Here is a 66,946-nt window from a genome sequence, read left to right on the forward strand (position 1 = left end):
GACAGGAAGAGGAATGGATTAGCCGTGTTTGGGTCCAGGATGAGAGGAGAGTAGGACACCATGTCCTTCATCTTGTTCCAGATGTTGAAGCTGAGGTTGCCCAGGTGTTTGGCCTGGTCTATCAGAGCTCCTGAGGGCAGCTGTGGATCCTCCAGCAGGGGCGCTGCAGCCTCTCCACTGCAGCCTTGTAGTTGTGCAGGAAGGAGACGTCTTCAGCTCTCAGCTCCTCCTCTGTGGCTCTGACTGTGAGTGAAAGAGCTGCTATCTCTCTGCTCAGAGCCTCCATCTTCTCCTCCATCATCTTCCTCTTCTGCTCCTCTTCCTCCCTCAGTGCAGCCATCCTGGCCTCCTCTTCCTCTTCTAGGAACTGGTGAAGCTTCTTAAACTGCTGCTTAATCTGCGTCTCTGTGTGTTGAGCCTGGACCTTCATGTGTCCTGCTGTTTGATCAAACTCCACTTTAACTTCTTCAAAGATCTCCAGTATCTCCTGAAAGCGCTGCAGAGACTTCTGGAGCTCCTCTCTGAGATCCTGAGCAGCTTCATCGATGGGTCTGATTCTGTGGTTGGTGTGTGCTTTTGAATCTCTGCAGACGAGACACACTGGCTGCTGATGGTCCAGACAGAAGAGTCTGAGTTTCAAAGAGTGCAGACTGCAGAGAGCCTCTGGAGGTCTCTGACCTCTCTCCAATAAGAAGGTCTCACACAGGTTCTTTAAAGCCAGGTTACAGGGAGGTTCTCCTCTTGAAGATTTTCTCTTACAAACTGGACACTCCTTTACTTCTTTACCATCCCACCAGTTCTGTAGACAGGCTTTACAGAAGCTGTGGCTACAGGACAGAAGAACAGGATCTCTGAAGACTTCTTGACAGACCGGACAGCAGAGATCTTCCTCTAACCTGGAAGCCATGTTGTCTCTGAGTGAAGCTGAAACACAGCAGACAGGAATTAGTCAGTCATGGCTCCGTCCAAAAGGCTGATTCATTGCAGGTATAAAGGTTGTAGTGGAGGGGTTAAAAGTATGTGGCACATGTGTTTCAAAATGTGAAGCCATTTAACTCTAGGAAACTGTCCTCAATGAATGAATGACTTAATATTTCAGGCATTTATCAAACCATGACGTTATGAAACATTAACTCTTTTAAAGAAATGTGTTCAGTGCAATAAAATACAACACACCTTTAAGATTAAGATTTAGATCACTTTTAGATTCAGTTCTTCACTCTGGTGTTATTAACAATTATAGAAAGACACGCACATACAAACAGGACCTATGGAGAGGTGTCAAAGCAAGCAGTTTTTGGTTTGGTGCCTTGCTCAAAGTCAAACTAGCTCCTCTCCAGCTATTTTACATTACATTTTCATTTGCTGATCCTTTTATCCAAAGTGATTTACAATTAGTGCAAAACCATAGAGAATCAAGCTCTGAATAACAAGGAAAGTGCAGATATATTCACTTCAAGCAAGTCATACCATTGTAAGTGCTGAATGTGTTACAAGGCCTAAGCCAGGGTGTCAAAGGTAGGCTACTAGCTAATGGCTAAGTTAGCTCAAGGTTTAGCTAAGGCAATTTATCATGGGCATACAGGCTAATGTACTATACTTAAGGGGAGACACTTAAAGTGAATACAGTAATATGTGTATCTAATAACGTCATCACAATCGCCACATTGATATGCAAATTAGGCGTTAACTAGGCCTATTAAAATGGGCTAATTTGCATGCAGTTACCAAGGCAGTGCAGGTGAAAATGATGAAAAAAATATATATAAATATATCGTATCACAACTTCCCCAGATAGTTACTTACGTCAAGTCAGTATTTTCCCCCGAAATGTTATGTTTAAATGCAGATTAGCTTTAAATCTAGATGAATTCAGACATGGTAGTAAAACGAACACCATTTATATGTGTTTTTTGGAAGTTTTATTTCCGTTAGAGTGAAAGAAAACATGGGAGCAAAATAGACCAAAATAACAAGAACATGAAAAAACGATCTTTTTGCCTGTAATGTCCTTAAACAGTAACTTCATAATTTTGATTGTTGGCTGCTCATTTAATAACTATTCATTTGACTAGTTTGTTGTCTGCTCTTGTGCGTAGTGAATACTAAAGAAGACCATTGTCTCTGTGTTAGCTGATTATTTTGTAGAATTTTGCTGAGTATTAAACAATTGCGTGAGTTTGAGGGTATTAAAATAAATTGGTCAGTAAGTCAGAGATGTGCAACTATATTTAACTTTTTGTTTTAAAACATTTTTTTATAAATGATTATGGGAGGTGCCCTTTTTCTCACTTGAGCTCCCGCCCCCCAAAATGTCTGTGCACGTCCCTGTTCAAATCAATAGGCACGCAATGACTCTAAATAATAATGATCACGCACCAAACACACGATTAAAACTAAAGTAACCCTGGTTTGAAAATGTAAGAAGTAGAAAGTTCAGGTATTTGTGTTCAAAATGTAAGAAGTGAAAGTAAAAAGTCGTCAGAAAAATAAGTAGTGGAGTAAGTACCGAATCTGTAACAGTAACAAAAGTATTTGTAGGCTACTCCACTACTTCCCAACCTCTGCTCGGAGCAAAGTCTGCTTCAGAAACCGAGACAAGCAGCTCCAGTCCCGGAACCAACAGAATGACCCGCTCTTTAAGAACCAGTCGGTGTCGCTGCGGCTCAGACACATGGATTTATTAAGTTTGGAAAAACTTGCGTTGCGGTTATTTTTGCGGTTTATGGTCGATTAAAATACACGAGGTCTTTGCTTGCAGATGCAGAGTATGGACGTCTTTGTGCTATATACATAGCCTACTTGTAAATACTGTCGTAGCTTCCTCCTGTTTTTCTTTTAAGCCACTTAAATGCCTTAAACAGACATTTTTAACTCGTTTTCTTTCCTTTATATTACTTACAGTTGAAGATTTGCTTGGCCTCCGATGGTTTTAGATCAGGGGTACTCAAATACAAATCTTAAAGGTCCAAAATAAATGTTTCAATAAGACAAAGGTCCGTTTATTACGGTCATTCAAACTTTATTAAACAATTGCAACAAGATTCTAACACGAGGTTGCAAAAAACAAAAATAATCTGTATGCAGCCGTTTTCATGTTATTGTGTCTGTGCTTGACCCCTCAGAGTCGCAGTGTAAGAGCTGCCACAGTTATGAATAAAGGCAGCTGCACCCTCTTTCATTCAGCATTCCCATTATTGCTTTATAAATGTCTTGCCCCCTTGTGCGTCCACTGAGGTTCGTCAGGCCCAACCACATCTTCAACAAACTCCCCCTTTGCCTCATCATAACAACTCACAAAACACCAGCAACTGAGGCATTGTCAGTGGTGTCAGTGGCCTCACCCACAGCTAAGGAAATGCACTGTGCATTTTTTATTCCATCACAAAGCTGATGAATCAAATCACCAGCCAGTATTTATGTTCTTCTGGTTGCTGTGGAATCTGAGAGGGGGATTTGCTTGATTTGACCTGTTATTTCCTCTTTTTGTTTGCCTTCAACATGGTGTCCATCACTTCAGTCATGCATTCTTTTATACTGCAGTTATTATCCAGTGGAGAGTCCTTACCTACTGGCCTAGTCAATCAAAGTGGTTACTTTTTTTTTGGCTGGGCAGTGTAGTTTTACACAACGTTCTGATTGACTTCTCAGGACTTAAAAACAGTTTTTTTTTTGGGGCAGACCCCCACAAAGAAAAAAATTATATTTACACACGTAAGGTCATCCATCTTAATAGTTGTGTATGCTCATCCGTGAGCAGAGCATCAAGTTTGGCATGTCTATTACAGCTGAATGCGGCGAGTTACCATCTTGGTCAGCAAAACGCCTCACAAACGTATTAAGATGCTACAGCTTTAGTGCGTTTGATTCAATGCTGAGTACAGCCAAACTAACAGTCTCTTCTCTGTCAGTGTAGACCGCAAAATACCTCATTCCTTTCAGTGCTTGGGTCCGAATGCTTCTCGTTTTGCGCCGTCCAGTTAAAAATGAAATCGCCGCAAATCGTATGTCCACGCTCGCGCCAGGACCGGGGAGGGGTTACATGAGTGCATCTTGTGCTGCATTCACTTGCACTCGGACATTAGAGACTTTCTCTCATAAAGTCGATGAGCCACCAACTTTTCTTCAAAACAAAGCTGCCAACTGGGGTGGTCAGCTGGGGTGGCAAGGCCTATTTTTTAGGGCTGTTCAGTTGCCACCCCGGTAGGTGAAACTAGCTACTAGCTACAGTACAGATGCGAACTAGATGAGCTGTTAACTCTCGCTCTGAATTTTTTTTTTTTTAATTCTCGCTCTGACTTAGACAGGTTGATGGAAAGAGACACACACATTTTTCCCACCCGCAGTCCGCGAAGACCCGCCCTACTGTGCCTCTGATTCGCAGATGTTTGGGTGGAAAAAACGCTGACTGGATGCTGAATGTGATTGGACCAAGCGTTGACACCACACAGGTGGAACAACAGTTGGAACAGTCAGACATGCAGAGCGCTGTTTGCAGTGGACCATAGCGGAGAATTTTGACTCGTTGCGAATGCGTTGTGGCGATGGATGTCCTCACATATAATACGAGAGATAATACATATGAAAAGTATAATTTGCTCAGAGTCCGGAGACAGTGTGTGGTTCGGTCCGGATCCGGACCGGAGTCCGTAGTTTGTGAGGATGCCTGGTTTTAGATGATGATTTATGCGGAAGTGTTCGCTAAAAATAAATAACACACTTTACACACGCACAAAGAAAAGCATGGGAGCCTGCCTGCAGAAGCCAGTCTCAAGACACCTCACTTTCCAAACAGGAAATGCACGCAAATACAAAATAAAATCGTACTGACACGTATTATGTATACATACATATATATATATATATATATATATATATATATATATATATATATATATATATATATATATATTAGCTGTACAACTTTACGAATATAATAGTTTTTTATGGACAAAACTTTACCATTCATCTCGTCCAACTGATCTTGCAGCTGTCACTCCTCGGCTCTTGGTAGTTCAGCATTTATCAAACCTGGCAACTCTGGGCTTCCTTGCAGCTGTCAATCAAAGTCCAGTGGCTCCGCCCCCAAAGTGCCAGAAACTTTTCACGCGCGCATAGACAGACTCCGCGAGGCTGACACTCCCGCGAGCGAGCGAGCAAGAGGGCTGTCTCTCTCGCGAGCGGAGCGCAGAGCCGCTCGCGGGCACAGAGCCGCTCGCGGGGGGTTTAATCTGCGCGCGAGGGTCATTTTATGCGCGTGTAATAAAGCACATTTTCCGCTCGTGAGTAGCTTGTTTTTACGCGCTAGAATATTGACCCAAATCTGACTCCATACATACCCCCCCAAATGCAGACACTTATACGTGCACGGTTGTGGCATGACCACCAAAACAGAAAGATATTGACACAAGATGTGTGCAAAACGTATTTGGTTTCTTATCCATGTGAACATGATTTAAGTGGACCTAACATCCTCTCCGGGAAGATTTTTTTAAGCATCAATCTGGTGCACTTTGAGAGCAACATGGAGAGATCTGGATACATCTCTCAACACCCATATGAAACAGAACTGTAAGCAGATTTTATTTTTATTTATGGATATTTTAAAGCCTTGGGATCCCCCAGTCAGAGCTGGTTGATGTCGCCAGGGAAAAGAAAGTTTGGGGTTCTCTGCTGGAACTGCTACCCCCGCGACCCGACCACGGATAAGCGGGAGAAGATGGATGGATGAATGGATATTTTACAAATCACACCCCTTTTAAATTGTATTCTTGTTTATTAATTTAAAAAATGGTTTACTGTCATATCGTACTTTATACCTGTTTTTCATCTATTCTCTTATTTTTTTACAAACTACAATGATCATATAATAAAGGTGTGCCTTTACCTCCACTGAGCTGAGGTTATCAGAGCCGCACAGTCTTTCAGGAGAGAGCTCTCTAAAGCTCTCCCCCTGCGACACAGTACATTCCAATGTTAACAAAAGCACACAGAAGCTGTGTACGTTTTTTAGGGAGTTTGATTTATTTAAATTAACACAAATACAAATTAAAACCTATAATGCACACTAAAACCATTATTTCAAAAAAAGAACAATTTCACATAAACCTCTGGTTTGACTGGGACTGGGGGCAGTTCAACTGATTTTTTGGTGGGGGGTGCGCCATAGTTTATGGGCGCTATACGCAATATAGGCGTAGTTCTGTTAGTATAAGATAATACGATGTACTTTGTTGATCCAAAATTGGGAAATTGTGTTCTTATGAAATTCGCCTAAGGCTAAGCTAACGTTGTATATGCTCTGACCGTCCACACTCACAACAACGGCCTACAGACATAAATAAAGCAGCGACTGTATTCTCCATGACATAGACTGTCTGTGTTTGTACTTGTTTAACTTTTGTTCTAGTTTCTGAACAGATATGAGGAGCTGTGAGCTTGAGTGCTAACAGCTAACGGCTGATGTTGGTTTTCTGTGGTTCGCATTGAAGATGACGTCACGGCTCCGCCAACACTGCGTTACTTATAGTTACTGCCCCAGCTACTAAACTGTAATGGAAACGCAGCATAAAGTGAGCCTGGCCTAAACAAGGTCCTAACTATACCGTACTAAGCCGAGCGAAGGGCCCTGCAATGGAAAGGCGCCATAAGTGCTGGGAACTAAGTACGGCAAGTACTTGGCGTGAAAACAGGTCTATTTGATCCTATGCTTCTTATAAAGGAGGGTGAACTCGGTGTTGAATAAAGACAAGAAAAAGGCAGTTAGTTCGATGGCACCTTTATTAAACTGTCACACTCACTTCAAGTCGCGCTGGATGACCACGGGTAAAAAACAATGCAAAGAGTCCGCCTGCAGGGAAACATGAACGCCTGCCGTCAGTTAAAGCTCTCATAACGTCCCAGTGGTCTTTAAACTTCTGTTTCTGCGTCGCACCCGACAAGAAACATCTTCCTGAGGAGATTCGTCTGGTGTCAGAATCCGCTGGTTTACTGAAACAACCCCGAACTCGTCAGCTCCACAAGTCAGAGCCGAGAAAGGGTCGGGCTAGAATAACTATCTAGAAGCTTTAGAACATGAGAGATTCTGGAACACTGGATACACAAAAACAAGCAAATATTTCATTACAATGTTATTCTAGACAAAAATTAACTTCAGGAACACTTTAATTAAATAATATACACCAACCCAACAACTGAGCTGACAACTTCATTTGCAAAATTAAGACACAAGATTTTAGAAAAGGCAAGTAAGTGGGTCTATTTAAGTTACTATCTAATTGTCAAAAAGTTGAATAAGAACTCTTATTAACAATAATTATAAATCAACACATTGAACATATGAAGGCACAACTTGGACACAATAATTTGGAGGCAGGTTAAAAAGGCAGAAAGTAAATAAGTGCCCGATGAGGTGAATACAGTGATCACATTAAATGATCTAACTCTAGCATTTGTGTTATACTGTGTTCCAGATTTAAGAATTCTCTCAAGTGTTTCTAGAATGTTCAGGACAGAGTTCTAGAACCCTAGTCTCAGGCGTTCCTCAGGGTTTCTCTCTAGTCTAGAACATGGTGGACTTGATGTCCTGCGTGAAGAGGGTTCCAAAGTTCAGGTCTCTGGTCATCAGCTCGTCCTCCACGTTCTCCAGCGCCCACTTGTGTTCCACGATCTCCAGCGCCTCCCACTCACTCTGAGAGAACAAACAGATAAACAATACAGGTCTGTTTTACTCTGAGGAAATGTCCACTTTAAAAAAAACTCCTATTATGCTATTTTTATATCAAAATATATAAAAAACATGTCTATGATGTGTTTTTTGCTCAAAATACCAAACAGATCATGCATTTTAGACATCCCTCATATCGCTCTGTTTCAGCCCTGTTAGAGAAACGCTGATCTGGGTCCTTTGCTTGAAAGAAAAAATAGGAGATGGAGCTAATGCCTGCTCAGAATTCTAAGAGATACTCAGCTAAATGTGATTAAACGCCATATCATGTTCCAAACCACATCAAGGATTATTTCTGAAACAGTATGGAGCTCAAATGCTTTTTCTCTCTCAGGTTTACCACAAGGTGAGTTCCTTTTTTTATTTCCTGCATTTTTACACATACTCTCTCCAGTACAGGTTAGCTCTGAGTGTTAGCGATGCTTGCTAATGTAAACACAGACCATATCATGTCCAAAACACGTCACGCATTGTTTCTGATAGCAACTTTCTGCAGTGGGTCCACATTTCCGATATTACGTCATATCGGACGCAAATCTGGATCAGCTCCGTTGTTCCCCCGTTTTTAGAGATTTGGGTACGGAGGAAAAGAGAGAGGGTTTTATTTTCTGACGCTGCGTGAGTTCCCTGACACACGGGGACACATGGTGATGTATAAAAGACATCAAAAAGTGCATTTTGTATAATAGGTGACCTTTAATAATAATAATACTACATGTTACTTATATAGCACTTTTCCTGGTGCTTTAAGCGCTTTACAAGCAAGTAAAGAAATAACAACAAAAGTAAAAAAGTGCTAAGCTAGGTGGAATAGGGGTGAGTGGATTAGGAGTTGAAGGCAAGAGTGAAAAGGTGAGTTTTGAGGGCTTTTTTAAATTTGAGATTTAATCTGAATGTTTGGCTGATCTACATTTATAAATTGACCAGGATCTGACACATCAAAAGTTATTTAATAATATACCAACAAATATCAAAAGGGATTTCCCGGATACTTTCATTTTCAAGGTTAACTTCTATTAGATAATGTGCATAAAGCTGTTGTGGACCATCACACAAAAAATCACTCAAATGATTCCTTGGATAATAATACTACTCAAACTAATAAACGTATACATTTAAATAGCACCTCTCTTAAAAACAAAGCTACAAATGGATTTACAAGAATGAAAAGTCTCTACATTTCAACTGGATGAAGCGACAAGGCTCCTGAGCTGTAGAGAAAAAGACTGGACCAAGCTAATGGCGTTAATAGTTTTTTATTTATTAAGAAATCTCACCTTAAAAGCCTTGTTGGGGTCAGGAGGCATCGCCATGGCAGCACCTGTCATCTGGTCCTGCATGATCCGCGACTGGTCAGCAGCTGAAGAGTTAACATCATATTCAATCAATGGAATCAAGCGGACAAACTCTCATCTCTGAACTGTGTTACTCTGACATTATGGCAGCTTTGAACACCAGCTGTGATCCACTGGACTTCAACTGTAACACTTTTTAAAATCAAGACAACCTTCACATTCTATAATGACCGATAAAATATGTCTCCAAGTGTAGGACTCTTTTCATACAGATGTGAAACTCCACAGTCGTGGCGCCAGAGAGGGATCAGACCAAGCCCCCAGGAAGCGCCGAACAGTCGTTGTGTCCGAACGGCGGTACTGCAACTTCCGTATCAGTCCGTGACGTCACCCGGCCCAGAAAGACTTTTCCCCATTGACTAACATGGGGAAAGAGGCGTCTGTAAATCGGTGGATAATTTTTTTTTAACTAAATAAACGACCCGGTATGAACTATTTTATAGCCCTTATTAAAATCATTCGGTCCTTAAAGTTGTAAAAATGCACTAAAAGCCGAATCTAGATTTATTTTTTCTCCATTCCTTCTAGTGAGCGAGAGTGGGAGCTCGGGGGGCGGGGCTTAAGGGGCGCATGCTCTGTGAGCGCACATACGGGTTCTTCTGCTCTGGCAGCCAGGCATGATGGGTAATCTGTGACGTTTCACTCTCTTAAAAGTTGGGCCATTTCGCCTTCCTGCGCCAATGAGCAGCTCTCATAGGAAAGAACGAGACCCCGCCTCCCACGCTGTATCCAGTTCTTATTATACATCCATGGGTGAGACTCACCGTTGTCTTGTCCCAGGATGAGGCTGTACATGCTCCTCAGGCCAAACACATTCAGGAAGTACCAGGACGCTGAGCTCACCCTGCAGATTCATATTAAAAAACAGCACATTTTAAAACAAATACAGGCAAAATACTTAAGCCTTGAAATATGGACACACAGGCAATTGTTATGAAAATGTCTGTTTATTGTTGGCCATTTTAATTGAACTTATAGTTATTGAACTTCATTTAATTTGAGATTTCCCCCCCAAAGGTTAAAAGTCATAGTGACACTTTATGACGGAGGCAGTTTTGTGACTAGCTGTCCACTCACTCAAATATAATATATAAAATGATACCTGTCTATGTTTATGGGTCGCCATTAAAAAAAACTAGATTTCAATAAAACTGTCACTCCTGTTTTCTTTTTGATGTAAGAGAAATAGCTCCTAATATAAATACATCACTGTAGAAGCTCTGTTTTATATTAATCATATACATGTATTTTATTATCCTGAGGACAGTGTATTTAAGAATAAAAGGTTAAAATAATGCTAAAAAAAACCACAAAAATATTAAATAAATATGTATAAATGAATATATTTCAATGAATACAGTGGTGTATAAGTATTAACAAAGATATTAATGGTAGAAAACGGATTATTTTGAGTAAGTTTACTGTTTGTCTGAACTGTCAGGATTGTAAGATATTGTTGGTGAATGTCTGAGATGTGTTCATGGTCTGCTGAGGAGCGTCGGTGTGTTTTTACCAGGAGGCGTCCAGGGACAGCAGGTCGATTCCTCTCTGTAACATCGGCTTGAACCTCAGAGTCAGAGGGAACGGCACCTTGGCTGCAAGACAACAACAACAACAATCACAAACAAACAGGAATAGGGTTGGGGTTATTTAATTTGACTTTAAGTCCCAAAGAAGAATAAGTTAGAGCGACTTTAGCTTCTGTGCTGTGATCGGCCCCAAAATTGGCGATCGGAACATCCCTAGTGTTTTCTTAAAAACTCAAAATATTTTAAACAGTCTGACTTTTTCTTTTTAAATAAGCTTTGAACATGTGAATCAAAAAAGTTGTATCTTTAATAAAAAAAGGGTTAAAAAGCTAACCAGTGTTAATGGTGTTATAGCAGGGGTGGGGAACCTCCGGCCCCCGGGCCGTATACGGCCCGCGAGACCATTTGGTACGGCCCTCGAGGTAATTTATAAACACACGCAAAAAGAAAAAAATGTAAGAAATCTAGACCGCAAAATAATTAAACAAGCGAGTGCCTTTTTTTCCTGGCCAAGGTCAGGGTCCTTGAACACAACACGAGCCTAACGTGTCATCATGTGGTATATGTCTCGTCTGACAGAGGTGTAGTTCTGACGGAGAGCACCAGAACGCGACTCCGGCACTTCAGAAATGTCAGTGCCCATAAGGAGCCGTACACATGCCACAGTTTTTGCGTGGCTGTGTCTTTAGTTGTAAGCCCAGTGGCGATCTGTTCATCTGTCATACTGATCATACAGTCAATAACTTTGTTGTTATTAGCATCTGGTTAGCTAGCTATGCTAACGAATATAAGAAGCTTTTTCTCCAACCAGTGAGGTAGGCACATCTTTATATGATCATTATAGTTATCAAAAAACAAGAGAATAAAGTAAACAGGTATAAAATACTATATTACAGTAAAAAAAAAGTTGTTATTAATAAACAAGAATACAGTTTGAAAGGAGAGTGATTTGTAAAATATCCATAAAGAAAAAGTTAATCTGCTTACAGTTCTGTTTCATCTGGGTGTTGAGAGATGTTTCCATAGATCTCTTAATGTTGCTCTCAAAGTGCACCAGATTGATGCTTTCAACTTCAACATTTTAAAATCTTCCTGGGGGAACATGCCTGGATGCATAACCCCCCTAGAGGAGGTTAGGCCCCCCCGAATCTAAATACATTTGCACACATCTTGTGTCCATATCTTTCTGTTTTGGCGGTCATGCCACATCGTGCTCGTGAATGCATGCGCGAGTCATGGTGAGATATCTGGATTCAGAGGTTGCTCTTTCTTTGCACAGCATGAAAGAAAGGCCAAATTAATGGGCTGTGATTTTGGTGTGTTTAAGCAGAGGTCAATCATTTGTACGGCCCCCTGAGGATGTTGGAAAAATTGAGAGGAAAAAGGTTCCAACCCCTGTGTTAAAGGGTTAATGACTAACAGCTGGAGAACTCACTTATGACGAACCCAGAGAAGGCCCCAGTTGATCCAGCCGCCGATCACAATCATGGGCAGCACGTTGGTCAGGTTCCCCTTCATCATGTCCGTCAGCATGGCTGGTGTCTAAAAACCAAATACACACACATTTATAATAGACATAAACTACATTTAGATAATGGCTGAAGTGCTCATGTCAATTAATACAAAAAATGAAAATGAAATACAAACAAAGAAACTGCCTTAGCGAAAGGATCAAATCCAAAACAGTTTCCTTTTTTTAAGTTCGGGAAAACAGAAATGAAAAGTATATATTAACACACGGAAAATAAATTGAAATTAAAACTTATTATACTTCCTGCCTCGGGCAAAAATTAAGTGTGTGACACCTTAAGGCAAGATCAAATCTGTAAATCGTAGGACAAACACACACACCACACACACACACACAACACACACACACACACACACACACACACACACACACACACACACACACACACACAACACACACACACCACACACACACACACACACACACACACACACACACACACACACACACACACACACACACACACACACACACACACACACACACACACACACACACACACACACACACACACACACACACAACACACACACACACACACACACACACACACACCTGTCATGGGGTTCTTGGGGACAACCTTCCTCTTGACCTTCTTGAAGAAGCCGGTCTCTGCGTCGTTGAAGTAATGTTTCCTCATGGCGAAAGACTGCAGCAGAGAAACATGTTTACACACAACAGATCAGAGCCTTTCGATGTATTCACTCACAGTAAGTCCTTTAGGATCTCATTTAAATGTTTATTATGGTACATTTAGCAAATACCAACCTATATAACTTTAAAGAGAATTTTAACATTCTTTAACCTGCCAGTGATTATATGTGTTACTGGGTTTTAATTTGAAAAGACAAAACATGAGTACAAACCTCAAAAATATGGAAAGTAGTTAATGTAACTAATAAAAGAAAAACTATTATAATACATCAAGTTTAACGTCTATCATACAGCTCAAAATGACGCTGTCGTTTTTGGGTCTATATTTTTTTTTATAGAGAAATTGTAGAGTTTCTAATTGGCGTTTTAACTTTTGAAAGAAATATTACTATACGATTACAAGTAGTAAAGACAGCATTAGCACTAAATGTATATGATTTTAAATTCCTGATTCCTAGAGATTGTGTGCTTACCTGTTTGGGAATATACTTTCCATTTTCTCTGAGGACGCGGCTGCGCAGGAGCACCTGGCTGAACACAAACACAAACAAAAATACACATTAGTCCACGAGCAAATTCTCAAGCATCAATCCAAACATTCGAAAAATGAAGTTTATTATAACTTCAAAGTCACTGACTTGTTGCTGCCAAACGAACTATACTTCTGTATGACTGCTATAACACTTTTGAATTGACTCACCACCCTTTTTGTTGTTGTTACGAAACTTTCGGATTATTCTTATTATTCTCATATAGACATATAGGGAACATACACACCTTACTTAAGCAAACACATAGTAATTGATGGCAATATCGTTTTTTGTATGATCATGTATGACAACTTGACTTTCTGTTAAACACTTTGTCTGTTTACTCTTGGTAAACAGACAAAGAATAAACAAATTGTTTTAATTAAAATGATCCCTCACCTGTCAGACACCTGCTCCAGGTCGATCTTCTTGTCGCTGTGCAGCAGCTGCGTGACGTAGTGACGGATGATCCCCACGAAGAAGGTGATGAAGACGATGGGCAGGACGACCCACATCCGAATGCTGGAGTCCAGCAGGAGCTCTGGACCGGCCATCGCTCTCTGTTCAACCAGCCGACCGTAGAAAGACAGGGAGACGCTCTGAAAGAGAGAACACCCCATCAAATATACATTACAACAGACTTAATGTCACAATGTTTTATATTTCATATATCCATTACATTACATGCTTTATCCAAAGTGACTTACATACATTCGGTACTGTGGGCAATCCCCAAAGGAGCAATTTGGGGTGAAGTGTCTTGCCCAGGGACACAACGACATGCTGACTGCAGTTAAGATCAGCGCACTAACCCACTGAGCCACAACCTTCCATAATGATAATGTCAGGAGCAGTGCAGGACCAGAGCACTCTGAAGTGGCCCAGTGTTCTCCACTCTCCTGTTGATCTGTGGTGTGGTATAAACCAGAGTCTATGGTCTTAGACACTCTGGCTCTGATCACACCAGTGCAGTTTATACAGAGATATAGTACAGTTTATACAGAGGTATCAGCAGGGGCTTGAACCTGTGACCTTCTGATCACAGACACAGTGGATTAGTGAAGTGAGCTATAGCCTAGGTTACAGCTAACACATGTACTGTGTCTTCTGCTGCTGCAACAAGAATGACTTAATATGGTATCATTTAGGTAGGCTACATCTAACTTACTATAACTACACAACGTCGAACATTGGATTCAGTGACACAAGTGCTGCCAGAACAATATAGAAATCATATAAACTGACCATATCAATACATATTGATATTATAACAAGATGTATATCATTCTGAAATGAGCCTGCATTATGTGTACTCTTACTTTTCATACCTGTAGTGTATTCGGATGCCTATATTTCTGTTTTTAAACGTAAGGTAGCTTAAGGTTTTGAATGAACGACTTTCAGTTGTATCAGTGAAAGATCTTTTGACACATTAACCGACCTGTTACAGGCAGCAGAGGACATGACGAGCAGCTAACGGCTAACCAAAACAAAACACCAGGACACCATTTAAGCTCCTGTCGTAGCTTTTAACACAATGAAAATAATCTCGTCTAACATCCTACTGACACATGCCCCAACTTCATTAAACAACAACCAGCTGATGTTAGAATTAGCGGCTGTGTCACCGAATATATAGTTAGCTAAAGACGGCTAACTATGCTAAAGCTAACCTAGTTCCTCTTTGAATGAGTGTTTCTACAAATCGTTTGTTTCCATGACAGCACGGTTTATGTTGCAGACGTTGGGGGACAGATATTTGCTGTTGATATTTGAAAAGAGGTGTTCATAATTAACGTAAACTTACCACATTTATGAACTTTGTGAAAGAGCAACGCGACACACGTTCGACAGTTTTAAAACACGACGAAGGACTTCCGGTTCGACCGGAAACAGTGGATTCGATGTAGTGGTAAAATCTATGGGTAAAATCAAATGTATGTTTTTTAAGTTTTGTATGCAATCATAAAATAAGAGTAACAAATACGACGTTTAAAATATAGCAAATACATTTTAAAGTGCAAGGAGTGGTTTCAATTAAGGATTAAAACACCTCATCAGTGGCGGAATAGCTAAACTCAGAGCCATATAATATGGCTCTGCTCCGTTCACTCCAATGGACCACTTGACCGAGCGTCAGACATGCCCGCCGGCAAGCTTCAACGCACACTGCGCCGCGTGTAAGCTCCGTTATGCATTGCATTTTCCATCAGATGCTAATTATTGTTTTTTAAAAGTTTTTTTCGGCTCAAGAAGCATTTTCTGACAAAGGAACATTTCATCTTGAAATCAACACATACCTGTTTTTTACTGGACAGAAAGAGGATGAAAAGATGAAACAAATGTAATTGAACAGTCACTATAATGTTATATTAAATGATAATACAAGTACCTCAAACTATAACACCATATATTATTTATAATTATAAAACGGATAAGTCAAATCAAGCAATCTGATTGGTTCTTAGCCGTGATATAATGAGCGTATATCACGGGTAGAATTATAGTTACTTTTCACAAGTCAGTATCCCTCCGCGAAAAAGCTACACCCGTTACAACTGTTACATTACGTCCGATACGAAACGGACTAACTAACAAAGCTTAAGATGGAAACATTTAAGGTTAACTTGGACCTCTGGGGGGGCCTTACTATGGAGGAGTGGATTGAGCAGTGCCTATCTCCAGAAAAAAAAAGCACCTAAACGACGACATGCAGAGCTACGTGAAGAGCAGGCCGACCAACTGGAAAAAAACCGAAACGAACAGAACACCGTGAAGCACACAAAATGGGTGGCTAAGTGCTTTGAAGACTGGTGTCAGGATAAAGCTGTGGTCATAGACTTTCAGACGTCGAAAAACAGCAGCTCAATAACATGTTGAGAGATTTCTATGCAACTGTCAAATAATAATAGCCAAATAATCGATCAACGCTGTCTGTCGCCAGCTAGCTGTTACAGTACGTCCACAAGGTTCCGTTGCGTGCTTCAACAGAGACGCTTCCCATTGACTTTGAATGGGGGACGTCAAGCTTTGCCGAACTGCATTGTGGTTCCGTTGCGTCACTTTGCCTCCGTTCCTCGCTTCGAAAGTTGAGAAAAGTTCAATTTTTCAAGCGCAGACGGAAGCGCAAGCCAATCAAATTGCGTGCTTGTGTGTCGGGTCGGGAGATTCATGTGATTGGTTGTTGGTCGCACGCCAGACACGCCCACCGGCAAGCTTCAACGCGACGGAACCGTGTGGACGTACCGTTAGTGTTGTTGCATAGCAACCACCTCGCACTGTTTTGTGTAGAAGGCAACGGAGGGACTATTTTATTTTGAACATCATTATTTACTAATAATATTTAAATTGGAGCGTATTTTTCTTTCATATTGCCATAGTTGGTAACCGTTTTATAACGCTTCGCATCGGGCCGATCAACGGCCCGAACAACAGCCCTTAACTGTGATATAATGACCATATACCACGGCCTGTCGTGAGCTATTGCTTAAATAGTTTTCTGCCTTTCTCGTCACTGCTCGACTCTATTGGCTAGCGCTCCAACACATTGTACGTGATAGGCTAAGGGGCGGGACATCTCTAAGCGGTTGACCAATCACAACAGAGCCAGCTAACCAATCAGAGGAGACTGGGCTCTGGTTTCAGACAGAGGGTGAAAAGAGGTGCTGCAGCACAGGCAGTATGAGAAAAATAAAGAGCTTTTTGAACATTAAAGCATGGAGACATGTCAGAGAGACACTACATACTGATATACACCTGCACATCAGCAGGAGAGGACTCTTTAAAGTAGAGACACTACATACTGATATACACCTGCACATCAGCAGGAGAGGACTCTTTAAAGTAGAGACACTACATACTGATAAACACCTGAAAATGATAGGCCCTCTTTTTAAAAGAAAATAAGAACACACTCTCACCATAAGGTGACAACACAGAGCTGACAATATATAAACAAAATGGAAAATCCTACTGTGTATCAAACGTATGGAAATGTTATGAATGTTTTGTTTCTGGTGTTTCAAGCAGCCAATGAATTTCACAAATGTTTCTATATGAACACTTACTTTAGTAATGTTATCCATCACATTTTCAAAGTACTCCATTGCAAGTTAAAGTCCTTAATATTGTTAATTAAGTAGAGGTATTAGATTCAAAATATACTATATAATATAAATAAAGTAAGTACATAATATGCGGGATGGCCCATTTTGGATAAAATATAAAGATTATAATAATACATGTTACTTTGTTGCAGATGATAAAGGTGGAGCTGATATAGAGAATTATCGTCCAGGAACTTTTACCACAAAATTATATTTTATTTAATGGACTTACTGATAGTTTTTTTAAAGTTAAATATTCCCCTGTTAAGTTTGTGCTTTAGAAAAGTGAGAACATATTTGATTTCAAGGAATTTCAAACATTTTCAGGGAAAGTTACAGAGAAAATATAAAATATTTGAAATAGGTATTTCCTTTGACTTCTTTCTATACTTCACAGCAGTGGTTCTCAACTGGTCAGGCCTCGGGACCCACTTGTCAATAGATCGCGATCCGAACATATAAATTACGCATTCTGGTACACTCTGAGAAGAAAATAAATAAATCTATTACTACCCGACATTTTAATAATATTTTATGTCATTGTTTGTGTTTCACTTTGTTCTGAAGCTGAACTTGCTGCTCCTCACAGAGAGAAGAGCAAAGAGGAGAGAGTCTGTGTGAATTACTTTAAATTGTGGGTAAGGGTAGATAGCCCCCATTGTTCTGTGACCTGTCAATCATCAATCCGGGGGTCATATTTCATGATATGAAATGAATTTTTCTTCACTCAGGTCCCACTCGAAACGGGTCCGCGTCCCACTTTTGGGTCGCGACCCACCAGTTGAGAACCACTGCTTTACAGCAGGCCCAGCTTCATTTTGAACTTCTACTCCACTTTAACACATCTTAGTTCACTTTTCAAGTCTCATACAATACTCACTTTCATATCTCCTGTGTCCGGTGCCTTGCTTAAGGGCACCACGGCCAAGGAGGTGAGACCTCTCCAAATAGCAGTTGGAGAGGTCTCGACTAACTCCCCTTTTGTGTATTTGCAGCTCTCAACATGCCCAGACGTTTAATACTTTTCGCCTCATTCTGAAAGAAAGAGGTGAAATGTGCTAAGGTGACGGCCATCTTGGTGACGTGTGTTGTGTGAGACCAGAGATGTAGTTCATGGAGTGGTTTCACACAAAATAAGTGTTACTTCACAGTTTTACCACAAACCTTTTTTTTTCTTGACTTGCAAAATTATCTTTTAAATTGACAAACATCATATGTGAGTTGAGTCACGAGTCCGAGTTCGAGTCCGCGCCAATCAGTGCGCAAGTCGACTCTCTCTCTCGAGTGCCGATTTTCGGGACTCGAGTACTCCGTCTCTGCTATCAGCTGACGCCAACAGGCAGGAGCAGGGAGACACAACACTGAGAGCAGCCAAAGGTTTCAGGCCTGATCTCAGCGAGGTCAAACTGATAAACTGGGTCAAAGTTATGGGCCGAGGAAAATGTTTCCCCAACACCCCCCACACGAGTGACAATCCAGGGAGCGGACATTGAGATTGTGAAATCCTACAAATACCTGGGTGTTCATCTGAACAATAAACTGGGCTGGACTGATAATTCTGCTGCTCTGTACAAGAAGGGACAGAGCAGACTCTTTCTGCTGAGGAGACTGAGGTCTTTCGGGGTGTAGGGGGCACTCCTTCAGACATTTTATGACTCTGTTGTGGCATCAGCCATCTTCTATGGTGTGGTCTGCTGGGGCTGCAGCATCTCGGCTGCTGACAGGAAGAGACTGAACAGACTGGTAAGGAAGGCCAGCTTTGTGCCCAATGTCTCACTGAGAGATATTCACAGCTCCTTCCTTCCTGCAGCGGTCAGACTGTATAACCCTCATGGTCCCTGGTAGACCCCCACACATATAACAACAAAGACTATGACACCTCTTGTTGTGCAATACCAATTATGTGCAATATATACATATGCCGTAAATAGCTGTTAGAACTGTTACAGGATGTGTATTTTGTAAATTGTGTAATTTTTGTATCTTTAGTATTTTTGTATGCATCCTTCTTGGTCTTTGGCTCTTTTCTTGCTGTAACAAATTCAAATGTCCCCTCTGTGGGACGAACTGTTTCTGATTCTGATACTGATTGTTTGAGATAAGTTGAGTTATTTTTCAATCGCCTCACGCAATGTTTTTTAAATGTCTTATTATTAAACCATTATTCAAGTCCCATTGAGAATGAATCATCCAATGGAGCCCTGGTCAAGACATGGGCAACTGTGTTTCCTAACAAACTAGCCTACATGCAAACATTTGAACATGCAAAACAAACACACTGCTTTTACGATGACACCCACATACACTTTGAAACAAACATGCAGTATCAGCTGTATGCAAAGGACGAAAAGGGGAACAGACCAAAGATGGACTGATGAATTCATTGGAAGAGTCAGCAGGAAGTCAATGAAAGCCACATAACTTTGAATATGTATATGTGATCCTTCCCTTTACCTCCGTTTCCTTCTTTTGCCATTCGTGCTTCAGTGTAATGTGGCTCTTGGATATGTGTTGGGACAATACTGAATGTACTTTTCCAATATCAGAGTAACATGATAACAAAGGCCCAACTGTAGCTGTGTACATAACAGGATGTATGATTACCTAGAAGAGCATCAGGACTGTTTTAGGCATATGAAAGTGATTAACATGATGATTCAGCCTCTATGGAGATAGACATATGACTGTTATGTTTATTGCTTACGTGGGTCTTAGCTAATCTGAACCAAGCATTTGAACCGGTATACATGTATCTTGTGACTGGCCGGGTAACTCCCTCTCTTGTATATCAGCGTGTGAAGGACACTGTTCAGGAACTAGTTGAACTAAATGCTCTGTATGTGATGACTACTTCCATTCTTGAGAGGATAATAAATACATGGATCCTGAGGTTGAAGCTCAAGCCTGGTAACGAGTGATATTTTTCTAACAAGTTGCATTGATGACCTTTTTGACCACACAGGTTGCAAAAATATCCTATCGTCTTTTCCAAACCACTATTCCTTAACTTCTGAGTTAAACATCATTGGGTTAAGAGGAAAATGCAAAGGAGAATACATCAGGACTCAGGAAAAGACAACTGCGGTGCAAAGAGAATCTGACTGCACTTACATTAGGCTGTGAATGATTGGCCAGCGGATGTTATTGATGTGCGTCTGCCATGAGGAAACAGTAGATTACCATAAGCGCATGTAGATACTTTGCTCTTTGTGGTGATGATTTATAAACATGAACAACAGTATTAAAATATATACAACATTTTCTCCTTTCATTTCTAAAAGGGTGGTCGAGTGTATCCTCAACTAAAGGAGATTATAAAGGAAGCACTGAAGCTCTTTTCCTATCATCAGAATCTGATCAGCTCTCTCACGTCTGACACTGAGGAACTTCTGAGTCATTTCACTCCGTTAGGAACCTTCCCAAGACCCCAGGAAGTGCGCCGGCCGCTGAAGGACATTTTCGTGGTGGCTGCATTGACAAACAGTTGTAATTTGGTTTTCCTGCTGTGTATCACCAGACCTACGCCCATATTTCTCTATTTGTCTTTCCTTGTAAATGCATGTAAGTAAATAGGCCTGATATAAAAAAGCTGTCAGTTCCATATCCACTTTGCATTAAGTCGAAAGTGCAGCTAACTAACGCATAATGTTAGTTAATGTTTAACCTAATGTATAATATAAAAAGCTGCACATCTCCAGTCTCTGTCCAAAAGAGAGGAACAGGGAAGAGACAAGGATGGAAAAGGTTCTTCTGATCATCATCGCTCTTTCAGGCAAGAGTTTTATATATTTGATTTAAAATACTGCATGTTGTCCCATTAGCAATTGTTAGTACTTTCTATTTTGGTTTCCGTCTGACAATTACTTAAGTTCTTTAATTTACAGTTTAACTTTAATGTAATTTGGAGAAGTCGGTTCAGTAATTGATATTGAATCTAATCAAAGTGTCTGTGTCTCTGCAGGGCTGAGCGCTGTCTCCTCACATGCTGAACGTCAGTACCATTTTGTTTCTGAAGCAAAGACCATGTCTGAAGCACAGAGATACTGCAGAGAGAAACACACAGACCTGGCCACTGTAGACAGCGAGGAGGTTGTGAAGCTCCTGAACGACAAGTTAGATCCAAACAAACTCAGCGAACACGGAAACATTTATGTGAGTTCACTTTTTGTCTTTTCATTCATCATGCTGGTGACGGGTTTTAGCTTTAAAATCGGACCCTACTTAAAACACTTATAACTTAACTGAAGTGTAAAATGTCCACAGATAGCTGAAGCTTTTGGTGTACTTAAATAAACTTCTGTATGTATTTTTAGGAATTATTACAGTAAAAAACTGTTGAAAAAATGGGAACAAATCTTGTCATTTACATTTATTTTGCAATTTGATGTGAAGGTAAAGAAAAGTAATTGTAAAATCATTAATAAAGTTTAGAAGGATCAGACAGATAGGCAGTATGAAGGATGTAAATGAGAGTTGATGTTGATGTGTGACGCTTTAAAAGCTACACTGAACACAAATATAAACGCAACACTTTTGTTTTTGCTCTCATTTTTCATGAGATGAACTCAAAGATCTAAAACATTTTCTATATACACAAAATAACCATTTCTCTCAAATATTGTTCACAAATCTGAAAAAATCTGTAATAGTGAGCACTTCTCCTTTGCCGAGATAATCCATCCCACCTCACAGGCGTGGCATATCAAGATGTTGATTAGACAGCATGATTATTGCACAGGTGTGCCTTAGGCTGGCCACAATAAAAGGCCACTCTGAAACGTGCAGTTTTGCTTTATTCTGGGGGGGGTCCGAAAACCAGTCAGTATCTGGTGTGACCACCATTTGCCTCACACAGTGCAACACATCTCCTTCGCATAGAGTTGATCAGGTTGTTGATTGTGGCCTGTGGAATGTTGGTCCACTCCTCTTCAATGGCTGTGCGAAGTTGCTGGATATTGGCAGGAACTGGAACACGCTGTCGTATACACCGATCCAGAGCATCCCAAACATGCTCAATGGGTGACATGTCCGGTGAGTATGCTGGCCATGCAAGAACTGGGATGTTTTCAGCCTCCAGGAATTGTGTACAGATCCTTGCAACATGGGGCCGTGCATTATCATGCTGCAACATGAGGTGATGGTCGTGGATGAATGGCACAACAATGGGCCTCAGGATCTCGTCACGGTATCTCTGTGCATTCACAATGCCATCAATAAAATGCACCTGTGTTCGTCGTCCATAACATACGCCTGCCCATACCATAACCCCACCACCACCATGGGCCACTCGATTCACAACATTGACATCAGAAAACCGCTCACCCACACGACGCCACACACGCTGTCTGCCATCTGCCCTGAACAGTGAAAACCGGGATTCATCCGTGAAGAGAACACCTCTCCAACGTGCCAGACGCCATCGAATGTGAGCATTTGCCCACTCAAGTCGGTTACGACGACGAACCGGAGTCAGGTCGAGACCCCGATGAGGACGACGAGCATGCAGATGAGCTTCCCTGAGACGGTTTCTGACAGTTTGTGCAGAAATTCTTTGGTTATGCAAACCGATTGTTGCAGCAGCTGTCCGAGTGGCTGGTCTCAGACGATCTTGGAGGTGAACATGCTGGATGTGGAGGTCCTGGGCTGGTGTGGTTACACGTGGTCTGCGGTTGTGAGGCCGGTTGGATGTACTGCCAAATTCTCTGAAACACCTTTGGAGACGGTTTATGGTTAGAGAAATGAACATTCAATTCACGGGCAACAGCTCTGGTGGACATTCCTGCTGTCAGCATGCCAATTGCACGCTCCCTCAAAACTTGCGACATCTGTGGCATTGCACTGTGGCATTTGTGCTCTGAACATTTCAGAGTGGCCTTTTATTGTGTCCAGCCTAAGGCACACCTGTGCAATAATCATGCTGTCTAATCAGCATCTTGATATGCCACACCTGTGAGGTGGGATGGATTATCTCGGCAAAGGAGAAGTGCTCACTATCACAGATTTTTTCAGATTTGTGAACAATATTTGAGAGAAATGGTTATTTTGTGTATATAGAAAATGTTTTAGATCTTTGAGTTCATCTCATGAAAAATGGGAGCAAAAAAAAGTGTTGCATTTATATTTTCGTTCAGTGTAGTTACGATCATTTTGATAGAAGATAGAGAATGTGATGCTTTTCCTTGTTAAATATGGTTATGAATTTAATATATTTAGGGTTTTTACTATTGAATGTATTTGCTTGGCCAGTGGGAGATAATAATAACATGTTGGCTTTTGCTGACTTTTGATTAAAATTAAATTATCAATAAAAAAATTACCTTTACTGAAATTTCATACAAAAAATGGGTTTCTTTATTTGCATCATAATTATAATACGTTTTTGTCGCATTATATCTTCAAATAAGTTATGTTGAAAATATAAACAGGCCGTGCCTTTCACACCTAGGCCTTCAGTAGTGTCTACCTGAATTAATCCAGGAGTGCCAGAATGGCTTTAGTCTTGGAGCTGTTTAATTGAAAGAAGTTATGCTTCATCCACACCGTTATCTCCTCCAGGCATGTGGTTATTGTGGATGATGGCAGAGTGCGGAGGGGGTTGGGTTTGTTCTGATGTAGAGCTGTGTGTCATCAGCATAGCAATGGAACGATATTCCATGCCGGCTGATGACACGACCAAGGGGGGACATGTATATGGTGAAAAGCGAGGGGCCGAGGACTGATCCTTGAGGGACACCACAGGTCACAGAGTGTGTTTGTGATTTTGCCGCTCCCAAGGTGACGTGCTCAGTCCTCCCGGGGAAATATGAGGAGAACCAGTTTAGGGCAGGCTCGGAGAGTCCAACTGTCGAGTGAAGACGATGGAAGTAGAATGTCATGGTCGACGGTTTTGTCAAATACTGCAGTTAGATCCAGGAGGATGAGGAGAGATGGAGATCCGGTGTCAGCTGTCATCAGCAGGTCGTTGGTCACCCTGACTAAGGCAGTTTCTGTACTGTGGCCCTGGCGGAAACCAGACTGGAATTTTTCAAAGAGGTTATTGAGTTTGAGATGTTCCTGAATCTGAATGGCAATTACTTTCTCCAGCACCTTTGATAGAAATGGCAGGTTGGAGATGGGTCTGTAATTAGCAAGGACTACAGGGTCTAAGGTGGGTTTTTTGAGTGGTTTGATGACAGAGGCTTTTAATGGGGATGGAACGTGAAAAGACTGGATGGAGTGGTTTATCACTGAAGTGATCAGGGGACTTATGGCACCAATGTTGACCAGGGCTGTGGGAAAGGGGTCCAGGGCCCATGTGGAGGGTTTCATCTTTTTGATCATGGCCTTAACTTCATGCTGCGAGATGTCAATGAAGCAGGGGGTTGACGGTCAGGACTGGCAGAGCAGCGGAGTTTGAGAGGAGAGAGCGGATGTGTGGGAAAAAATAACGACTCGTGTTTTCTGCTATATCCTGACATAGATGAGATAAAATATGATTAAAAGAAAATGTAAACTAATATAAGATTTAACTACCAATACAAAATATGACCTTTAAGAGTGCCACTTCAAAAAGTGTCGAGAAGACCCTTTGTAGTAGGATCAAAATATTTTTCCATATACGTTTTGAGAACATTAATTCTATACAATGAAAAAAAACATATAACAGTGAGATTTAGAGGCACCAGTGCTATTTTTTTCCTCACTGCTTCCATCCTTTATGGTTTTGCTAAGCTTAGCCAACCACGTCCTACCTTAAAATGTATATTAATTGTCCGAATCTCACTCTTAAACAAATTGCCCCTAAGTGTAAAAAATGTTCCCTTAACCTTGTGATTGCTGGAAAACAGCTGTGTCTGTGTTTGTGCATACACATAAATCGGGCAAACAAAACAGGACACGTTGTTCCATCAACATGAACAGATTTTTTATATCTTTAGAGCAATAAATATTTCCACTTTTTTCCATATCTCTGCAATTTCAAAAAACAAAGTACAAGTAATATATATTTATATACACAGCTAAAATATTCCATACATAATTTTTAAAATAATGTTGTCCTCTGTTGACACATATTTGACACTGTACTCGTACAATTTTACAAGGACTATTCCAGTCTCTCTTTGCTCTACATTATAAACAAGAAATATTTTTTCTCCACAAAGCAGTCTATTGTGTTGTTTCGTACAACATAGATCCAGGTCCATCGCCCTTGTATAGATACACACAACACAGGCTTTCCTTTACACAAGAACAGAAGAATCAATTTTTTTTTACTTTATTTGAATCGGATCTGATATGCTTTCATTTCTTTCTTTTTTTAAATGTTCCCTGTTTTGCCTGCAGGAGTCAGATCTGTTTCTTTTGGCGTTAAAAGACAGATCTTCCATTCCTGTTGTAAAGCCAGCCCGACACAAACTGCCCTCTGCGGAGCAAAGTGAGTACTCTCATTGTCATTTTTTCATAAAACAATGGTTATGTACATTCATGTTTATAATACAGCTTCATTCAGTGCAGATACTGTAATAAATATCACATGCAAACCGATAGTGGAGAGCAGGCCCGGGCAGAAAAAAACGAATTTAAATGTGGAATTTAAAGTGCCATAGCTGTGCTTTTGTATATCCTTTAAAGTTTAACTTCATATACTGTAAATTACTTGTGCCAACCATGCAATCCATTTAGATTGATTTCCTAATGTCCAGGCAGTTATTAGTTTATTTCAATGAATATCTAATTGCATCGTGCAGCAGAGAGCTAGTCCATTATAGAGAATTTGCCTTTAACCATTACATTTGAGTGTTGATGGTGTTGATTGTATAATGAACTTTCGTGTAAGCAAATAAACCCCAGAATAAAAGAAAAAAACACAAAAATACAGACAAGAATTTTCTGTAAACTGGACCTGCAAGTGGGTATTTGGGGTCCAAGAACACAATCTGGAACAAAGTCGTAAAGACTCACTAGGGGTTTGAGGTCATGGCTAAATGTATGTTTGTTTTGTACTGATTATCTATCTGTATAAACAGAGTGTCTGCAAACTGATTTCCTTAAAAAGAGATTGACACTAAAATCGAAGGTTGTCCGAAAGAAAGAGCTCTTAAAATCAAAGGGATAAGTGGAAAGATGGTTGGCAGTAATGTAAATTGCAGTACTGTAGGCAAAAACACGCAAAAGCAAGGGTAAGGTCGCTTTAAAATATACATTTTAGTGAGGATGTGCTTCAGCTCAGGCACGCAGTGGATCAGGGTGAAATGTTGTGTAATCCTGTGCGAGGTAGGTTTAATCCAGTGCTCCTCGAGAAGTTTGTTTTGTTATTTCAAGTGTGTTCAATTAATTGTATAGCCTTTATTTGACATGGTGTTCATTTGTGTTTCTGTAGGTAATTTTAGATACATGATGGGTAACCAACCATCCACAGTTCCTAGCAGCTCAGCATATATTGTTTTTAAAAGGTTGTTTGGTAGCAGAAGTGTTGCTTGTTTCCATTAAAAGGTTGGTGAGAGGCTTCGCGATGATTCAGAGGTGTTTGTTTGCAGAACCATGCGGGGGTGAGTGAAATAAATAATCACAGTCTGTATTTAAAATATTAGAAAATATTAGTTGTTGGTTAGTAACCGAAAAGGTTTTGTTGTCAACATATTAAGAAAATCAAAAAAAAGTTGTTGTACTTTTATAAGATGCCCCAATCAGAAAAAAATATCTCACACTTGTAAGCACATAACAAAATCAAAAATGCTAAAAATACAAAACAGCCCAAGGAGTACGTTATGTTAGTAGAAGCTTGTTACACAACAATATTGATAATAATATCAGAAGCACACTCTAAAAAGCCAAAGGGGTTCTTCAGATTGAAAACAATAGAGGACCAAAGACGGTACCCTGAGGAACTCCGTCCATTGATAATCCATGACAGTATTTCCACAAACCTCGAAAACAAAAAGCTTCTACAAAAACAGTTAAGGTATTTTCATTGTTTTGTTTTTCAAGTGAAGAACCCTGATGAGCTTTTGGTTTTTAGAGCATACATTTTGTTAATTCAAGCAATTCTGAACTTACAGATCGGTGCAGTTGGCCCCATTGAAATAGAACACACTGTACAGTTATTATCTACAGTTGGCGCATTCACGTAATCACAAGGAAACTAAAAACCATGTTATTGATGATTGCATTCAGAACATCATAGGAATATCTCACCATCCACCAGTTGAACGCTGGTAAATATTTTTAAGAGGCTGGCAAAACCTGCCCTTTTGACAGGAAAGCAACAAGCACTGAGAGGTTTAGTTCTAGTCCAAAAAGTACAAATGGCTGGTAAATAGTTCAAATGGTCGAAGGAACTTTCTATCAGCCATCACGGGCTTCCTGCCCTGACATCCGGTGATCTCGATAAAATGGAGAGAGCGAGGAAATACAAGTTAATACTGGCATGGTAACACAAGGTGCAAAAATAATGTGTAAAAATGAGTTTGTTGAAGAATATTTCACTTAGTGCTGCGTTGGTGAAACATGTTCTGCACTTCAGTCCAGATGTTTGCAAGTCCTTCAAGATCAAATTAGGTCCAGTTTCAGGTTCCTTTATTGGATGATCGTGAGACGATGGCCTCTGTCCTTTAGCCAGATTTTCAAAAATATGCAGTAAATGGCTTGGTATTTGTTTTTTTGAATGGATACAATCAATCACTTTGTATTACTTGTTTAGATTCTGAATTGTCTTTATATTCCAAGGTGGTCTTTCTTTAATTTTTTTCTTATGGTCATGTCCCTCCATCTGAAGGCACCGTATTCTTCTTTTATGCATCACATGTAGTGGAAGTGGTATTCAACTTTGTTCACCCTTAAGGTCACCAGAAATGTTTCACATCATATTTAGAGAAATAAACCAGTTTGGACTGGGTGGGAAAATACATATGTCTGTTTCCAAAAGGTAAGACAACAATTTCTCTTTGTTTCTTGGGGACAACAACTTGTGCTCATATTTAGTTATATAAGCTCGTTTTTCCCGAGTTTTGCTTTCTGCAGATTCTTTTTTTGGTAACCAAAAAGTATGTAGGCCTACCTGTGTTTTTGGGGGACACCTACGGAAGAGGATTAGGGTCAAATACGATTTTTTATTTAAAAAAATAAAAAGTTTAGTTCTGAAAAAGTCAGAATACCGAGAATAAAGTCAATCTCAGAAATATTATTTTTTATGATTTCTTTTCTCAGAATTCTGTCTTTTTTAAATCAAAACTCCCCAAATTTGTATTACTTTTGGTCGAACTTCCAGAAAAATTAATGTGACCCTTGTCCTCTTGTAGACACCGTTGATCAAATCTTTTTCTTTGGGAATTCCTCCTTTCTTGGAGTTCTTGGAGTATCGGATATTCTTTGGGCAATACACAATTTAGATTTTCTCAACTTAATACAATTTTTTGAATGTAATTTCCCACCCAGTTCATTTAACATTTCCACTGATAAATGTCCAGAGGTACGGTAGCTCCCGGGGTTCATCAAATTCAAACAAGCCAGTTTAAACAAAATACTCTGTTTCCCATAATGCACCCTGTTTGGCACCTTTCAGCATAATCTCCTTTGCCAGCAACATATAGGGTCACATAGAATATGAAGCATGAAATACAGTTGACATATATTATAATTCAAGCTTATACGTTCAAATATACTTAGACACTTGCAGGGGATAATTAATTGGTTTTCTAAGAATAATCAAATAAATCAATGGGAAAATTGCAATGTCAAAAGTCAACCATTACCATGCTTAAGTCCAATCCAAAACAACGTTGTAGCACCCCCTGCTGAAACCCTGTTATCCACAAACACTAAAGGCTTTTAGTAATTTTTGCAAAACACAAAGGTAAAAAGACACCTGTAGTTTTTGTTATGATGGCTTATTTAAAGTTATTACAAAAGTTTATTGTAGATAGGAAAGTCTTCAGTAACCTTCACTAATGCACTTTTCCTGGTCAAAGAAATGCTGGATTGGGGCTTCAATTTACAACAAATCCCTCCCCCTGCATATTGATTTTAACCATTGACACACCGACACTCATTAGCTATTGCACAGGTCATGCACGCCTGTCTAAGACACAGAAACTGCAACCATATTAATGCTAACCACTTCCGCCTTTCTGTTACGACTCATGGCTTGTATTATGTCAACAACCCAAACAACGGTGCTTTTTGTGCAAAAACAAAGCGATGCAAGACTAGTGTGATTTTTTGGAATATAGTAAAAAGGACTCGTCGCGTTCTCAGGATTCCTAAAAAACCTGAACTGTCCCATCAAACGGTTCGTAGTGTTAGCATCGAGCGCTAACCCCTTGCGATAAATCCGCAGGCACTGTTCCCTTCACGTCTGGTCCCTGAACCGTTTGTCCACTACAGCACTTCACACATTTTTTACTCACAATATGACACAAACACTTCCTCTGTCAGGGAAGAACAACACACATGTCCTCTTAAATCCACCTCTGAAGGGCACAACGAAGGGAGGATGGAGGTGATTGTCACCAAGACGTCAGGACTTCCATATGTTATTCTTCAGATATGTGATTCACCTTCTTGGTGTTTTTTTCTCCTCGAGGAAAAAAACGTTCTCCAACAAACACCTTCGATACAGGGGGGGAAAGTCTCTCTACCTGCAGGGGAAGTGGATGTGAAAATAACACAGGCTGAGTAACTTCCTCTTCCCCCACTCTAAGTGCTCTCCTACTCATGAGGCGGCCATTTTGAAACGCCTGTACCTGCCCCTCCCCTCCTCTTCCTCTTTCCTCCTCACTACTGTCACTCCCGCGGCGGGGCGTCGAACTACCGTCCTTATCTTCTGCCTCCTCACACAACCGTGCTGATCCGGCTGACCGGTTTGGATTTGGACCCTCCCCCCTGCCCTCCCCCAGCCCCCTGGTGCAGGGAGAGTGGGGGTGTTGGGCGGCGGAGGTAAGGGCGAGTGCGGAGGAAAGGGCGAGTGCGGAGGAGGAGGCGGGATGGACGACAGCTGCTGATATTGGGGTCCATAGGGCTGCGGGGGCGTCTGGCTGACGAGGCGTGCCGAGGGCGTCTGCGGAGGAGGCGTGGAGAAGATGAAATGGGTGGAGGGGGAGGCGGAAGGGGAGGGGCTTAGAGGGGAGTGTGTGAGCACGGCATGGTTGTGAGAGTGTGTGTGCGCGTGGGGGTGAGGCTGCGAGTGGGAGATGGTCAGCGGGAGTTTGCCTCCACCGCCGACCCCCGGCCTCCCCGAGTGGTAGAGTCCGTGCGGGGTAGTAGGGGTTAGGGGGGAGTGAGGGGAGAGTGGCGGGGGGGTGATGAAGCCCAGATTGTAGCGGGGGTGCTGTCCGCCGCCATGCTGCAGCCGCTGGTGCTGCGGGGGGTGAGAAGGGGGGGGGACCCTGCCGCCGGGGCGGGGCGGAGAACCTGTGAGAGAGGGTGAGGTGCGGGGGGGCGCTCTGCATGTGGTACCGGTGGTGGTGGTGGTAGGGAGGGGGCGGAGTCTGCTGTTTGCTGGATCCCACTGACTCCGCCTCCTCCACTGTTGCCGTGGCAATACTGGGCGTGCAGCGCCTGCAGCTTGGACGGCCCGAGGCCTCCAACCCCTCCCAAGTCCGACTGAGCGAGGTTGGGCAATGGGGAGGGGCACGGGGAAGGGGAGGCTGGGTGGGCGATGGGGGGGGCGGGGGCGGGGTAGTGAGGGGGGGAGGAGATCATCAGAGGACTGGGAGGACCCTGAGGAGGAGGCGACGTCATCGTCAAAGGAACGGGAACTTTGCCTCTCCTGCTCCCAAAAAAGTTCCCCAGCAGGCCGCCGCCGCCACTCGGGCCTCCCACCCCCACCATCCCGCCTCCTCCCCCAGCCCCTACCCCGCTCACGAGAGGGGAGGTGCTGATCCCCCCCGGGTTACTTAAGCCTTGAAATATGGACACACAGGCAATTGTTATGAAAATGTCTGTTTATTGTTGGCCATTTTAATTGAACTTATAGTTATTGAACTTCATTTAATTTGAGATTTCCCCCCCAAAGGTTAAAAGTCATAGTGACACTTTATGACGGAGGCAGTTTTGTGACTAGCTGTCCACTCACTCAAATATAATATATAAAATGATACCTGTCTATGTTTATGGGTCGCCATTAAAAAAAACTAGATTTCAATAAAACTGTCACTCCTGTTTTCTTTTTGATGTAAGAGAAATAGCTCCTAATATAAATACATCACTGTAGAAGCTCTGTTTTATATTAATCATATACATGTATTTTATTTATCCTGAGGACAGTGTATTTAAGAATAAAAGGTTAAAATAATGCTAAAAAAAACCACAAAAATATTAAATAAATATGTATAAATGAATATATTTCAATGAATACAGTGGTGTATAAGTATTAACAAAGATATTAATGGTAGAAAACGGATTATTTTGAGTAAGTTTACTGTTTGTCTGAACTGTCAGGATTGTAAGATATTGTTGGTGAATGTCTGAGATGTGTTCATGGTCTGCTGAGGAGCGTCGGTGTGTTTTTACCAGGAGGCGTCCAGGGACAGCAGGTCGATTCCTCTCTGTAACATCGGCTTGAACCTCAGAGTCAGAGGGAACGGCACCTTGGCTGCAAGACAACAACAACAACAATCACAAACAAACAGGAATAGGGTTGGGGTTATTTAATTTGACTTTAAGTCCCAAAGAAGAATAAGTTAGAGCGACTTTAGCTTCTGTGCTGTGATCGGCCCCAAAATTGGCGATCGGAACATCCCTAGTGTTTTCTTAAAAACTCAAAATATTTTAAACAGTCTGACTTTTTCTTTTTAAATAAGCTTTGAACATGTGAATCAAAAAAGTTGTATCTTTAATAAAAAAAGGGTTAAAAAGCTAACCAGTGTTAATGGTGTTATAGCAGGGGTGGGGAACCTCCGGCCCCCGGGCCGTATACGGCCCGCGAGACCATTTGGTACGGCCCTCGAGGTAATTTATAAACACACGCAAAAAAGAAAAAAATGTAAGAAATCTAGACCGCAAAATAATTAAACAAGCGAGTGCCTTTTTTTCCTGGCCAAGGTCAGGGTCCTTGAACACAACACGAGCCTAACGTGTCATCATGTGGTATATGTCTCGTCTGACAGAGGTGTAGTTCTGACGGAGAGCACCAGAACGCGACTCCGGCACTTCAGAAATGTCAGTGCCCATAAGGAGCCGTACACATGCCACAGTTTTTGCGTGGCTGTGTCTTTAGTTGTAAGCCCAGTGGCGATCTGTTCATCTGTCATACTGATCATACAGTCAATAACTTTGTTGTTATTAGCATCTGGTTAGCTAGCTATGCTAACGAATATAAGAAGCTTTTTCTCCAACCAGTGAGGTAGGCACATCTTTATATGATCATTATAGTTATCAAAAAACAAGAGAATAAAGTAAACAGGTATAAAATACTATATTACAGTAAAAAAAAAGTTGTTATTAATAAACAAGAATACAGTTTGAAAGGAGAGTGATTTGTAAAATATCCATAAAGAAAAAGTTAATCTGCTTACAGTTCTGTTTCATCTGGGTGTTGAGAGATGTTTCCATAGATCTCTTAATGTTGCTCTCAAAGTGCACCAGATTGATGCTTTCAACTTCAACATTTAAAATCTTCCTGGGGGAACATGCCTGGATGCATAACCCCCCTAGAGGAGGTTAGGCCCCCCCGAATCTAAATACATTTGCACACATCTTGTGTCCATATCTTTCTGTTTTGGCGGTCATGCCACATCGTGCTCGTGAATGCATGCGCGAGTCATGGTGAGATATCTGGATTCAGAGGTTGCTCTTTCTTTGCACAGCATGAAAGAAAGGCCAAATTAATGGGCTGTGATTTTGGTGTGTTTAAGCAGAGGTCAATCATTTGTACGGCCCCCTGAGGATGTTGGAAAAATTGAGAGGAAAAAGGTTCCAAACCCCTGTGTTAAAGGGTTAATGACTAACAGCTGGAGAACTCACTTATGACGAACCCAGAGAAGGCCCAGTTGATCCAGCCGCCGATCACAATCATGGGCAGCACGTTGGTCAGGTTCCCCTTCATCATGTCCGTCAGCATGCTGGTGTCTAAAAACAAATACACACACATTTATAATAGACATAAACTACATTTAGATAATGGCTGAAGTGCTCATGTCAATTAATACAAAAAATGAAAATGAAATACAAAACAAAGAAACTGCCTTAGCGAAAGGATCAAATCCAAAACAGTTTCCTTTTTTAAGTTCGGGAAAACAGAAATGAAAAGTATATATTAACACACGGAAAATAAATTGAAATTAAAACTTATTATACTTCCTGCCTCGGGCAAAAATTAAGTGTGTGACACCTTAAGGCAAGATCAAATCTGTAAATCGTAGGACACACACACACACACACACACACACACACACACACACACACACACACACACACACACACACACACACACACACACACACACACACACACACACACACACACACACACACACACACACACACACACACACACACACACACACACACACACACACACACACACACACACACACACACACACACACACACACACACACACACACACACACACACACACACACCCACACACACACACACCTGTCATGGGGTTCTTGGGGACAACCTTCCTCTTGACCTTCTTGAAGAAGCCGGTCTCTGCGTCGTTGAAGTAATGTTTCCTCATGGCGAAAGACTGCAGCAGAGAAACATGTTTACACACAACAGATCAGAGCCTTTCGATGTATTCACTCACAGTAAGTCCTTTAGGATCTCATTTAAATGTTTATTATGGTACATTTAGCAAATACCAACCTATATAACTTTAAAGAGAATTTTAACATTCTTTAACCTGCCAGTGATTATATGTGTTACTGGGTTTTAATTTGAAAAGACAAAACATGAGTACAAACCTCAAAAATATGGAAAGTAGTTAATGTAACTAATAAAAGAAAAACTATTATAATACATCAAGTTTAACGTCTATCATACAGCTCAAAATGACGCTGTCGTTTTTGGGTCTATATTTTTTTTTATAGAGAAATTGTAGAGTTTCTAATTGGCGTTTTAACTTTTGAAAGAAATATTACTATACGATTACAAGTAGTAAAGACAGCATTAGCACTAAATGTATATGATTTTAAATTCCTGATTCCTAGAGATTGTGTGCTTACCTGTTTGGGAATATACTTTCCATTTTCTCTGAGGACGCGGCTGCGCAGGAGCACCTGGCTGAACACAAACACAAACAAAAATACACATTAGTCCACGAGCAAATTCTCAAGCATCAATCCAAACATTCGAAAAATGAAGTTTATTATAACTTCAAAGTCACTGACTTGTTGCTGCCAAACGAACTATACTTCTGTATGACTGCTATAACACTTTTGAATTGACTCACCACCCTTTTTGTTGTTGTTACGAAACTTTCGGATTATTCTTATTATTCTCATATAGACATATAGGGAACATACACACCTTACTTAAGCAAACACATAGTAATTGATGGCAATATCGTTTTTTGTATGATCATGTATGACAACTTGACTTTCTGTTAAACACTTTGTCTGTTTACTCTTGGTAAACAGACAAAGAATAAACAAATTGTTTTAATTAAAATGATCCCTCACCTGTCAGACACCTGCTCCAGGTCGATCTTCTTGTCGCTGTGCAGCAGCTGCGTGACGTAGTGACGGATGATCCCCACGAAGAAGGTGATGAAGACGATGGGCAGGACGACCCACATCCGAATGCTGGAGTCCAGCAGGAGCTCTGGACCGGCCATCGCTCTCTGTTCAACCAGCCGACCGTAGAAAGACAGGGAGACGCTCTGAAAGAGAGAACACCCCATCAAATATACATTACAACAGACTTAATGTCACAATGTTTTATATTTCATATATCCATTACATTACATGCTTTATCCAAAGTGACTTACATACATTCGGTACTGTGGGCAATCCCCAAAGGAGCAATTTGGGGTGAAGTGTCTTGCCCAGGGACACAACGACATGCTGACTGCAGTTAAGATCAGCGCACTAACCCACTGAGCCACAACCTTCCATAATGATAATGTCAGGAGCAGTGCAGGACCAGAGCACTCTGAAGTGGCCCAGTGTTCTCCACTCTCCTGTTGATCTGTGGTGTGGTATAAACCAGAGTCTATGGTCTTAGACACTCTGGCTCTGATCACACCAGTGCAGTTTATACAGAGATATAGTACAGTTTATACAGAGGTATCAGCAGGGGCTTGAACCTGTGACCTTCTGATCACAGACACAGTGGATTAGTGAAGTGAGCTATAGCCTAGGTTACAGCTAACACATGTACTGTGTCTTCTGCTGCTGCAACAAGAATGACTTAATATGGTATCATTTAGGTAGGCTACATCTAACTTACTATAACTACACAACGTCGAACATTGGATTCAGTGACACAAGTGCTGCCAGAACAATATAGAAATCATATAAACTGACCATATCAATACATATTGATATTATAACAAGATGTATATCATTCTGAAATGAGCCTGCATTATGTGTACTCTTACTTTCATACCTGTAGTGTATTCGGATGCCTATATTTCTGTTTTTAAAAGTAAGGTAGCTTAAGGTTTTGAATGAACGACTTTCAGTTGTATCAGTGAAAGATCTTTTGACACATTAACCGACCTGTTACAGGCAGCAGAGGACATGACGAGCAGCTAACGGCTAACCAAAACAAAACACCAGGACACCATTTAAGCTCCTGTCGTAGCTTTTAACACAATGAAAATAATCTCGTCTAACATCCTACTGACACATGCCCCAACTTCATTAAACAACAACCAGCTGATGTTAGAATTAGCGGCTGTGTCACCGAATATATAGTTAGCTAAAGACGGCTAACTATGCTAAAGCTAACCTAGTTCCTCTTTGAATGAGTGTTTCTACAAATCGTTTGTTTCCATGACAGCACGGTTTATGTTGCAGACGTTGGGGGACAGATATTTGCTGTTGATATTTGAAAAGAGGTGTTCATAATTAACGTAAACTTACCACATTTATGAACTTTGTGAAAGAGCAACGCGACACACGTTCGACAGTTTTAAAACACGACGAAGGACTTCCGGTTCGACCGGAAACAGTGGATTCGATGTAGTGGTAAAATCTATGGGTAAAATCAAATGTATGTTTTTTAAGTTTTGTATGCAATCATAAAATAAGAGTAACAAATACGACGTTTAAAATATAGCAAATACATTTTAAAGTGCAAGGAGTGGTTCAATTAAGGATTAAAACACCTCATCAGTGGCGGAATAGCTAAACTCAGAGCCATATAATATGGCTCTGCTCCGTTCACTCCAATGGACCACTTGACCGAGCGTCAGACATGCCCGCCGGCAAGCTTCAACGCACACTGCGCCGCGTGTAAGCTCCGTTATGCATTGCATTTTCCATCAGATGCTAATTATTGTTTTTTAAAAGTTTTTTTCGGCTCAAGAAGCATTTTCTGACAAAGGAACATTTCATCTTGAAATCAACACATACCTGTTTTTTACTGGACAGAAAGAGGATGAAAAGATGAAACAAATGTAATTGAACAGTCACTATAATGTTATATTAAATGATAATACAAGTACCTCAAACTATAACACCATATATTATTTATAATTATAAAACGGATAAGTCAAATCAAGCAATCTGATTGGTTCTTAGCCGTGATATAATGAGCGTATATCACGGGTAGAATTATAGTTACTTTTCACAAGTCAGTATCCCTCCGCGAAAAAGCTACACCCGTTACAACTGTTACATTACGTCCGATACGAAACGGACTAACTAACAAAGCTTAAGATGGAAACATTTAAGGTTAACTTGGACCTCTGGGGGGGCCTTACTATGGAGGAGTGGATTGAGCAGTGCCTATCTCCAGAAAAAAAAAGCACCTAAACGACGACATGCAGAGCTACGTGAAGAGCAGGCCGACCAACTGGAAAAAAAACCGAAACGAACAGAACACCGTGAAGCACACAAAATGGGTGGCTAAGTGCTTTGAAGACTGGTGTCAGGATAAAGCTGTGGTCATAGACTTTCAGACGTCGAAAAACAGCAGCTCAATAACATGTTGAGAGATTTCTATGCAACTGTCAAATAATAATAGCCAAATAATCGATCAACGCTGTCTGTCGCCAGCTAGCTGTTACAGTACGTCCACAAGGTTCCGTTGCGTGCTTCAACAGAGACGCTTCCCATTGACTTTGAATGGGGGACGTCAAGCTTTGCCGAACTGCATTGTGGTTCCGTTGCGTCACTTTGCCTCCGTTCCTCGCTTCGAAAGTTGAGAAAAGTTCAATTTTTCAAGCGCAGACGGAAGCGCAAGCCAATCAAATTGCGTGCTTGTGTGTCGGGTCGGGAGATTCATGTGATTGGTTGTTGGTCGCACGCCAGACACGCCCACCGGCAAGCTTCAACGCGACGGAACCGTGTGGACGTACCGTTAGTGTTGTTGCATAGCAACCACCTCGCACTGTTTTGTGTAGAAGGCAACGGAGGGACTATTTTATTTTGAACATCATTATTTACTAATAATATTTAAATTGGAGCGTATTTTTCTTTCATATTGCCATAGTTGGTAACCGTTTTATAACGCTTCGCATCGGGCCGATCAACGGCCCGAACAACAGCCCTTAACTGTGATATAATGACCATATACCACGGCCTGTCGTGAGCTATTGCTTAAATAGTTTTCTGCCTTTCTCGTCACTGCTCGACTCTATTGGCTAGCGCTCCAACACATTGTACGTGATAGGCTAAGGGGCGGGACATCTCTAAGCGGTTGACCAATCACAACAGAGCCAGCTAACCAATCAGAGGAGACTGGGCTCTGGTTTCAGACAGAGGGTGAAAAGAGGTGCTGCAGCACAGGCAGTATGAGAAAAATAAAGAGCTTTTTGAACATTAAAGCATGGAGACATGTCAGAGAGACACTACATACTGATATACACCTGCACATCAGCAGGAGAGGACTCTTTAAAGTAGAGACACTACATACTGATATACACCTGCACATCAGCAGGAGAGGACTCTTTAAAGTAGAGACACTACATACTGATAAACACCTGAAAATGATAGGCCCTCTTTTTAAAAGAAAATAAGAACACACTCTCACCATAAGGTGACAACACAGAGCTGACAATATATAAACAAAATGGAAAATCCTACTGTGTATCAAACGTATGGAAATGTTATGAATGTTTTGTTTCTGGTGTTTCAAGCAGCCAATGAATTTCACAAATGTTTCTATATGAACACTTACTTTAGTAATGTTATCCATCACATTTTCAAAGTACTCCATTGCAAGTTAAAGTCCTTAATATTGTTAATTAAGTAGAGGTATTAGATTCAAAATATACTATATAATATAAATAAAGTAAGTACATAATATGCGGGATGGCCCATTTTGGATAAAATATAAAGATTATAATAATACATGTTACTTTGTTGCAGATGATAAAGGTGGAGCTGATATAGAGAATTATCGTCCAGGAACTTTTACCACAAAATTATATTTTATTTAATGGACTTACTGATAGTTTTTTTTAAAGTTAAATATTCCCCTGTTAAGTTTGTGCTTTAGAAAAGTGAGAACATATTTGATTTCAAGGAATTTCAAACATTTTCAGGGAAAGTTACAGAGAAAATATAAAATATTTGAAATAGGTATTTCCTTTGACTTCTTTCTATACATCACAGCAGTGGTTCTCAACTGGTCAGGCCTCGGGACCCACTTGTCAATAGATCGCGATCCGAACATATAAATTACGCATTCTGGTACACTCTGAGAAGAAAATAAATAAATCTATTACTACCCGACATTTTAATAATATTTTATGTCATTGTTTGTGTTTCACTTTGTTCTGAAGCTGAACTTGCTGCTCCTCACAGAGAGAAGAGCAAAGAGGAGAGAGTCTGTGTGAATTACTTTAAATTGTGGGTAAGGGTAGATAGCCCCCATTGTTCTGTGACCTGTCAATCATCAATCCGGGGGTCATATTTCATGATATGAAATGAATTTTTCTTCACTCAGGGCCCACTCGAAACGGGTCCGCGTCCCACTTTTGGGTCGCGACCCACCAGTTGAGAACCACTGCTTTACAGCAGGCCCAGCTTCATTTTGAACTTCTACTCCACTTTAACACATCTTAGTTCACTTTTCAAGTCTCATACAATACTCACTTTCATATCTCCTGTGTCCGGTGCCTTGCTCAAGGGCACCACGGCCAAGGAGGTGAGACCTCTCCAAATAGCAGTTGGAGAGGTCTCGACTAACTCCCCTTTTGTGTATTTGCCCAGACGTTTAATACTTTTCGCCTCATTCTGAAAGAAAGAGGTGAAATGTGCTAAGGTGACGGCCATCTTGGTGACGTGTGTTGTGTGAGACCAGAGATGTAGTTCATGGAGCGGTTTCACACAAAATAAGTGTTACTTCACAGTTTTACCACAAACCTTTTTTTTTCTTGACTTGCAAAATTATCTTTTAAATTGACAAACATCATATGTGAGTTGAGTCACGAGGCCGAGTTCGAGTCCGCGCCAATCAGTGCGCGAGTCGACTCTCTCTCTCGAGTGCCGATTTTCGGGACTCGAGTACTCCGTCTCTGCTATCAGCTGACGCCAACAGGCAGGAGCAGGGAGACACAACACTGAGAGCAGCCAAAGGTTTCAGGCCTGATCTCAGCGAGATCAAACTGATAAACTGGGTCAAAGTTATGGGCCGAGGAAAATGTTTCCCCAACACCCCCCACACGAGTGACAATCCAGGGAGCGGACATTGAGATTGTGAAATCTTACAAATACCTGGGTGTTCATCTGAACAATAAACTGGGCTGGACTGATAATTCTGCTGCTCTGTACAAGAAGGGACAGAGCAGACTCTTTCTGCTGAGGAGACTGAGGTCTTTCGGGGTGCAGGGGGCACTCCTTCAGACATTTTATGACTCTGTTGTGGCATCAGCCATTTTATATGGTGTGGTCTGCTGGGGCTGCAGCATCTCGGCTGCTGACAGGAAGAGACTGAACAGACTAGTAAGGAAGGCCAGCTTTGTGCCCAATGTCTCACAGAGAGATATTCACAGCTCCTTCCTTCCTGCAGCGGTCATACTGTATAACCCTCATGGTCCCTGGTAGACCCCCACACATATAACAACAAAGACTATGACACCTCTTGTTGTGCAATACCAATTATGTGCAATATATACATATGCCGTAAATAGCTGTTAGAACTGTTACAGGATGTGTATTTTGTAAATTGTGTAATTTTTGTATCTTTAGTATTTTTGTATGCATCCTTCTTGGTCTTTGGCTCTTTTCTTGCTGTAACAAATTCAAATGTCCCCTCTGTGGGACGAACTGTTTCTGATTCTGATACTGATTGTTTGAGATAAGTTGAGTTATTTTTCAATCGCCTCACGCAATGTTTTTTAAATGTCTTATTATTAAACCATTATTCAAGTCCCATTGAGAATGAATCATCCAATGGAGCCCTGGTCAAGACATGGGCAACAGTATTTCCTAACAAACTAGCCTACATGCAAACATTTGAACATGTAAAACAAACACACTACTTTTACGATGACACCCACATGAACTTTGAAACACACATGCAGTATCAGCTGTATGCAAAGGACGAAAAGGGGAACAGACCAAAGATGGACTGATGAATTCATTGGAAGAGTCAGCAGGAAGTCAATGAAAGCCACATAACTTTGAATATGTATATGTGATCCTTCCCTTTACCTCCGTTTCCTTCTTTTGCCATTCGTGCTTCAGTGTAATGTGGCTCTTGGATATGTGTTGGGAAAATACTGAATGTACTTTTCCAATATCAGAGTAACATGATAACAAAGGCCCAACTGTAGCTGTGTACATGACAGGATATATGATTACCTAGAAGAGCATCAGGACTGTTTTAGGCATATGAAAGTGATTAACATGATGATTCAGCCTCTATGGAGATAGACATATGACTGTTATGTTTATTGCTTACGTGGGTCTTAGCTAATCTGAACCAAGCATTTAAACCGGTATACATGTATCTTGTGACTGTGTAACTCCCTCTCTTGTATATCAGCGTGTGAAGGACACTGTTCAGGAACTAGTTGAACTAAATGCTCTGTATGTGATGACTACTTCCATTCTTGAGAGGATAATAAATACATGGATCCTGAGGTTGAAGCTCAAGCCGGTAACGAGTGATATTTTTCTAACAAGTTGCATTGATGACCTTTTTGACCACACAGGTTGCAAAAATATCCTATCGTCTTTTCCAAACCACTATTCCTTAACTTCTGAGTTAAACATCATTGGGTTAAGAGAAAATGCAAAGGAGAATACATCAGGACTCAGGAAAAGACAACTGCGGTGCAAAGAGAATCTGACTGCACTTACATTAGGCTGTGAATGATTGGCCAGCGGATGTTATTGATGTGCGTCTGCCATGAGGAAACAGTAGATTACCATAAGCGCATGTAGATACTTTGCTCTTTGTGGTGATGATTTATAAACATGAACAACAGTATTAAAATATATACAACATTTTCTCCTTTCATTTCTAAAAGGGTGGTCGAGTGTATCCTCAACTAAAGGAGATTATAAAGGAAGCACTGAAGCTCTTTTCCTATCATCAGAATCTGATCAGCTCTCTCACGTCTGACACTGAGGAACTTCTGAGTCATTTCACTCCGTTAGGAACCTTCCCAAGACCCCAGGAAGTGCGCCGGCCGCTGAAGGACATTTTCGTGGTGGCTGCATTGACAAACAGTTGTAATTTGGTTTTCCTGCTGTGTATCACCAGACCTACGCCCATATTTCTCTATTGGTCTTTCCTTGTAAATGCATGTAAGTAAATAGGCCTGATATAAAAAAGCTGTCAGTCCCATATCCACTTTGCATTAAGTCGAAAGTGCAGCTAACTAACGCATAATGTTAGTTAATGTTTAACCTAATGTATAATATAAAAAGCTGCACATCTCCAGTCTCTGTCCAAAAGAGAAGAACAGGGAAGAGACAAGGATGGAAAAGGTTCTTCTGATCATCATCGCCCTTTCAGGCAAGAGTTTTATATATTTTTATTTAAAATACTGCATGTTGTCCCATTAGCAATTGTTAGTACTTTCTATTTTGGTTTCCCTCTGACAATTACTTAAGTTCTTTAATTTACAGTTTAACTTTAATGTAATTTGGAGAAGTCGGTTCAGTAATTGATATTGAATCTAATCAAAGTGTCTGTGTCTCTGCAGGGCTGAGCGCTGTCTCCTCACATGCTGAACGTCAGTACCATTTTGTTTCTGAAGCAAAGACCATGTCTGAAGCACAGAGATACTGCAGAGAGAAACACACAGACCTGGCCACTGTAGACAGCATGGAGGTTGTGAAGCTCCTGAACGACAAGTTAGATCCAAACAAACTCAGCGAACACGGAAACATTTATGTGAGTTCACTTTTTGTCTTTTCATTCATCATGCTGGTGACGGGTTTTAGCTTTAAAATCGGACCCTACTTAAAACACTTATAACTTAACTGAAGTGTAAAATGTCCACAGATAGCTGAAGCTTTTGGTGTACTTAAATAAACTTCTGTATGTATTTTTAGGAATTATTACAGTAAAAAACTGTTGAAAAAATGGGAACAAATCTTGTCATTTACATTTATTTTGCAATTTGATGTGAAGGTAAAGAAAAGTAATTGTAAAATCATTAATAAAGTTTAGAAGGATCAGACAGATAGGCAGTATGAAGGATGTAAATGAGAGTTGATGTTGATGTGTGACGCTTTAAAAGCTACACTGAACAAAAATATAAACGCAACACTTTTGTTTTTTCTCCCATTTTTCATGGGATGAACTCAAAGATCTAAAACATTTTCTATATACACAAAATAACCATTTCTCTCAAATATTGTTCACAAATCTGAAAAAATCTGTAATAGTGAGCACTTCTCCTTTGCCGAGATAATCCATCCCACCTCACAGGCGTGGCATATCAAGATGTTGATTAGACAGCATGATTATTGCACAGGTGTGCCTTAGGCTGGCCACAATAAAAGGCCACTCTGAAACGTGCAGTTTTGCTTTATTCTGGGGGGGTCCGAAAACCAGTCAGTATCTGGTGTGACCACCATTTGCCTCACACAGTGCAACACATCTCCTTCGCATAGAGTTGATCAGGTTGTTGATTGTGGCCTGTGGAATGTTGGTCCACTCCTCTTCAATGGCTGTGCGAAGTTGCTGGATATTGGCAGGAACTGGAACACGCTGTCGTATACACCGATCCAGAGCATCCCAAACATGCTCAATGGGTGACATGTCCGGTGAGTATGCTGGCCATGCAAGAACTGGGATGTTTTCAGCCTCCAGGAATTGTGTACAGATCCTTGCAACATGGGGCCGTGCATTATCATGCTGCAACATGAGGTGATGGTCGTGGATGAATGGCACAACAATGGGCCTCAGGATCTCGTCACGGTATCTCTGTGCATTCACAATGCCATCAATAAAATGCACCTGTGTTCGTCGTCCATAACATACGCCTGCCCATACCATAACCCCACCACCACCATGGGCCACTCGATTCACAACATTGACATCAGAAAACCGCTCACCCACACGACGCCACACACGCTGTCTGCCATCTGCCCTGAACAGTGAAAACCGGGATTCATCCGTGAAGAGAACACCTCTCCAACGTGCCAGACGCCATCGAATGTGAGCATTTGCCCACTCAAGTCGGTTACGACGACGAACCGGAGTCAGGTCGAGACCCCGATGAGGACGACGAGCATGCAGATGAGCTTCCCTGAGACGGTTTCTGACAGTTTGTGCAGAAATTCTTTGGTTATGCAAACCGATTGTTGCAGCAGCTGTCCGAGTGGCTGGTCTCAGACGATCTTGGAGGTGAACATGCTGGATGTGGAGGTCCTGGGCTGGTGTGGTTACACGTGGTCTGCGGTTGTGAGGCCGGTTGGATGTACTGCCAAATTCTCTGAAACACCTTTGGAGACGGTTTATGGTAGAGAAATGAACATTCAATTCACGGGCAACAGCTCTGGTGGACATTCCTGCTGTCAGCATGCCAATTGCACGCTCCCTCAAAACTTGCGACATCTGTGGCATTGCACTGTGGCATTGTGCTCTGAACATTTCAGAGTGGCCTTTTATTGTGTCCAGCCTAAGGCACACCTGTGCAATAATCATGCTGTCTAATCAGCATCTTGATATGCCACACCTGTGAGGTGGGATGGATTATCTCGGCAAAGGAGAAGTGCTCACTATCACAGATTTTTTCAGATTTGTGAACAATATTTGAGAGAAATGGTTATTTTGTGTATATAGAAAATGTTTTAGATCTTTGAGTTCATCTCATGAAAAATGGGAGCAAAAAAAAGTGTTGCATTTATATTTTCGTTCAGTGTAGTTACGATCATTTTGATAGAAGATAGAGAATGTGATGCTTTTCCTTGTTAAATATGGTTATGAATTTAATATATTTAGGGTTTTTTACTATTGAATGTATTTGCTTGGCCAGTGGGAGATAATAATAACATGTTGGCTTTTGCTGACTTTTGATTAAAATTAAATTATCAATAAAAAAAATTACCTTTACTGAAATTTCATACAAAAATGGGTTTCTTTATTTGCATCATAATTATAATACGTTTTTGTCGCATTATATCTTCAAATAAGTTATGTTGAAAATATAAACAGGCCGTGCCTTTCACACCTAGGCCTTCAGTAGTGTCTACCTGAATTAATCCAGGAGTGCCAGAATGGCTTTAGTCTTGGAGCTGTTTAATTGAAAGAAGTTATGCTTCATCCACACCGTTATCTCCTCCAGGCATGTGGTTATTGTGGATGATGGCAGAGTGCGGAGGGGGTTGGGTTTGTTCTGATGTAGAGCTGTGTGTCATCAGCATAGCAATGGAACGATATTCCATGCCGGCTGATGACACGACCAAGGGGGGACATGTATATGGTGAAAAGCGAGGGGCCGAGGACTGATCCTTGAGGGACACCACAGGTCACAGAGTGTGTTTGTGATTTTGCCGCTCCCAAGGTGACGTGCTCAGTCCTCCCGGGGAAATATGAGGAGAACCAGTTTAGGGCAGGCTCGGAGAGTCCAACTGTCGAGTGAAGACGATGGAGTAGAATGTCATGGTCGACGGTGTCAAATACTGCAGTTAGATCCAGGAGGATGAGGAGAGATGGAGATCCGGTGTCAGCTGTCATCAGCAGGTCGTTGGTCACCCTGACTAAGGCAGTTTCTGTACTGTGGCCCTGGCGGAAACCAGACTGGAATTTTTCAAAGAGGTTATTGAGTTTGAGATGTTCCTGAATCTGAATGGCAATTACTTTCTCCAGCACCTTTGATAGAAATGGCAGGTTGGAGATGGGTCTGTAATTAGCAAGGACTACAGGGTCTAAGGTGGGTTTTTTGAGTGGTTTGATGACAGAGGCTTTTAATGGGGATGGAACGTGAAAAGACTGGATGGAGTGGTTTATCACTGAAGTGATCAGGGGACTTATGGCACCAATGTTGACCAGGGCTGTGGGAAAGGGGTCCAGGGCCCATGTGGAGGGTTTCATCTTTTTGATCATGGCCTTAACTTCATGCTGCGAGATGTCAATGAAGCAGGGGGTTGACGGTCAGGACTGGCAGAGCAGCGGAGTTTGAGAGGAGAGAGCGGATGTGTGGGAAAAAATAACGACTCGTGTTTTCTGCTATATCCTGACATAGATGAGATAAAATATGATTAAAAGAAAATGTAAACTAATATAAGATTTAACTACCAATACAAAATATGACCTTTAAGAGTGCCACTTCAAAAAGTGTCGAGAAGACCCTTTGTAGTAGGATCAAATATTTTTCCATATACGTTTTGAGAACATTAATTCTATACAATGAAAAAAAACATATAACAGTGAGATTTAGAGGCACCAGTGCTATTTTTTTCCTCACTGCTTCCATCCTTTATGGTTTTGCTAAGCTTAGCCAACCACGTCCTACCTTAAAATGTATATTAATTGTCCGAATCTCACTCTTAAACAAATTGCCCCTAAGTGTAAAAAATGTTCCCTTAACCTTGTGATTGCTGGAAAACAGCTGTGTCTGTGTTTGTGCATACACATAAATCGGGCAAACAAAACAGGACACGTTGTTCCATCAACATGAACAGATTTTTTATATCTTTAGAGCAATAAATATTTCCACTTTTTTCCATATCTCTGCAATTTCAAAAACAAAGTACAAGTAATATATATTTATATACACAGCTAAAATATTCCATACATAATTTTTAAAATAATGTTGTCTCTGTTGACACATATTTGACACTGTACTCGTACAATTTTACAAGGACTATTCCAGTCTCTCTTTGCTCTACATTATAAACAAGAAATATTTTTTCTCCACAAAGCAGTCTATTGTGTTGTTTCGTACAACATAGATCCAGGTCCATCGCCCTTGTATAGATACACACAACACAGGCTTTCCTTTACACAAGAACAGAAGAATCAATTTTTTTTTACTTTATTTGAATCGGATCTGATATGCTTTCATTTCTTTCTTTTTTTAAATGTTCCCTGTTTTGCCTGCAGGAGTCAGATCTGTTTCTTTTGGCGTTAAAAGACAGATCTTCCATTCCTGTTGTAAAGCCAGCCCGACACAAACTGCCCTCTGCGGAGCAAAGTGAGTACTCTCATTGTCATTTTTCATAAAACAATGGTTATGTACATTCATGTTTATAATACAGCTTCATTCAGTGCAGATACTGTAATAAATATCACATGCAAACCGATAGTGGAGAGCAGGCCCGGGCAGAAAAAAACGAATTTAAATGTGGAATTTAAAGTGCCATAGCTGTGCTTTTGTATATCCTTTAAAGTTTAACTTCATATACTGTAAATTACTTGTGCCAACCATGCAATCCATTTAGATTGATTTCCTAATGTCCAGGCAGTTATTAGTTTATTTCAATGAATATCTAATTGCATCGTGCAGCAGAGAGCTAGTCCATTATAGAGAATTTGCCTTTAACCATTACATTTGAGTGTTGATGGTTGTTGATTGTATAAATGAACTTTCGTGTAAGCAAATAAACCCCAGAATAAAAGAAAAAAACACAAAAAATACAGACAAGAATTTTCTGTAAACTGGACCTGCAAGTGGGTATTTGGGGTCCAAGAACACAATCTGGAACAAAGTCGTAAAGACTCACTAGGGGTTTGAGGTCATGGCTAAATGTATGTTTGTTTGTACTGATTATCTATCTGTATAAACAGAGTGTCTGCAAACTGATTTTCCTTAAAAAGAGATTGACACTAAAATCGAAGGTTGTCCGAAAGAAAGAGCTCTTAAAATCAAAGGGATAAGTGGAAAGATGGTTGGCAGTAATGTAAATTGCAGTACTGTAGGCAAAAACACGCAAAAGCAAGGGTAAGGTCGCTTTAAAATATACATTTTAGTGAGGATGTGCTTCAGCTCAGGCACGCAGTGGATCAGGGTGAAATGTTGTGTAATCCTGTGCGAGGTAGGTTTAATCCAGTGCTCCTCGAGAAGTTTGTTTTGTTATTTCAAGTGTGTTCAATTAATTGTATAGCCTTTATTTGACATGGTGTTCATTTGTGTTTCTGTAGGTAATTTTAGATACATGATGGGTAACCAACCATCCACAGTTCCTAGCAGCTCAGGATATATTGTTTTTAAAAGGTTGTTTGGTAGCAGAAGTGTTGCTTGTTTCCATTAAAAGGTTGGTGAGAGGCTTCGCGATGATTCAGAGGTGTTTGTTTGCAGAACCATGCGGGGGTGAGTGAAATAAATAATCACAGTCTGTATTTAAAATATTAGAAAATATTAGTTGTTGGTTAGTAACCGAAAAGTCTTGGTTTTGTTGTCAACATATTAAGAAAATCAAAAAAAAAGTTGTACTTTTATAAGATGCCCCAATCAGAAAAAAATATCTCACACTTGTAAGCACATAACAAAATCAAAAATGCTAAAAATACAAAACAGCCCAAGGAGTACGTTATGTTAGTAGAAGCTTGTTACACAACAATATTGATAATAATATCAGAAGCACACTCTAAAAAGCCAAAGGGGTTCTTCAGATTGAAAACAATAGAGGACCAAAGACGGTACCCTGAGGAACTCCGTCCATTGATAATCCATGACAGTATTTCCACAAACCTCGAAAACAAAAAGCTTCTACAAAAACAGTTAAGGTATTTTCATTGTTTTGTTTTTCAAGTGAAGAACCCTGATGAGCTTTTGGTTTTTAGAGCATACATTTTGTTAATTCAAGCAATTCTGAACTTACAGATCGGTGCAGTTGGCCCCATTGAAAATAGAACACACTGTACAGTTATTATCTACAGTTGGCGCATTCACGTAATCACAAGGAAACTAAAAACCATGTTATTGATGATTGCATTCAGAACATCATAGGAATATCTCACCATCCACCAGTTGAACGCTGGTAAATATTTTTAAGAGGCTGGCAAAACCTGCCCTTTTGACAGGAAAGCAACAAGCACTGAGAGGTTTAGTTCTAGTCCAAAAAAGTACAAATGGCTGGTAAATAGTTCAAATGGTCGAAGGAACTTTCTATCAGCCATCACGGGCTTCCTGCCCTGACATCCGGTGATCTCGATAAAATGGAGAGAGCGAGGAAATACAAGTTAATACTGGCATGGTAACACAAGGTGCAAAAATAATGTGTAAAAATGAGTTTGTTGAAGAATATTTCACTTAGTGCTGCGTTGGTGAAACATGTTCTGCACTTCAGTCCAGATGTTTGCAAGTCCTTCAAGATCAAATTAGGTCCAGTTTCAGGTTCCTTTATTGGATGATCGTGAGACGATGGCCTCTGTCCTTTAGCCAGATTTTCAAAAATATGCAGTAAATGGCTTGGTATTTGTTTTTTTGAATGGATACAATCAATCACTTTGTATTACTTGTTTAGATTCTGAATTGTCTTTATATTCCAAGGTGGTCTTTCTTTAATTTTTTTCTTATGGTCATGTCCCTCCATCTGAAGGCACCGTATTCTTCTTTTATGCATCACATGTAGTGGAAGTGGTATTCAACTTTGTTCACCCTTAAGGTCACCAGAAATGTTTCACATCATATTTAGAGAAAATAAACCAGTTTGGACTGGGTGGGAAAATACATATGTCTGTTTCCAAAAGGTAAGACAACAATTTCTCTTTGTTTCTTGGGGACAACAACTTGTGCTCATATTTAGTTATATAAGCTCGTTTTTCCCGAGTTTTGCTTTCTGCAGATTCTTTTTTTGGTAACCAAAAAGTATGTAGGCCTACCTGTGTTTTTGGGGACACCTACGGAAGAGGATTAGGGTCAAATACGATTTTTTATTTAAAAAAATAAAAAGTTTAGTTCTGAAAAAGTCAGAATACCGAGAATAAAGTCAATCTCAGAAATATTATTTTTTATGATTTCTTTTCTCAGAATTCTGTCTTTTTTAAATCAAAACTCCCCAAATTTGTATTACTTTTGGTCGAACTTCCAGAAAAATTAATGTGACCCTTGTCCTCTTGTAGACACCGTTGATCAAATCTTTTTCTTTGGGAATTCCTCCTTTCTTGGAGTTCTTGGAGTATCGGATATTCTTTGGGCAATACACAATTTAGATTTTCTCAACTTAATACAATTTTTTGAATGTAATTTCCCACCCAGTTCATTTAACATTTCCACTGATAAATGTCCAGAGGTACGGTAGCTCCCGGGGTTCATCAAATTCAAACAAGCCAGTTAAACAAAATACTCTGTTTCCCATAATGCACCCTGTTTGGCACCTTTCAGCATAATCTCCTTTGCCAGCAACATATAGGGTCACATAGAATATGAAGCATGAAATACAGTTGACATATATTATAATTCAAGCTTATACGTTCAAATATACTTAGACACTTGCAGGGGATAATTAATTGGTTTTCTAAGAATAATCAAATAAATCAATGGGAAAATTGCAATGTCAAAAGTCAACCATTACCATGCTTAAGTCCAATCCAAAACAACGTTGTAGCACCCCCTGCTGAAACCCTGTTATCCACAAACACTAAAGGCTTTTAGTAATTTTTGCAAAACACAAAGGTAAAAAGACACCTGTAGTTTTTGTTATGATGGCTTATTTAAAGTTATTACAAAAGTTTATTGTAGATAGGAAAGTCTTCAGTAACCTTCACTAATGCACTTTTCCTGGTCAAAGAAATGCTGGATTGGGGCTTCAATTTACAACAAATCCCTCCCCCTGCATATTGATTTTAACCATTGACACACCGACACTCATTAGCTATTGCACAGGTCATGCACGCCTGTCTAAGACACAGAAACTGCACCATATTAATGCTAACCACTTCCGCCTTTCTGTTACGACTCATGGCTTGTATTATGTCAACAACCCAAACAACGGTGCTTTTTGTGCAAAAACAAAGCGATGCAAGACTAGTGTGATTTTTTGGAATATAGTAAAAAGGACTCGTCGCGTTCTCAGGATTCCTAAAAAACCTGAACTGTCCCATCAAACGGTTCGTAGTGTTAGCATCGAGCGCTAACCCCTTGCGATAAATCCGCAGGCACTGTTCCCTTCACGTCTGGTCCCTGAACCGTTTGTCCACTACAGCACTTCACACATTTTTTACTCACAATATGACACAAACACTTCCTCTGTCAGGGAAGAACAACACACATGTCCTCTTAAATCCACCTCTGAAGGGCACAACGAAGGGAGGATGGAGGTGATTGTCACCAAGACGTCAGGACTTCCATATGTTATTCTTCAGATATGTGATTCACCTTCTTGGTGTTTTTTTCTCCTCGAGGAAAAAACGTTCTCCAACAAACACCTTCGATACAGGGGGGGAAAGTCTCTCTACCTGCAGGGGAAGTGGATGTGAAAATAACACAGGCTGAGTAACTTCCTCTTCCCCACTCTAAGTGCTCTCCTACTCATGAGGCGGCCATTTTGAAACGCCTGTACCTGCCCTCCCCTCCTCTTCCTCTTCCTCCTCACTACTGTCACTCCCGCGGCGGGGCGTCGAACTACCGTCCTTATCTTCTGCCTCCTCACACAACCGTGCTGATCCGGCTGACCGGTTTGGATTTGGACCCTCCCCCCTGCCCTCCCCCAGCCCCCTGGTGCAGGGAGAGTGGGGTGTTGGGCGGCGGAGGTAAGGGCGAGTGCGGAGGAAAGGGCGAGTGCGGAGGAGGAGGCGGGATGGACGACAGCTGCTGATATTGGGGTCCATAGGGCTGCGGGGGCGTCTGGCTGACGAGGCGTGCCGAGGGCGTCTGCGGAGGAGGCGTGGAGAAGATGAAATGGGTGGAGGGGGAGGCGGAAGGGGAGGGGCTTAGAGGGGAGTGTGTGAGCACGGCATGGTTGTGAGAGTGTGTGTGCGCGTGGGGGTGAGGCTGCGAGTGGGAGATGGTCAGCGGGAGTTTGCCTCCACCGCCGACCCCCGGCCTCCCCGAGTGGTAGAGTCCGTGCGGGGTAGTAGGGGTTAGGGGGGAGTGAGGGGAGAGTGGCGGGGGGGTGATGAAGCCCAGGTTGTAGCGGGGGTGCTGTCCGCCGCCATGCTGCAGCCGCTGGTGCTGCGGGGGGTGAGAAGGGGGGGGACCCTGCCGCCGGGGCGGGGCGGAGAACCTGTGAGAGAGGGTGAGGTGCGGGGGGGCGCTCTGCATGTGGTACCGGTGGTGGTGGTGGTAGGGAGGGGGCGGAGTCTGCTGTTGCTGGATCCCACTGACTCCGCCTCCTCCACTGTTGCCGTGGCAATACTGGGCGTGCAGCGCCTGCAGCTTGGACGGCCCGAGGCCTCCAACCCCTCCCAAGTCCGACTGAGCGAGGTTGGGCAATGGGGAGGGGCACGGGGAAGGGGAGGCTGGGTGGGCGATGGGGGGGGGCAGGGGCGGGGTAGTGAGGGGGGGAGGAGATCATCAGAGGACTGGGAGGACCCTGAGGAGGAGGCGACGTCATCGTCAAAGGAACGGGAACTTTGCCTCTCCTGCTCCCAAAAAAGTTCCCCAGCAGGCCGCCGCCGCCACTCGGGCCTCCCACCCCCACCATCCCGCCTCCTCCCCCAGCCCCTACCCCGCTCACGAGAGGGGAGGTGCTGATCCCCCCCGGGTTGTGACAGAGCCCCGGCCCACCCCCCACCCCTGTACCGGGGCTCTGAGTTGGGCGGTGTGGCCGGTAAGCTGCTGGAGACGAGGGGGCCATCATGCTGTAGGGGAGACCTCCGGCCAGCAGGGGGCGCTGCTGGTGGGGCCGGGGGCTGCTAATAATGGAACCCTGAGGGGAGAAGAACAAGGGAAGAGAATCAAATACAGAACCAGGCTTATAAACACTTTACAATATTTAAAAAGAAGAATAACAGCAGTTTGGTTAAAGTTTTAGAGATAGTTTCCAATCATCCCGGCAGCCACTGCTCTGTTTGTTTCAGTACGTGAACAATATTGCTTTTTCAGACACTTCAATTAAAGGATATGCTATCAGTTTTTTGTTTTTTTTGTTTGAATTTTACTGTACTGAACTGAACTAGAATCAGGTTTCAAGACAGACATGCAGGAAAGAAGAAGAAGAACGAGTGAAGCAGACAAAGACAAATGATTAGTTATAAACATGTTGGGCATCCTGGTGTATGACCATCATGTATGACCTTCGTTGCAGGAAGTAAAGATCATCCAAAGCCGGAAAAAGGTGCTCCAAAATTACACAAAAAACCTTGCCGAGCCAAGCATTGAGACGAACATTATTAAACATGCAACATGTGCGTGATAATCTGCTGATGCATGCTGGGAGGTAACACGGCGCATGCTTTCAGTCCCGCCCCCGACAAACTTACTTCAACGGTACTGTCCAATGACCCGACACTGTTCCTACGACCTCGCTTCCCTGTTACCCAATCAGAAAGAGGCACGGTTAAAAAGAGGAAGTTCAAACACGTTATCCCGTTAAAAAAAATACACCTTTCTTTTTATAATTTTCCTGCAGATTAGGCAGACAGGGTTCTTGGTTGGTCACTTGCACTTTTTAAAGTATATTTGATTTTAAATTGATTGTTTGTTTACTATTTATTTTGTCTTTTCTGCGGATAAATAATAGATGTTCATATTATTTTGAATTTAGGATATTTACTTGGGTTTAACCCTCCTGTTGTCTTCGGGTCAAATCTGACCGATTTACTACTTTCATCAATCATAACTTTTTTGTTTTACATTCGATTACATTAAGACTTTATGATATCCTTCACAGTAGACATTTGAACATATACAATTGCTGATCACCACTTTCATTGCATTTTGGATGATTTAGTCAACTTAGTAAAACCCATGGTGTTCCCGGAATTAGTAACCATCCGGATCAGATAAAACACACACACACACACACACACACACACACACACACACACACACACACACACACACACACACACACACACACACACACACACACACACACACACACACACACACACACACACACACACACACACACACACACACACACACACACACACAGAACAATTTGACACATTTCCCGCTCTTATGTGCCCATCCCCCCACATGGATCACACCTGGCACACGCAATACATGTTCAGTGTCTATTCTTTGTATATTTACTGCAGTTGTTCGTGTACACCAGTAGTCTGATACAATATGTACAGTTTGAAAGGGTGTTAAATGAAATTTGGTGATGATTCATGGTTTTTGTGTTACTGTAATAGCAGTTAAAACAGGACCGGTCAAATTTGACCGCGAACACCAAAGTAAGGGGGGGAAAATGAAGACAATAGGAGGGTTAAGTTGCGTACTCTTAGAAAAAATATCCATAATTGGTCAAAAAATCCTCAGATACACAATTTGGGATTGAATATTCTGATCGGTGTCCCACTCCCTGCCATCGAGGACATCCAGGGCAGTGGTTCCCAACCTTTTTTCCCAAGAGCCCCCCCAAATGACTCCTGTTGGAAGTTGCGGTAATTAAAGTTTAAAACTCTCAAAAATGCTACAACTACTGTCACAAACTAGATGAATGTGAAGTATTGTGTTAAAGGAGGATGAAAGCGTAATTAAGGAGCACTATTGGAGTGACTTTGATGGTTATTGGACTCAGGATTAATTCATTTGGATTCCCGCTGTATGAAGAAATTAAAGGACGGCGCAAGTGGGAACAATTCACAAAGGGATTAAACGGTTTAAAACACATGCTCAAAGTAAGCCGGATTTTGCCGATGTGTTTATGTGGATTCAAAAGTCGTAAATAATCTACAAAATGGAGGAGACCGATCTGATCGGAGCAACTGTGACAAATAATCCAACTGAAACCTGCATGGACAATGGCTATGTTTTAAAAATGCGCTTATCCAGAAAAGCCTGGTTTGGACACTTTACGGGCAGAAGAAACATTTCTATTAAACAAAGAATTATACATTTCTGTAGTTAGTATGCCTTTAGCTACTAACTTGAATTGTTATTCAAATTAATTAATCAATTATTTTTTATATTTTATTGTAATGTAGAGACAAGGCTTTTAGTGACAATCATGTATTGCTTTACAATTATATGTAAAAAAATTAAAAAAAAGTCTAAATATGATATTTGGCCTCAAATCATCTGAGGCCTGGCGCCCCCCCTGCGATCTTTGGCGCCCCCCAGGTTGGGAACCACTGATCCAGGGGATACAGTGTTTGCAGAGGGCGCACAACATCTTCAAAGACACCTCTCATCCTGCAAACTATCTGTTTGTCCTCCTACCCTCTGGGAGGTGCCTCCGGTCCAAGACCAGCAGGTTCAGGGTCAGCTTCTTCCCCAGGGCTGTTACCCTGCTGAACTCTGCTCCCTGATAGACTCAAGCCCATACCCACCACCCACCTGTTTATATATTTTACTGTCAATGCCGTTTACACTGTATATAGTCATCTGTTTATAGCCTATTTATAATTATTCTATTTATAATAATTCCATGTATAATTATTCTTATTATGTAGACTCCTCCACTTCTATTTTGCACTTCTGGTCAGATGCCTAAACGTACATTTCGTCACTAGTACATGTACTACGTAATGACAATAAAGTTGAATCTGAATCTGATATAATTAAAAAACAATATTTACGGGGTATCAGTGCATTGCTTATCAGGTTAGTTATCATACCTCTATAGTAAAAAGAAACACCCTTATTGTAAACCAGCTATTTATAAAGTGCAGTTTCCACAGTAAAATCACCCTTTAATGTTTCATGTTGTATGTTATAGTCCAGCAGGTGGAGACAGAGCATCACGGCTCCACATCTGACTTCCATCTTACTGTATTATAATTCCATTTTAGATTTCATCACATTTTCATCAGTTGCATAAGACCACAGATGTAGGTTTGCTTTGAGTCAGTGAGTCATAAAAGCTGCAGCAGTAAACAGAAAATCTCCCATTAACAGGATCCCAGTTACGTCTCACAAAAAAACATGTAAGCTGTTGTTAACCAGGGGGAGAAAACACAGAGATAAGACTCACATGCTTCTTCCTTGATCCATTATTGAGCCTATTTTATATTACATAGAGCTTTTTCTTAACTGATGCTATGTGTTATAATGATCATATATTAACTTCTGGATCTGAAATCAATTTATCATGAATTAATTGACAATAAATACGTGTACCTTTGATGCCTTTGATTCCATATATACAAATAAAAGGCAGATTCCTTAAGATATTAAGGGTTTTAAAATCACCTGGTAACCAGACACACTTTTTTTACTATGATTTTATTGTTTCTTGTGAATATTTGTTATTTGAATAAGTGTTATTTCTTTTAAATAGTCGTCTCCTTGGTGGGCTTTCTGTCTGCAGCTATGTGTTATTTTTGGGCTGTTTATGCCATGGCCAGGTCCCCCTTCAAAATGTATACTTAATACAAATTAAAAGGTGCTATAGAAAAATGTTAATTATTACTGTCAAAACATATTAATATTTATTTTTGAAGTTTTACAACAATATTTTAAAATGTATCATTATTATTGTTTTTATTATTATTTATTTATTCATTAATAATCTATTTATTATATCATTATTGTGTCCCGTCCTCACCTGTTTCTGAGAGGTCTCTCAGAGAGGAGCTGAGCGCGGTGCGTTTGAGTCCGTCCACCGAGGCGTACGTGTCGTCGAGGCTCGGTCTACCCAGAATGCCGTTCACCGCCTCGCCCTTCATGCCGCCTATAGGCCCCCCTCCCGGCGCCCCCCCGCCTCCCGGTCCTCCCCCCGCCATCACTCCGGGACGCATCACTCCTTTCTGCTTCTCCAGCTCGGCTGCAGGGAGGAGAGAGAGGGGAGGAACAATGATCATTGAATGAAAGTGAAATAAAAGCTTCAAATAATATCAGTTTTCCCCGAGGTGACGTAGTGCTACTGCCTATACTTCTACAAGTTTGTTTATATAAATATTTGTATATAGTTCTTCTCAAATTTCACAAAACCCCCGTTTCCCCCCTTAATAAAAAAAGTTTAGATTCTGAGAGTTTATAAAACATGATTTTGTTATTAAATTAGCCAACAGTTTTTATAGTAACAGCTGAACGATTATATCATCTATTATGTAACCCCTTCAATTAATCAATAAATTAATACATACAAAATTAACTGGCTCCTATAGACATTGAAGTAATTTTTTTTTTCTTTGGGGTGACTATTTCATTAAATATTTTAATCTGCTTATTCTTACTTACTTTTAAATAATATTTTCAATTTAAATGTTATCTTATTATTTGCATATGTGTTCCTTATTGCTGCATGTCACTTGCAACATTATGTTTTACTAATATTTTATTACAGTATTTTTATCCTTTTTAATGTTTTAAGTAAAGTATTTAGCATTGTTTGAGGAGCCTGGGACTTAACATTATGTGCATTTAACAATAAAACATTTGAATGAATATAGGCCTTTAACTTCTATTGAAGTATTTCACAGAATTCTGATTACTTCCTTCAATACTGTCTACTACTATTACCACTGGTTAACGCCACTGCTGTGACCACTGGTATTATCACTACTATATACATAAGTTCTGATGCGCTGTGTCAGGAACACTCACACTCCACGCGGTACTTCTCCATGTCCTGCACCTCAGCGATGCTCTCTCGGAGGTCAGAGGTGAATCGAGCTCGGTCCTGCTGACTCGGCGCTGTGAAGACGATCAGAACCTTCCTCTCTCCGCCGGGGTTCGCCGACGTCAGTCTGATACCATGAGGGTAATCTGTGTGACACACACACACACCCACACACACACACACACACACACACACACACACACACACACACACACACACACACACACACAAACACAAACACACACGTTACACACTGTGACCTCTGGGCTAAAAGTCTGACCTCGCTGTGAAGAGCAGAACATCAAAGCTGAAAAGACTAACTTCCTATTGTTGGACAAAAATAGATGATATGAAATGTTTTGGTCTTTTAACATTAAAAATGAAAAATGTAACGATCTAAAACATGAATGTTGAACATCAGATATTGATGATGGTCTCGTTGAATGAAAGAATAAAGGAATTCCTGTCAGAAAGGAGTCTCACAAGATCTCATCCACTTATTTAACAATATATTCCAAAAAGACAACAAAAAGAAAATCAATATATCGTTAATTTTAAATCACATTTCAATGGGGATCAAATGCTGCTTCCTGGTTGATGGTGGAAAAAACGTGATATAATACTTCCCGCCAAAGAAGTTACAAATACAGAATCTATCAAGTAAATCATTCAAAATGGTTCCAATTTGTTAGAAAATGTTTCTTTTTTCTCAGGATGACCGAGTATAAGAAGCTGAATGACGAAAACATTCTCGTATAGCCTTAAAAGACATGCACACGCACGCACGCACGCACGCACGCACGCACGCACGCACGCACGCACGCACGCACGCACACACACACACACACACACACACACACACACACACACACACACACACACACACACACACACACACACACATTCTTACCTTCCTCCCACATGACATGCACACATATACATTCCCATGCACCCACTCACAGACAAAACACACACAGTTCTCACCCCCACACACACACACACATGCATGAACACACACACACCAGCAGTAAGATTGTGCTGATGAATCATATGGGACAATCTGTCCCGGTCACAGTCATCACCACTGCCTGCCAAGTCCCATTAAGCTCCAACTGGAGAACCAGAACTGTCAACAACAACAACCACAACCACAACCACACAACAACAGCTACACAACCACACAGCAGCAGCTACACAACCACACAACAACAGCTACACAACCACACAGCAGCAGTACACACTCTGACTGTGGATCCTTCAAATAACTGAATAATGTTGACCTTGTGATATGACCAAACGTAACAACAGAGGAAGCTGTGTGACTGATTTCATCGACTGAAAGTGTCATAATTATGAATATGCAATACCTGTTTCCATTTGTTCCTTTTTAAATGGAAATGTCGGTATTTTGCAGTCTGGATTCAAAATGTTTAGTGTCTAAGTGACTGATGGAGACAACAATGTTTACAATTGGTCCAGTTTTGAACGACAGCAACTGCAACAGCATGCTTTGAGGCAACTCTGCACCATCACTCCACTAAGAGTCTGACAACATCATGGGAAGGAACTACAGAGAAATACAACTTTTACTTCAGACCAAAGTTAACGTGTAGATAAGACTCTTTTCTCATAGCCAGTAGACAAGTATGTGCTTTTTAGCTGTGTCATGTTGGACATCTCTCTGGTGTCTGGGCTGGAGCCCAACAAATACCGCGTCCACTGCAGAGTCATTTGTCCTGTGAATGTAAGCTGATTGTTCCCACTGAATAAATCCCCTCTCCCCGTTGAATGGGCGCTTTATTCAGCCTCATTTCATCGAACCAGAGAAATCTCGTTCTGGAAGACATTCTTTGTGTTGAAGTGTGCAGATGGGAAGAGACAGGAATGAAGAATGAGAGAGAGAAGTCTAAATCATGGGTCCTTTCTCACCACTCAGAAAAGATGATTCTGTATGGAGCTTAGCGGCTGATTCAGAAGTTAAACCAATAGCAAAACAAGATTTGAAAGAGTTATTAAACCTTTTGCAGTGGTGCACGTAAAATGCAGAAATAAGTTGACTATATACATTTAAAATGAAGTTATATTAGATTAAAAAAAGCATGTTCTATAAATGATTTACAGTGGAATATAATACAATCAAATACTCTGTACAGTAATAATAATATAATAATATATATAGTGCTGCGTACCTGGACTCACATTCAGGTTCAGGTCCGGACTCAAGTCCAGAGGTTCAGGTTCAGGTCCGGACTTATAAGTCCGGACCTGAACCCATGGCTTGTGTCAAGTTGTGTGAGGAACTAAAGTGAACTTATTGTGAGCTAATTATCAATTGAAAATAAACTCATAATCAACTCAAATTCAAACTCGTCAGGTTTATTGTGCTCCCTTCCAACTTGTGTCTACATTTCTCTACAAAGTACAAATGTAAAAATAACACTTTTTGCCACTTAGTCTACAAATGTCTTATTACAGCAACTACAGTGAACTACTACAAAGTTCAAACATTTATTTCATTTACCAAACTAAAGTAACCAAACAGTCCCTGAGCTGACTGAGCCTAAATCCTTTAAAGCCCCGCGGCATTGTGTTTACATGACCCGGGCCGTGACGCCGTAGACCAAACAAAGGAGTTAGCTACATTACCAAATATCCAATATGGCGACCAGCAGCCCACGCTGTCCACTATGTCTAAGCCAATCACATCGCTAGCTTCCCTTGACGTCACACAGATCTCGCGAGCAGTTGCGATATTTTGCGAGACTTTCGTGAGTTCAGTAATGGCCGCCATATCAGAAGCCGACACCATGTTTTTCGTCTTTTCTTAGCGCACATTTCTCGATCTATGGAAGGTTTTAGATGGTTTAGAACAAAAAGGAGAATATACGTAAGTGCTCGTTTTTTTTGCGAGTCCAAGTACCGGTTCCCGACGTTTTAACCGGACTTGAACCGAAACTTTTTACAAGTCCAGTACCGGTAGGCAGCACTAAATATATATATGAATGTCTTATTTCTATTCTTATAGCCCTTAAATGGGCATGTTCTACATTACTCCGTTATTACACCCATGTTACACCATGATTACATCCATATTAAATTACATAGTATTCAGCTGACGCTTTTATCCAAAGCGACTTAAAATAAGTAATAACTTACACCTTAACTACAAAGTTATTACTCCAATTTTCCCTGTTATCACAACCCTATTACACCCCCATTCCTCCGTTATGACACCAATGTTACACCATGATTGCACCCATATTACACCGCTGTTATAACAACCTGATTACACCGATATTACATCATTATGACACCGTCATCACACCCATGTTAGTCATGGACACAGCCTGTTATATAAATGTGTCTCCCAGGATATAGAAACCATTTAAGGGTTAATAACTGTTTCCAAATGTATTTAACTTTTACAATAGGTTTGAATTGCTCTACAGTTGATCGAAAGCACTTTGAATTGCCTTGTGTTAAAGTGTGTTATATAAATAAACTCACCTTGCCTTTCATGTCAGGCATAGGCGTTTTGTTTATCCTGCATTATAAAGTATTTTTGAAAATGGTGGCGATGTGATTTAGGAGCTAAACTCTTCTGTTAACAGGTGCTGAGGCAGATTAGAAACGCCACCAACTCCAATCTGCTGCTCGAAACCCAGAGCCAATTCCTCTCTGCTCGAATAGAGGCTTGGAAACCACACACACCCACACGACTGCATACGATTCTGTTAGCATCATTATCGGGAAATGTTTCGGTTGAATGAGTCATATTTTGGGGAATGCAGCTAAACATGCTTGTTTTAAGACGGAGAGTCGTCTATTCAGGAAATCCTGTGATAAGCTTCCAGAGTTTCCATCGAGAAGCAGGATCCTCTTCGGACTGATGGTGGCGACGTTTAAAGAAAGATTGGCAGACAGAGAATTATTTTTGTACATGGAGAGGGAAGTTGTTTTTGGCCAAGCGATGATTAACAGATTGTTGAGAGCTTTTCCAACTAGGACAGAGTCAACCATTTCTGTCCCAGGTGCATTATTGGAGAGCAAAATGATGCTTTGAGCATACTAGTTCCTTTTTTGTGTATGTATGTTTGCAAGCAAGCTGTATACTATTTTTATATCTGTATACAACACTAGAAAAGTGTTAAAGGGGCCCTGTTCTACTGATTTCCATGTTCATATCAGTATGTAGCAGAGGTGGGACCAAGTCATTGTTTTGCAAGTCCGAGTCAAGTCTCAAGTCTTTGCGCTCAAGTCCGAGTCAAGTCTCAAGTCATTGTTTTGCAAGTCCAAGTCAAGTCTCAAGTCAGGATGGGCAAGTTCAAGTCAAGTCCAAGTCCTAAACTTTGACAAAACGAGTCATAAACAAGTCATTATGTATTTTTCACCAAATGTAATGACATCGATCAACAGAATAATACTTAATAATCAAACTGCTCTTTATTAGTCACATTAATAATTTAATAATCCATTTTCTCTCTGCTGGTAAAGTAACGTGTGTTTTTCTAATTTAAGAGGGATCAGTAAGGTAAGGCTACCGTGACGGTTTGATTCAGAAGGAGTTTAATGTATAAGATCCCTGATGTTGAGGTAACCAGAATGTTTATTTCCACTGTGTACAACATGTTATAAGGGACCCACAATCTATCTTTATGCAAGGGATAATGTGCAGCGAGGCGGTCTCTATGGGGAAAAGAACACCTGAATCTACATCCCTCTGCAGGTGGTAATTTAAGTATATATTGATGCTAATACTTTTGTACTTTTACTTGTAACATTTTGAATGCAGGACTTTTTATTGTACAGGGTTCCTGCAGGTTTCGCCAACTCAAATTTAAGACTTTTTAACACCTTTTTAAGACCACTTTGAATAGAATTTAAGACCTATTTCACGGCAATAAAGTATGAAGGAAAATGTATATAAAGAAGAAATACGTCCCATAATCACTTACAAAGTAAATGTATTCATGTTCAACATAAGAACAATGACTGAACACAACATCATTTATTTAATTAATTTTTGTATTGGTTTTTCAGTTGAATTATACGTTCAGGGTAATCAACAGTTAAAAAGATACTGTTCAAATTATTATCTGTTTTAAAGTTCAATAAATGGATGTTTTCAAAGTCAATGAATAATCATATTTAATAATCGTGATATTAATTATTGACCAACATAATCTTGATTATTGCCATAATCGAGCAGCCCTAGTGTGTGTGTGTGTGTGTGTGTGTGTGTGTGTGTGTGTGTGTGTGTCTCTGAGAGAGAGTGACAAGAGCTATATTCAGAGCTCTGCTGCCTTGGCTACACTATTTCATCGTTGCTGTTGTATGATTGGTGTTTAGCTACGGTATTTAGCGTCTACAGCACCTCCGCTTTTAGGGTTGACGTAGACCCAAACTTCGCCCGGAGGTCCCCCGGTGTTGTTGCGGGAGCTGCTGCACTAGCTAACACTCCACTAGCTAACGCTACATTAGCTGCTGCTGCACTAGCTAACGCTGCACTAGCTAACGCTACATTAGCTGCTGCTGCACTAGCTAACGCTACATTAGCTGCTGCTGCACTAGCTAACGCTACATTAGCAAAACAAACACTAATTTATTTTGCAAAAGGTGCAGCGGGCTTCAAACACGTTCCCTCCACTGGTTTCAACCAAGCACTAAATTAGATGTTTTCCAATCAAATACGGTTGAACTTACACTTCCCCATATTTATTTGTAAGTAGATTCGAAGATAGGCTACATGAGCTGAAGCTTGGTTGCTAGGTTACTAGCTGGGTGTTCTCCAATAAGGGGCCGGGGGAAACAAAGTTAGTGATTACTGGTTCCATGTTGATTTAATTCAATACAAATTGTTGGGGGGAACTGAAAGGCTGGTTACTTTGCAGCCCGGACATTTCCCCCAAAACACATTTAGACGCTATCGCAACACAGAAGTACCTTTCGAATCCGATAATTTTTAAGACCTTCTGAATCATATTTAAGACCTTTGTAAGGCCTTCAATTCTGATTATCAAATTTAAGACTTTTTAAGACTTGTTAAGACCCCGCGGGAACCCTGATTGTAACTTTGTTTAATTGTCTGAACTTCTCCCACCTCTGACAATATATCCTGAGTGTTTACCAAAAAAAAACCCTGCTCTGAAGGTTATTTTCATTTTACAAATCCTGCACTCAGCTTTGCTTTCTCCAATATCATTGAAAAGCAGCCAGATGCTGCTTCTTTTTTCGGTTTTCGCTCATTTCTTGACTTTTTCCGACGCGCTTGCATTTAAATCCGGCTCCCCGTCTCCCCGTCGCTCTGCACATGCTGTGCCCCCACCCTTCTTTCACATAATGGTATGATCCTAGTGTGTCCTCGCATATGATTGGCCGCATGGTGGCCCAGCTAAATAAAGACCCGCCCCTGCCTGCAAGGATTCCCAGCAAGAGTAGGAGCGGCTGAAGATTCTGCTTTCCCCGACGGGAGTCTGCTCTTCTAACGGCAGCTCGCGATCGGCGTGTTGGAGACCTCTGAATTAAAGTAGCAAGTCACCTCAAGTCAGAAGGCTCAAGTCCAAGTCAAGTCCCGAGTCATTGGTGTTCAAGTCCAAGTCGAGTCGCAAGTCTTTTGTGATGTTGTCAAGTCGAGTCTCAAGTCATAAAATGTGTGACTCGAGTCTGACTCGAGTCCAAGTCATGTGACTCGAGTCCACACCTCTGGTATGTAGTGCCTCTACTGTCTCCACGCTTTAATGTTCAAAAAGCTCTTTTTCTCATACTGCCTGTGCTGCAGCACCTCTTTTCACCCTCTGTCTGAAACCAGAGCCCAGTCTGCTCTGATTGGTCAGCTGGCCAGCTCTGTTGTGATTGGTCAACCGCTAAGAGATGTCCAGCCCAGAGGTCGCGTTAACTAAATATTTTCCGTCTATGACAATGACGGCAGATCTGAAAGCAGTCCGTCATTTTGACAGATTAGAACAAACTCGGAAAAGCGCCAAAATGTCCCCGCAGCGATGCCGTGTTATGCAGGCGCGCCATAAAGGAAATGATACCGTTTCCAAACCTAACTTTGCCGTACGAATCATTGAAATGTCTGTGAGTTTTGGCTTTACGCTGTGCGGCCTCATGAACGTTGACAGTTCATGAGCGTACCCCCCCCCCCCCCTCGTCAGAGTTGTGTAAAGGCCGACGGGTAATACTGGATTTTGACAGAAATGTTACGATCCTGTCCTTAGCCTATCACGTACAATGTGTTGGAGTGCTAGCCACTAGACGCCAAGTGTAACATAATTATGTCACTATGTTCTGTAAGTAAGAGTCCAATGGAGGCGTTTCAGACAGGAAAGAGAAACGCCCAAAAAGCCTAATAGGGCTGCTTTAATTTGTTGAATTTATTGTTTGACTTTGGGTTGGTTAGGACGATGCAATAACACGATCAAGGCAGCGTTACTAGAAACTCCTGTGTTCTGTAAACTAAAATGATTGTTTTTGTGAAAGAAGTCTGAATAAGTGCCTCACACAAACCTCTTAAACATATCTGAACCAGGGCTCGAAATTAACTTTTTTCCTCAGTGTCCCACAACTGTCCCGAATTCTACTTTGTATTGTCCCGGATATAACCAGCAGTGTCCCAAATTTTAATTTGTATCGTCGCCCCCCCAATTATGAGAATACATATAATTTGATACTTTTTTGTCACTTAATCATCACACCATAGACCATCTGGTCCACCATGTAAGTTTAAAATACTTATTCTTTTAAACATATGAATATTAGTCTGATCTGTTGCCTCTCCTAGAGTAGAAGGGAAGAGAGTTGTTTTAAGACATGTTTTTCTATTGTTTCTCAATATCCAGACTAATTTATTATTGTCATGTCAACATTGAAGAATTCTGATTTGTATTTTTCAATTCAATATGGTATGGCTGTATGGTCTCTGTGTTTTATGATCGGAACCCTCTATCTGGCAATAAAAGTGGTATGAATGATAATAAAAAAACAGAAGTTCCATAATACAGTTTAATAAATGTATCTGTTTTCAGTTTTAATTACAAGTTAAGTAGTACTATAGGAATATAAATTGATCTTCTATTTTCATTCATGAATGTCAATCATCTTGCTCTCACTCATTCACTCGACACTTTCCATCTGATGAAGGAAAATGCCTTCCCAGATGTAAAAAAGTAGAAAACATTACATTCAGTTATAACTGCCAAAACAAACGTTATTTACACTATTATGGCCCCTGTTAAAAATGTTTGTAATGTTATCTACTGTAAGTTGGTCGAACGAATGCCTCCTCATCCGGAAGCTGACCGAGCAGACCCGAGCAGCAGTCGAGAGGAGCCGAGCGCATCCGCGAAGCACACAAAATGGCGACGTCAGAGTTCCCGTTAGCCTGCAAATCTAAATCTCTTCGGTCAAAAATAATTTCCCTTTAGTGCAATACCGCTTCAGTTGCGCCACTTATGTGACAGACAAGAAGAGTATGTGACAGACAAGAATATTCAATTATAATGTCTAACACTTCATGTGGAGAAATAGATGTCCTGTATGGGTTGATTGTGCGTTGATCTGTTGGTAATGCCTCGGGGTTCCGGTGGGCATGTAAACAAATGCATAATGCTGCGCTATACTTTGCGGCCTCACCCGGTTGCATAGCGACGCTTATTGTTTAGGTGTCTTTTAATAAGCAGGTAGTCATATCATTAGCTAGAAATAGCTGGATCTGATCGATATGGACATAAACGCGAGTAAAGTCTAATCTGACGGGAGAGAGAGATCAGCTGCTGCTGACGAGTCGACACTCGACACGCAGCTCTGCATGATCACATGCAGCGGTGAGCGGACAAAACACACACTTCAGGTTAGAATATCACACGTAGCTATTTTAATTACCTCTCACTACCTAAACTAGTTATAGATATGTTTAGTTTTACTGTCGGGTCACTCATTAATGGATCCGCGAGCTGCATGATACTGGCATAATAGATTGCCCGATCGGGCAACCAGCAGGTGAGGCTTCATTGCCCGAGTTAAATACTAGATGGCCCCGGGCCATCGGGCAGTCCTTAATGTCGAGCCCTGTGATTGACAAACTAAAATTACCTTGCGACCCCTTTTCTAATCGTCACCCAATCTGACTGACGTTCTTGACCCAAAAAAACTAAAACACTAAAAAAAGATGAAAAGCTAAATGATTAGCTAAATGCCTTACGTTTTTGCAGCTAAAGATTCTAGCCTGGTCACTGACTGTCTGACAAAGAAAATACAAAAATGATCGGCTACACCTCTTATTCTGATCAACTGTATTTCACATCATTTTCACAAACTTCAAAAGAACATGACACCGCATTTTAGGACGTTTGTATGCATTGTAAGGCACACTTCAGTTGCTAGGTTGTTAGCGC

The 66,946-nt window shown here is 41.1% G+C and overlaps 3 protein-coding genes and 1 pseudogene across 4 annotated transcripts; all 4 read right to left on the minus strand.

Moving 5' to 3' along the window:
* Positions 1–6: 6 nt before the first annotated feature.
* LOC117556910 (tripartite motif-containing protein 35-like) lies at positions 7–5,019 on the minus strand. Of its 2 annotated transcripts, XM_034232506.1 has the most exons (3): positions 4,675–4,780; positions 2,903–2,933; positions 7–924 (listed from the first exon to the last, which is right to left on the minus strand). In XM_034232506.1, the coding sequence occupies exon 3, from the start codon at positions 905–907 to the stop codon at positions 122–124; it is 786 nt and encodes a 261-aa protein (XP_034088397.1). In that variant the 5' UTR covers positions 908–924; positions 2,903–2,933; positions 4,675–4,780; the 3' UTR covers positions 7–121. The 2 variants fall into 2 exon arrangements, with proteins under 2 accessions (XP_034088397.1, XP_034088396.1); XM_034232505.1 differs by lacking the exons at positions 2,903–2,933; positions 4,675–4,780 and adding an exon at positions 4,963–5,019.
* A 1,742-nt stretch (positions 5,020–6,761) lies between these two features.
* On the minus strand, positions 6,762–15,244 carry LOC117556903 (annotated as a pseudogene).
* A 15,429-nt stretch (positions 15,245–30,673) lies between these two features.
* LOC117556905 (IQ motif and SEC7 domain-containing protein 2-like) lies at positions 30,674–58,474 on the minus strand. The gene is made up of 6 exons (XM_034232499.1): positions 58,462–58,474; positions 57,536–57,697; positions 56,535–56,753; positions 53,296–53,345; positions 52,515–52,742; positions 30,674–31,234 (listed from the first exon to the last, which is right to left on the minus strand). The coding sequence occupies exons 1-6, from the start codon at positions 58,472–58,474 to the stop codon at positions 30,674–30,676; spliced, it is 1,233 nt and encodes a 410-aa protein (XP_034088390.1).
* LOC117556902 (ER membrane protein complex subunit 3-like) lies at positions 31,764–36,571 on the minus strand. The gene is made up of 6 exons (XM_034232498.1): positions 36,441–36,571; positions 35,034–35,233; positions 34,578–34,635; positions 34,006–34,099; positions 33,371–33,475; positions 31,764–32,000 (listed from the first exon to the last, which is right to left on the minus strand). The coding sequence occupies exons 2-6, from the start codon at positions 35,186–35,188 to the stop codon at positions 31,915–31,917; spliced, it is 498 nt and encodes a 165-aa protein (XP_034088389.1). The 5' UTR covers positions 35,189–35,233; positions 36,441–36,571; the 3' UTR covers positions 31,764–31,914.
* Positions 58,475–66,946: the final 8,472 nt, after the last annotated feature.

The sequence above is a fragment of the Gymnodraco acuticeps genome, unplaced genomic scaffold, assembly GCF_902827175.1.
Source record: "Gymnodraco acuticeps unplaced genomic scaffold, fGymAcu1.1, whole genome shotgun sequence".
NCBI lineage: Eukaryota > Metazoa > Chordata > Actinopteri > Perciformes > Bathydraconidae > Gymnodraco > Gymnodraco acuticeps.

Bases quoted from the DNA above. Each gene is read 5' to 3' on its own strand.
- LOC117556902 (XM_034232498.1), bottom strand. From the start codon at position 35,188: ATGGCCGGTCCAGAGCTCCTGCTGGACTCCAGCATTCGGATGTGGGTC. The intron at 34,100-34,577 runs GTAAGCACACAA...TCTCTGCTGCAG, and splicing joins GAAAGTATATTCCCAAACAG to TCTTTCGCCATGAGGAAACA. The intron at 33,476-34,005 runs GTGTGTGTGTGT...ATTTGTTTTTAG, and splicing joins CCCCAAGAACCCCATGACAG to ACACCAGCATGCTGACGGAC.
- LOC117556905 (XM_034232499.1), bottom strand. The intron at 53,346-56,534 runs GTGAGGACGGGA...ATTGGGTAACAG, and splicing joins GAGAGACCTCTCAGAAACAG to GGAAGCGAGGTCGTAGGAAC. The intron at 52,743-53,295 runs GTAAGTTTGTCG...TTCTCCCCTCAG, and splicing joins CATTGGACAGTACCGTTGAA to GGTTCCATTATTAGCAGCCC.